This window comes from Labeo rohita, chromosome 4 (assembly GCF_022985175.1).
Source record: "Labeo rohita strain BAU-BD-2019 chromosome 4, IGBB_LRoh.1.0, whole genome shotgun sequence".
NCBI lineage: Eukaryota > Metazoa > Chordata > Actinopteri > Cypriniformes > Cyprinidae > Labeo > Labeo rohita.
In genome coordinates, this window is record NC_066872.1 from 20,119,259 (window position 1) to 20,191,347 (window position 72,089).

The 72,089-nt window shown below is 36.9% G+C and overlaps 2 protein-coding genes across 11 annotated transcripts; one reads left to right on the forward strand and one right to left on the reverse strand.

Moving 5' to 3' along the window:
• Nucleotides 1-4,911: 4,911 nt before the first annotated feature.
• Nucleotides 4,912-10,077, reverse strand: LOC127164259 (avidin-like). Of its 3 annotated transcripts, none has more exons than XM_051108102.1 (5): nucleotides 9,946-10,077; nucleotides 9,686-9,711; nucleotides 8,554-8,785; nucleotides 8,016-8,145; nucleotides 4,912-5,019 (listed from the first exon to the last, which is right to left on the reverse strand). In XM_051108102.1, exons 2-5 carry the CDS (start codon nucleotides 9,689-9,691, stop codon nucleotides 4,986-4,988), a joined length of 402 nt encoding a protein of 133 aa, XP_050964059.1. In that variant the 5' UTR covers nucleotides 9,692-9,711; nucleotides 9,946-10,077; the 3' UTR covers nucleotides 4,912-4,985. The 3 variants fall into 3 exon arrangements, with proteins under 3 accessions (XP_050964059.1, XP_050964060.1, XP_050964058.1); XM_051108103.1 differs by having other exon boundaries at nucleotides 8,554-8,809; XM_051108101.1 differs by having other exon boundaries at nucleotides 9,650-9,711.
• Nucleotides 10,078-14,803: 4,726 nt separating this feature from the next.
• LOC127164154 (NACHT, LRR and PYD domains-containing protein 3) lies at nucleotides 14,804-55,632 on the forward strand. Of its 8 annotated transcripts, none has more exons than XM_051107902.1 (14): nucleotides 14,805-14,943; nucleotides 15,639-15,753; nucleotides 18,009-18,119; nucleotides 19,165-19,323; nucleotides 19,888-19,998; nucleotides 23,674-25,554; nucleotides 28,722-28,895; nucleotides 40,151-40,324; nucleotides 41,872-42,039; nucleotides 43,703-43,876; nucleotides 51,825-51,998; nucleotides 52,138-52,184; nucleotides 53,340-53,591; nucleotides 55,026-55,632. In XM_051107902.1, the coding sequence occupies exons 2-14, from the start codon at nucleotides 15,707-15,709 to the stop codon at nucleotides 55,160-55,162; spliced, it is 3,609 nt and encodes a 1,202-aa protein (XP_050963859.1). In that variant the 5' UTR covers nucleotides 14,805-14,943; nucleotides 15,639-15,706; the 3' UTR covers nucleotides 55,163-55,632. The 8 variants fall into 8 exon arrangements, with proteins under 8 accessions (XP_050963862.1, XP_050963859.1, XP_050963860.1 ...); XM_051107903.1 differs by having other exon boundaries at nucleotides 53,340-53,576; XM_051107898.1 differs by having other exon boundaries at nucleotides 53,340-55,156.
• The last annotated feature ends 16,457 nt before the right edge of the window (nucleotides 55,633-72,089 follow it).

The window sequence follows — 72,089 nt, forward strand, 5'->3', positions numbered from 1 at the left end:
GAAGGATCAAGTTTCAAACAATACAATTTTAATAACTGCAAAAACAGGCAGACAGGTAGTATACACACAACTAGTAGAAACTGAGAACAGACCAAGACTATTGGAGAACTGAGGGATTAAGTAGTGGAGCAAACTAAGGAACTGATGAGTTCATCATAAACAGGTGAACAAGATGAACAAATCAGGAAACTAGGTCACAGGGGAACCAAACAACTGAAAACACAATGAAGACTAGGACAAAAACTAAACATAACCCTGACAGTTTTCGCATAATAAACATTCTCCTATACTGTTTCTTTATTTGTTTTAAACAGACAAATGTTTCTGGACAAATATTGCATATAAACTGCAGTGCCGTGCTTCTTATATGTGACCCTGGACCACAAAACCAGTCATAAGGATCAATTTTTTAAAACTGAGATTTATAAACCATCTGAAAGCTGAACAAATAAGCTTTCCATTGATGTATGGATTGTTAGGATATGACAGTATTTGGTCAAGATATCTGGAATCTGAGGGTGCAAACAAATCAAAATATTGAGAAAATTGCCTTTAAAGTTGTCCAAATTAAGCTGTCAGCAATGCATATTAATAATCAAAAATTACATTTTGATATATTTACAGTCGGAATTTTACAAAATATCTTAATGGAACATGAACTTTATTTAATTTCCTAATGATTTTTGCCATAAAATAAATAAATAAATAATTTTGACCCATACAATGTATTTTTGGCTATTGCTACAAATATACCACAGCGACTTAAGACTGGTTTTGTGGTCCAGGGTCACATATTTATCACACAGTAAAAAACACCCATCCCCATGCCCAAATCATCGTCTATGGATAAGAATCCGAAACAAAGACTGGTGGGATGTTGAGCTGCTTCACTTCACAAACACTGAGTGAAAGCAGAGTTTTATACTGACAGAACACTCATATTTAACAGGTTGAACAGCTCAATCCGCACGTGATACGTCATTACACTATTTCTACTTCAATGCACATGCGCAGTCCTTTCAGTTTCAGTTTTCAATCCGATCAAGTGTTTACATGCATTCTTAATCAAATTACAAAAGGAATAAACCACTCATTTTAATCCGATTGTATTTTCATTCAGATCGAGCTAGTTGGATCGATTAAGGTGTTTACGTGAAGGCTTTCTAGTCCGATTGAGCCTTCAATCTTATTACTAATGAATTATTTGGGTGCATGTAAATGTAGCCATTGTTGCATCTGGAGAATAAACTTTCTCACAAATGCGGCTGATAAAACTCTACCTACCATACTTCAAGACAGACAATCCGCACTTGCCAAGATGTCAACTGAACATGTTATGTGATTGTTAGATAAACTAGTTTGTATAGCCTGCGTCCACCACTACTCCACCACCCCACAAGGAAAGTCCTGGTGCTAGAGTGACTTCTATCCTTGGGTCGCTTATATTAGGAGGACATGGCAACACTGCAGCACACTCACCCGCTGTGCTCATCTTTTCACATGCTTGTATATAAAAATGTAAAAAAGCTACTTTAACAATATATAACAATATATTTGTATTTTGCTACTTTGCACCACTCTTGAGCTGTAAATAACATATTCACATTTTGTAACACCATTCACATCTTACATGCATTTCGGGTGTTTTCTATGGGCCCAAAGCCATGAATGGGGGCGTCTACGTGAGCCGAGTCACTGCCTCTTTGACCTCAAATTGCTTTCTGATGGTATACAAAAGTTTTGTGTGACTATTAAGACAGTCCTTCTGGCATTAACGTCTCTTAAGAGAGTAGGAGATCTTCAGGCCCTTTCTGTGGCCCCTTCTCATTTAGACTTTGCGCCTGGCATGGCCAAAGCTTTTCTTTACCCTCGACCTGGGTATGTTCCGAAGGTCCCCTCCTCAGCACCACGGCCTGTTATACTCCAGGCCTTTTGTCCTCCTCCCTTTCAGGATATGGACCAGCAGAAGCTTAATTGTATGTGTCCAGTTCGAGCACTGGACACATACGTCCACAGAGCTGCCGTGCGGAGAAGAGTGGACCAGTTATTTGTTTGCTATGGTCCCCCTAAGAGGGGTCTCCCTGCTTCCAAGCAGACCCTTAGCCGCTGGATTGTGGATGCCATCTCTCAAACTTACAACTCTTTGGGCCTTCCCTTTCCTTTGGGGGTCAAGGCCCACTCTACACGAGGCATAGCTGCCTCCAAGGCCTTTTTTGTCAGGTGTTCCAATGCAGGACATCTGTAACGCTGCGGGATGGTCCACGGCCCTTACTTTTATCAGATTCTATAATGTAGACCTGAGAGTCTCTCCTGGCTCTTCTGTCCTTTTGTCCTAGCACACACACTAGGCAGGGACTTGGAATTATGGGGGCGTGGGCATATCGTTCCTCATAGTGTTTGATGCAGCTCGAGTTCCTGAAGGGGAACGTCTCAGGTTACACCTGTAATCCTGGTTCCCCGAAGGGAACGAGACGCTGTGTCTCGGGTCAGACTTCCGGCATCCCTGCAAGCGTTCGCTTCTTCGTTAATGCTGAATGCTGGTTCCGGCGCACATGCTTTTATGCTTCCTGGTCCATGACTTCACCCGCCTGTGACATCTCGCCTCTCTATTGGACTGCACATACGCACATGTGAATCAGAGCGTACTTACGCTGAGGAAATTCCCCATAGCATTTGACGCAGCGTCTCATTCCCTTCGGGAACCAGGGTTACAGACATAACCTGAGACGATTAGTTACGATGGCTACTGAAGATGGAGAAGATAATTGAATAAAGGCTTGAATTTGGGTCTGTTCCTCAAAGTAATTATATGGATTCTGAGGATTTGGTTTTTGGATTACTTAATAAGTTATGGTTAAATGGTTACTTCAATTCATTTCAGATCAATTCCATTAATCCAATATTCATAGATCAAATAATAATTTGCAAACACTTGTAGGTCTGTTAAATCTTTATGCATGAATTATGCACTTTTTGATTCTGTCAGTATGTCAGTGTTGGTGTTTTAATTTCCATGCAAATGTAAATGAATGCATGTGTAGTAGAACCACACTATACATATATTACATACAAATACTCATATCATCATGTCTTGGGACATTAATTTTACATTCACATATATGGTGCATCCACAGAAACTACTCTGTGACTGTTTTTTCCTGTTGTTTTGCTTCTTATCTGCTTAATATTTTTTTTGTTAGTTTTTTTGCTAACCAAACATGTTTGTTTTACTGAACTGATAAGGATTAAGGTTGAAGATAAACTCTGCAAGACTGTGGACCTTGAGGGCTAGAGTTTAATAACCCTGATGAGGTGGACTGCAGTGATTAGTATACACATTGCAATAGACTGTCTAGAAGGTCTGTGGTGCCCTGCACACCATGGAGGATGTTGGGACCCCAGGCCCCACTATTAAGTGCTCTCCTAATGAAGCCACTAATTTAGCCATCCATGCCACAAAGCACACAACCAGTCACCCTCCTGTGGGAGGTTTGAAAGCATTGCCAAATTGGCACAGGAATGGTAAGTATTTGATTAAAAAAGTATTTCAGCAAAGATCATTTAAATCAGGTTGTAAGATGGGCATACTGTATGTCTGAAGGATTACTTACACTAGGCATGGTTGCCTCCTCTTCCCATTTCCCCATGTAAATAGATTGTCTAATAGATTTAGCACTTATGTAGCACAGTGATTAATTGTTTTAATTGTGCTTCAAGTATCAGAGCATTATTACAGAGGCAGATGACGCTAAAGGAGGAATTTGTAGCTTGCACAATATAATTACTGTTCATCAATACGGTGAGGATCTTATCTGTTATAAACCTAAATATACTAAAATTAATTTAAAAATGTACTAAGTAATAACAGAAGATATTTGTTGGCGAAATGATGTGTTGTGTCCACAACTGTTTCATGCTCCAATGTAGTGATCACACTACATGCGTACAGCACCTAAACCCAATCAAACTGACTGTCAAACGAACCAGACTTTGGGGGTCAAACATGCTTGGAATGGAACTGTATTTGGAATTTGTGCTCTTTATTTATTTTATCCAAGTCCAAACACACAGCAGTCAGTAGAGAACACACATAGCAGCAGGGCCGTCACTAGGATTTCTGGGCACTGTGCACTGAATTTGCTACTGGGCCCCCATTTGGGGAGGGGGGATTTAATGATTTAGAGGGGCATTTATTTTAACCTTTGTAATGCCATTACTTTACTAAAAGTATGCCATCTTTTATGTCAAATTCAAAAATGTATATGTATATGCTTTTTTAAATTCTAATTCAAACAATCAAATAAGAACAAGTAGAAGTTACCAAAGTTATCAAAAAAAATCATTTTCACTACAGAGGTGGCAACAGAAAAACATGAATTCATCACAGTTCATAACATTGTGAGATTATTTTTTTAATTATAACATTTTGAAAAACAGAAATATTGACTGATGGATTGAAATAGTTTATAGCTAACTGATACTTTAAAAACGAAACAAAAACTGCCAGTAGGTGGCGGCAAGTAACTGAGTTTATCACTGAATTGTCGTTATGAATAGATAATTGAATCATTGACTTAATGATTTAAATGTGCATGTTCATTCATAAACAAAACTAGTGTTAACTTGGAGATGCGAAGCAGCTCAGCTGGGGCTTTGAGACTATTTTCGTTGGCAAAATCAATATGGACTATATTGTTATAGTCAGACAATGTAAGTCACTTAATATTAGCTTCTTGTCTATTAAACTGTTGTATTAAATTATCTTGTGGTGTGTACCCAGCTTTAGGAGCAGGGTTGGCTTTTTTTTTTTTTTTTTAACAAAACCCTTTTATTATATCATGCATCTGTGCATTTACTGCTACATGTTTCTGCATCCCTAGAGCAAGCGAACAAACACATGTATCAACAACATAAAATGGTAATCAAACTTTATTTTGACAATTTGCTTCATGTCTTTTGAGTCATTTTCCCATTCTTCAAATCTTTCATGGGCATCTGTAGAATGTGTTCTCCCCAACACTAAAAACACAAAAGAAATATTAGTATACAGGCAAAGGAGCACAGCAGCATCACTGGTGTTAAATGTACACTGCTACAGTAGGTGTAAATATGAAAATGACCCACAGGTGTTAAAAACTAATACAGAAGCAACTTTGGATCTATACTTTGCAGTACTAAATGTTTAATTAACCAGACTGCCAATTAGTAATGGCACTAGCTGTTGAGTTTCCTAAAGGGAAGATGAATAGCAAGAACAGAATAAAAGAAAAAAAGACTGAAGCAAACTTAAAGGAGAAGTCCACTTCCAAAACAACAGTTCACAAATAATTTACTCACCCCCTTGTCATCCAAGATGTTCATGTCTTTCTGTCTTCAGTCGTAAAGAAGTTATGTTTTTTGAGGAAAGCATTTCAGGATTTTTCTTCATATAATTGACTTCAATTGAGCCTCCGATTTTGAACTTCCAAAATGTAGTTTAAATGCAGCTTGAAAGGGCTCTAAACGATCCCAGCCGAGGAAGAAGGGTATTATCTAGCGAAACGATGTGTCATTTTTCGGAAAATAAAAATGTGTATACATTAAAAGCACAAAAGGTCGTGTAGCACAGGTTCTGGCATGCACATTCACGACGCTACGTACTATTGAATTATGTCGAAAGGTCACGCCAAATGTAGGTGGAACCACAGACCCAGTGTTTAAAAAGCGAACGCACAAAAACAAAGAAAGTGCAAGTAAGTCAAACGCTGTTTACAAACAAAAAGGTATAACGTGTCGGACAGTTCTGAAGTTGTAGGAGAAAATGAAATGGAGTTTTTCGCCATACTCTACCTTTTTTTAGCTAGAGTACACAGACGATGAACTTAGACGTTATTCAAAGTAGTGATGGGAAGTTCGGATCATTTTACTGACTCAGACCTTTGAGTCTCGTTCAGCAAAATGAACGAATCTTTTTTCAAGTCATGTCATTCATTTTAGCAAAATTAGCATCACGTGACTGCCCCATAAGATGGACGAACGACTCGAAAAACCCGAAGACTCGAAACAGGTGAACTAATTCCAGTACAGAACTTAATAGGATGTTGCACATGCGTGACTAAACAAATCACTCCCCAAGATGACTCGTTCTTCGCGAGTCACATTAAAGATTTGTTCAAAATGAACGAATCGTTCAAGAACGACCCGTGGACACGCATCCGAGAGCCTGTGCTACGCAAGCTTTTGTGCTTAAAAAGTATACAAATTTTTATTTTTCGAAAAAAAATGACTGATCGTTTCGCTAGATAAGACCCTTCTTCCTCGGCTGGGATCATTTAGAGCCCTTTGAAGCTGCATTTAAACTTTTGCAAGTTCAAAATCGGGGGCACAATTGAAGTCCATTATATGAAGAAAAATGCTGAAATGTTTTCCTCAAAAAAACATAATTTCTTTAGGACTTAAGACAGAAAGACATGAACATCTTGGATGACGAGGATGAGTAAATTATTTGTAAATTGTTGTTCTGGAAGTGGACTTTTCCTTTAAAGCCACACGGACTTGGATGGCAATAAACCGCAAATAAAACAAAATTAAAACTTTCATATATTTCTACATTTAAACAGTAATAACATGAAACAGGAGAAACCTTGTATGTATGGAGACTTCATGCATGGAGCCTCGATGGGAGCTGAGTCAGCTCCCAGCAAGAGTAAGCAGTACTATTATAGAGGCTAGAGCGCCATCTACAAGACACCTTTACACCCTAAAATGGTTGGCCTTCCTTAACACCATTGGTTTGTGCAGCTACACAAACTTGAACAAATCAGACTTCAGTACAAGGTAAAACAGGAGTTTTCCCCATATGCTTATCTCAGAGAACCAAAGCTACATTAGTAACCGGAGCGTTTCTTTAACTACTATCATAGTACTGATAGTTTAACATCAGTGATTTTGCTGTGAGTAAACATCAACGCTTCTGAAGTACTGTCAACAGCAAGGGGCTTACACTAGGTATGGTTGACTTGTACCGAGCATGAGGATGATTGTCCCACTTCCCCACTGGCCTGCTCTTACATTGCACTAAACTTTCTGGGCCGGAGCTCATTTATGTCATTATTGGTGCTTTCACACTTGGTTCAATTGCCTGGTTCGAACCCAAGTTTGATTGCTTCCCCCTCACCTGGCCATGCTGGATTGTATTCATAGTGTTTTTTAGTTTTGGTTCCGAACCATGGTATGTTTGCATCATCAGAATAGCAGCTGTTTACCCGTTACTATGTAGAAGATGGCAAAATAAATGGATGCTTGCTCGCTTCATTTTTGTACTATAGATTTTTAAAATTTTGATTATTTCCAAACGCCAACAGAGAGCAGCATGAGTCTATTTCTCCTGACTGTAAAGGTTCAAAAGAATGTGGGAGTAACTTTCTGCAAACAGAAATGAGATATAATTTCTCAGCTTTAGTGCAGTCATGCTTATCAGGAAAGCAAGTTATTCATTTGCATTCACATCTGAAACATGCCGTATCGGAGTTCACATGAACCGTACCCCAGACCATCCTTTTTAGGTGGACTTGGATCAGGTTTTTTCTAAACCCGAGTTTAGAAAACAGTGTTTACATTATCCAAACAAACCAAACTCTTATGTCAAATGTACTCATGTGCTTATGGAGGAATTTACAGCTTTACTAGCATGCTACAATTACTGTTCATCAATAAGGTGAGAACCAGACCCGTTATAAACCAAAATATACTCAAATTAATTGAAAAGTTTACTATAGAAGATGTCTGTTGTCATAATGATGACAGAAACACACACAAAAGTAGTAGCTGTTCTATACTCCAGCACGGTTAGCAATCACCCTACATGCGTACCGCACCTGAAGCTAATGAAATCATTTTTGAGCCCACCTCTTAAACAGGCCAGGGCATGGAACATAGTGATCACAGTAATCAAACAAACCAGACTTTGGGGGACTAACATGCTCGGCACAGTTCAAATTGCCTAGTGTGAGTACACCCTAAATTAAACATCTAACCATGTTGCTTCCCAGTTGTCATGAAGGCCATCCACAGGTGAATGTAGAATCCAGGTGGTCTTCATTACATCTCCAATACCTCCATCTTTGTCATCCTGGAAGATCTGGCCAGTGAATGCACTGCATGAGCCTATGAAAAAATCAATGTTTCAAACATTTTAACTGTGCGTGAGAATTTCTGTCTGGTTTGCTGGTAAATTTATCTAAGCATCCTTTAAACAAGACACGTGTATTTGATAAGAAAAGCTTCATAGTGTTTACACTATTCAGAGTAGATATTTTGAATAATTATTTTTTGTCTTACTGCACTGACATAACTGTATTGGCTGAACTAGGGGTGTCCAATCCTGCTCCTGGAGGGCTGGTGTCCTGCTGAGTTTAGCTCCAAACTCAATTAAACACACCAGAACCAGCTAATCAAGGGTTTCCTAGGCATTCTAGAAACTTCCATGGAGATGTGGTGAGGCAAGTCGGAGCTAAATTCTGCAGGACAGTGGCCCTCCAGGACAGAGTTTGGACAACTCTGGGCTAAACCCACCTTCTATCTTCCAGGCCATGCAGAAGACAATAGTAGTGGTCTGTTTAGTCTTGTCTGTATTGATGTATCCCACAAGGTCAGCAGTTTCTTTAGTGTAGCTGGACTCTTTTGAAGAGCTTTTAACAGCAGTTAGGTATGTCCCAGTAATCTGACCATTCTCATTCTCCATCAGCTCCACTACAGAACCAAGTTCGTTTTTCCACTTTCCAGACACTATTGAACTTTTGACTTTCTAGATAAACAGAGTGAGAAAGGCCTATTTAATTTAAAAAAAAAAAAAAAAAAAAAAAAAAACTTGTTAACTATAAATACTAAAATAATGTTCACCACATTAGCAAGTCGATATGGTCAATAAAATAAGTCATATGTGAATTAATTTTTATCAACATTTAGTATTAACTGATAGTGTAAATGATTTATTGTTTATTTACCGCAGTTTTAGAAGAAATGTGTACAAAATTGTGACACCATTTACCACAGAAAACCTACCTCAGAATTACAATAACTTGTAAATTGTCTCAATCTATGAAGTGATAAACATTAAACATGTTGTAGTTAATGAGATAATTTAAATGATTAATTTTAATGAAGATTGACCATTAGTGATGACACTGTTAACAAGCAACTTGTTGGTTACTCATTTTAGTTCTACAAACCCACAACTTGTTATTAGCCTAACTCGCTCTCTGTCTAATCTTACTGTTTTAAACCTTAGCTAACTTGTTGACACTGGCCACTGTTTGGCCAGTGCAAGTCACTGATAACAACAAACCAATAATGTTGCACCTCGAGACGCAAGGCCAAAATCAAGCAGCATTTTCACTGTTGGACCAGAGCTACTGTGAAAACCCGCCTTTACACAAATACACAAATTATGTGTAGTACTCTGTTTACACATTTTGTGTCAATATTAAATGAAACCATGTTAAAATTAACACACCCTGTAAACTACAGAGAAAATATGTTACACTTGCCTTAATTAATCATTCTCTAGTGTTTTGCAAAGAGATCATTATGACTTGTTTTGACGTGACTAGTAACTTATAAGGTACTTGTGCATTAGTTAAACATTAATTTAATGTATATTAGTACATACATATTGTAAAGTGTTACCCAAACAAGTATTTCTCACCTCCATGTTTCAAGTTCCAAAGTTTACTTGAGAGAAAGGAAGTGTGAAGAAAAAGACAAATATAATTATTTTATAAATCAGATATTTAAGGTAGATAATGAACAGAATACAATATAAATTCTCATTTAAAAATAAAATTAACACCAAAAACAGACAGTTAAAAGCAGAGACTTGCAGTGAATGCATATTCTGTAAAAGTGATTGAATAGCAAAATTATTGTCATTTATGGTGTATGTAAAATAATTTCAAAATATATTACCTGAGTAAAGTGACAAGAGGCCAGAACACTCTGAGAGTGAAATGGAGAGCAAGTGTTTGTTTTGCAAGTGATGAAGAAAATAAAATACACATGGAATGGGAGGTAGATTATCGTGTAGTGTAGGCACGTTGTGACGAGTCTAACTAGTCTGCCAAGAAAGGTGGGTACTCAAACAAATGAAAAAAAAAAAAAAAAAAAAAAATAAGCTCCTTTCTCAGGATGTGTTACAGAGAAAAGTACTCAAGGTTGTTTGCTGGGTAAATGATAAGATAAAAACAAATGTATTGAATTGTATACAGTATATATATATATATATATATACACACACACACACACACATTAGTCAAATATATTGAATATATATATACAGTAGTCAACATTTGAGGTGGATCAAAAAAGTTAATCAAAGTTGTCCTAAGACAAGAACAGGTTTTGTTTTGGACAACTTTGACAACTTCCATCTGACGTTTTTCTTTAAAATGAGCGTTTCTTTCTGGCTACTTTGTATAGGTTTGTATGCAAGTACTGGCACTTCTGATTGGGCTGAGGCTGGAATTTGAGATAAAAGTATTTGATGGACATATAATATGTGTCAGGAGCATTCACTCAGTATCATTATCTCATTTTTGACCGAGATGGCTTTTTAGCTGGTTTTGCATCTGAACTCTTCATATATATATATATATATATATATATGTGTGTGTGTGTGTGTGCGCGTGTTGCGTTTATAATTTTGGTCAGTTTATATTGTCATCCAGCAAACATTCAGTATAATTTCATATCAACTCTTAAGAAATTATATTTTCTTGGCCACAGAAAATAACCTTCTTAAAGTACTATTGCATTAGAGCATGTAGCTCGAATCAGAATCGTAAAGGGACATTAATTTTGCAAGGCAGAATCAAAATCAAAGCTCATGTAATTTGTGCACTAGAGTTTTATTAACGAAGGACTAACACATAACTAATCTGAACAAACAAACATACAAACAATCACTCATATATGGGGGAAGGGCAAGTGAGAAGCCATTAGAGATACAAGAAAATAAAGCTATGAAAAGAGTCTGTTAACCACCTGAGTGAAACCATCAGTGCTGTCTACAGCTTATACTAAACCTTTGTTTTGTTTAGTTAAATGTATGATACTTGCATTGCCTTGGTCGTTGAACAAGTGTCCGAATGCAGTCTTGGGTAAAAGTCTTGATGGTTTAGAGCAGTGGTGATTTTGGAATTGCGATCACGTTCTTCCGGGTCCGAAGAGTGATGAACTCCAAAGATGTTCTGACTCAATGGTGACTGGGAGTTTTTTCCCATGTGGAAAGTGAGAAAAACCAAGAGCTGAGAGAGGGAGACGCAGCTGAAATCCAAAGGTCTTTGGTGAATGGAAAGACAAGGCCACAAGGCCTGGCCCAACGCTTAGGGGTCCAAGAGAGTTCTAGCTCATCCTCCTCATCCTCTTAGGTTCTAAAAGAACCACAGACTGACTGAGGTTAGTTACTCATGTGAGACGAGTAAAGAAAACTAAAAGTGCAGACAAGAAGAGTGTCTGTTCGAGGACATTTCCACGAGGATGAATTCCAGGGTTGAGTGCAAATGAACTCCAGTGTTATTAGTCTGACTCTTTGTGGTCGAGTGCCACAGCTCTATATGTTTGGTCTGCTGTGCACGCCTCGCACCAGCTCAGGTTCCCCGTGAGTCCCTCACACGGGCATCAATCGGAAGATTTAGCAGAAGAGAGTGATGCCTTTAAGGTCTCTGGAGGCTACAGCTCCAGGAGGTCAAAGAGCCAATGGTGGCTTTCACTTTTGGAGGATAAGTTTACGACTCTTTGTCTGTGAGCATGGTATTTTGCATATGTAATTCAATTGAGTGTTGATGCAAAAACTACAAAGGATTCTTAAAACACTAATGTGTTGCATAATATGCACCATCTTTTAGATCATCAAAATATGAATTCAAAGAGACCAAACATGGCATAGATGAGTTATACTACACTAGAGACCTATCATAACAAATGCGTACAACACAATACAATGAAAAACACAAAATACAAGGCAGTAATACTATACACAATGACCTGGGGCTATGTGTGATAGGAAGGTCAAAGATAGATTTGTCGGTGAATGAATAAAAGAAGTCATTTCCTATAGCAGTATGTTTTTGTTTTAGAGAGAATTAAGTAGGTCATAAAGTTTATCTGATCTGGCCGAGGTATCCTGGCTGCTATAGTAACCAGAGGGCTGGCGGGCCATCGGAAACATCCCGGCAGCCAGTGTTGTGGATTGAGTGAAGGGGTCTGTGATTATTTTTTCATTTAATGAATAATTGATTTAGTAAATATATATTTGCGAGGCTGTACCTATGTGGCCAGGGCCGATTTTTTTTTGTCCCAGTCCAGCCCTGCTTGTGCATAGTTCATATGACGTGGTTCATTGCCCTTGAAGTTAAGAGTGGCATTGGTCAGTGGTTGTGGAGTAGATATGGAACTGTATTTGGAATTTGTGCTCTTTATTTATTTTATCCAAGTCCAAACACACAGCAGTCAGTAGAGAACACACATAGCAGCAGAACACAGTCGCTAGGATTTCTGGGCACTATTTTGTTTATTTTTTTTTAATTATAACATTTTGAAAAACAGAAATATTGACCGATGGATTAAAATAATTTAGGAAAAAAAAATAGTTTAGCTGTTGAGTTTCCTAAAGGAAAGATGAAGAACAAGAACAGAAAAAAAGAAAACAAGATTGAAGCAGACTTAAAGCCACACAGACTTGACCGCAAATAAAATACATCTTTAGGTTTTATTTTATTTTTTAAGTACGAAAAAAACATTGGTGTGCATCTTGAGACAAATTAACGGCACTGACATATTTTAAGATATGTAAATGCAAGTTGCATTCAGTTAAGACAGCTCAAACATGCATTTTAGTCTGGGGCTATGCCAAGGCTGGGCAACTTTGGTCCTGGAGGGCCACTTTCCTGCGGAGTTTAGCTCCAACTTTAATCAAACAAACAAACAAGCTAATCAATGTCTTCAAGATCACTAGAAAGATACAGGCAGGTGTGTTTAGGGCTGGAATGGTTGAAATGTGTAATAAATTTAAAGTGGTTGCAGTGGAAACACTCTATGTGTATGACACTGTATTAATTTTGATTTGTTGCGTATATCCAATTTTTTTACTGGACGCGCCTTTAGAGAGAAATGCGACCTTCCGATTACATAATCAGGAGGTGTTTGATTTTGTTTTGGATTTGTTCTTTTAGTAGTAGACATTTTAAACTTTGTCTGTGAGGCAGTCATACGGTGAGTTTCAGTTCTTTTTTTGTGATGCACTCCAGAGACAGACATGGCAGAAAGTGTGTCTTGTTTGTTCTCATTCGTCTACAAAAGCAATGTTTGTTGCTATTATGACTTTGCAGAAATAAAATCAGTTTCATTATCAGGAAAAAATCCAAGTGATCATGTGGAAGCTTCTCTGTAATGCAGTAGGTGCATTCCACACTCTGCATAAACAGGTTTATTAAAATAAATCTTGACCAGTTTATATATATAAATTATGAGTAATTATTCATTAACCACTTTATATTTTGTATGTTTTTTTTGTTTTTGTTTTTTTTTCATATCATTACAATATTCAAGTAAGTTGAAACCCAACACTTACATTTAAAGTGTAATTCGGTAATTAAAGACACTGCCTCTGAACTGGGACGCAGCAAGCCAGTTTAAGTCACCTGCATGGTCTTGGCTAAGCCTGAAATACAGTCAAACCAAAATTTATTCAGACACCTTCAACATTTCTCACATTATCGCAGTTTATTCGCTATAGTTTAGTAAATAGTAATAAAATATGACAAGAACTCAGTTAAACTGTGTCAGAACAAATTCATCTAGATAACATCAGATAACTTTGATCGAAAGGTATGTAATTGATTACAATCAACCAAAAATTCAGACAACTGTTAGTATGACAATATTTACACAACTATCAATACTTTTTTGACCAATTACCAAGCTATGCTTAATTTTGTTCAATCTGTGGTGTAAAAAGGTCGCATTAGCAGTTAAAGAAAATCACTTTAGCAAACATGGTCAGGTCAGAGCTGCAGCCTCCGAATTGGGACACAGCTACTGACTCATGGTCCAGGATCCCATTGTCCTCTAGTCTCTAAATTTTAAATCTGGATCTTAAAACAAATAATATTAGTGCAAGCCCAAAATGTAATAAAAATACACGTGTGGCATTTAACTTTCTTAATACACATTTTGTCAATTAAATAACATACAGTAGTATATTTCACTGTCCCACATTAGTCAAAACATGGTGTCCCACTTGTGGGACAACAAAGGTTGCTTTAAATAGAAAATATTCTTTAAACATTTTAACAATGTTATTGCCAAATTTGATGTATATACATCACAGATATAATTTGATAACAATTGAAAACATTGTTTTATATATAGTAGAATAATCCTTAACATTAATACTGTCTGAATTGTATGTCATTAAACTTTGAGTTAACTTTACAAAAGGTTTGATAATCTTTGATGATTTTCATGCCCACATTATGACACAATTTCCAGAAAGTCATGTGATTTAAATAACTTGACACTCCTGCTTGAATTCAACACCAGTCATGTTTGTTTTAACGTGCTGAATGCACTGATGGTTAGGTGTCCCACACACGTTACACTAACCCACACAGCGAACTATTTTGCTGTCCATTAACATGTTGTCCGTTTAAAAAAGAGCTTAGGGTGCATCTTATGCATGTGTTGGTTAAAAGGAAAAATGAATTACGCAAAAGTACACGGACCCGGACGATACATGGATAGTGATAGCGCTAACGTTTTTGCAGTGTGGATAGAATTTTACGACGGTCCATAGGCGAATCGAAAGTGAAACTAACAAACGTGAACGTGTACAGCGTGAATCTTTCTTGGTTCCTACATCATCGCAGTGCAATTCATAGATGGCAGAAGAGATGAACGAGCAAACAAGTAAGTGCAGTTAGAAAATTTGAGGAAATTAAGGATCTAGTCTGTAGAGGATCTGAAAATCGCTTGGTGCCAAGGCGTTCAGCAGCATCATCAGTTCATGCGTGGACTACGCCTCGGTCAGGTTTTGTTGTAATTTTTAATATTAGAAAAGTTAATAATAAATAAGAAAAAATAAAAAAAGAGTTAATACTAAATAATATCTATAAAATTACAGTCAAAATGCTGTGCATATATTGAAGCCTCAGACTATCCAAATACTGCAAGTAGGCCTAAAAATATTGCTATATATACTATTTCTATGTACTACGTACCATTGATTTAAAAAGGATATTGGGATATAGTTTTCGTATTTACAGAAGGGCTTACTGTATTTATGATGCCAATAAAATGGATTAATAAAGGAAGGTTAGATTATACAATATGTAAGAGCACAGTGTGAAGTAGCTTGTTTGTGCTAAATGTGGGCAATCATAACAGTATAAAATACTGCTGGTTGACTGTATACAAATCCGAGACTACTTTTTAGTTTTAGACATTAAAAAAAAAAAAAGGTTAATGAGAAATAAAGTAATCAAAAGCAGACATTTCTCTCTCAAAAGTGCTTTACAGCCTAAAGTTATTAGAAGGTAGCAAAAAACTGTCTGTGTGTTAAGTGTCTGATGTGTTGAAATCATGAATTCTTTATGTATTGACAGTGAGGATGGAATACACATTCAAAATACCAGCTTCTACCCATGCTGATATGTGATAAAGATCGTGAACCATGGACAAAGCAGCAGGGATACAAGGTGACTTGTCTCCGAGTGGCAGGTATGCTAATCAGGGCCTAAATTTGGGTGGAGGAGTCTCTTATAGGGGTCTCTTTTTTTTTTTAACATATTTTTTAAATTACTATAATTTGACCTAAAGCCTGGTTGAGACTGTCAGTACAAATCTGATTATCAAATTGGGATCCAATCATATTTAGCAAAACTGAAGAGCAAAAAAATCACATGAAATTTACATTTGAATCGCATTCAAATTGCATTTCTGGAAATCCGTTTCAGTCTGACCGCTCAAATCAACTTCGCGCAGCTTTTTCACATTCTCACACCATGTGAAATGTAAACATGTCAGATGTTGTTTGTAGAAAATATGCTTATGTCTTTGCAGAAACAAGGTTGTGTTGTGAAAGTCAAGCATAAAATGGCTTCTCTATACAACTCTTTTCAGGTTTGAGATGGAAAAAGTCAGAATAAGGTTGAGCAATCCAGCGTCCCATGTTTCTCCCACTGCCCCATAAGTTGTTATATATTCCAGTGTGAAGTCAACATGTTGCATGTTGTAAGACAACATCTGTATTGTTAACTGTATTGCTGTTATTGTTGTTTTTAGTGTAGCATACCAATGCAACATCATTGCCATAATAACCAATGCAGATGGTCTGTATATTGAAGAGTGCAACAGGACACACAAATCTGATCTTAACAAATCCAGTGTGGGCAGTCACTCATTTAAATCATATTCCAATGAGATATGAACAAAAATCACATTTGGACTGACAGTCTGAACAAGGCTTAAATGTTTCTTCACTCAATGTATTTTATATTTACTGTATATCGTTAAGAAGATACTGTGATGGTGCTGTGGGCTGATTTTGTTTCAACATTTCAACAATATTAACCTCCTCGCTAAAAGCATAGTAAAAGTTTTTCTTAATTTTATTAAGACATAAGGATTGTGGTATGATACCAAATATTGAAATTATGGCCTCAGGCTCTATGCATGTCTTTAATGTATCAGAGAGAAATTTAAATATTAACTGCAGAAGTGGAATTTAAAAAAAATAAGTAAAGTATCGATATGTTAGAGAAGTTTAAATATACTAAAAGGAAAATGCACTGTACAATTTTTATTTTATATAAAATACAAATTTTACATAACAGGTTTTACCTTAAATTTGATATCAAATCGAAGCCTTATGTCTAAATAAGTTATGTTCCAAATTTGAAGTTGAGGTTCCTGTGAAAGTTTGTTTAGGGCATTATACACAAACAGCCACCAGGTGCCATCCAAACTCCATAGAATTTTTTTAAATGCATTTTTCTGTCACAAATGTCTAAATTTCTCTGTCAGTTTTACTTTAAATATGGAATCCTGAGACTCATACTTTTCCAATGCTATGTTTCTTGTTAAGATTATAAAAAGTATTGATTCTAAAAGACCATAATGCATTTTGTAATATGACACTAAACACCGCCACTAAAGGGGAGGAGACTGCCAAAAGAATTTAAAGTACCATTTACATCAGGGGTCACCAAACTTGTTCCCGGAGGGCCGGTGTCCTGCAGAGTTGACCTCCAGCTTTCCTCAACACACCTGTCTGGAAGTTTCAAGTATACCTAGTAAGACCTTGATTAGCTGGTTCAGGTGTGTTTGATTAGGGTTGGAGCTAAACTCTGCAGGGACAACGGCCCTCCAGGACCGGGTCTGATGACCCCTGATTTACATGGTAAACACAGGTAGGATAGGATGCCTCTCTATCCTAAATAATGCTGTGCGTGAGATATCAAGTAATGTACAGCTGTGTGTAATGTGTAATAAAACTGATCTACTAAAGCCTAGTTCTTCAACCCTGCTCTTGGAGACCAACTATGTAATAAAACACACCTGAACCAGCTAATCAAGGTCTTCAGGGTTGTTCACACAGGCAAGTGTGCAGAAAAAAGTTGGAAATAAACTTTGGGAGGACAGAACACACACAGAGCTGAAGATCTAGGTACTAAAAGTAAAAGATATTACAGTACCATTTCCATGGTAACACAATGTCCGACTTCATAATGGTTTTCACAGAATGATTCTTGGGCTTCTAAGCTTTCAAATTATATATATAATTTATGATGATTACAAAATTATTTGATGGAGAAAAAGGACAACAAAAAAAGAGCGTAATTGTAAAAAGTAATTGTCTAAATCAGTAGTGATACACTTCATTCTGTAATAAGCTGCTTTTCTGTACATTATGTAGTAATCAGTTCCATGTCGTGAGTAAACAGATATTGTATTTTATTATTAATATATTCAAGCACAAGGCAAAGATCAGCATCCCCAGCACCCAGCAGTATGTCCATGAAGAGTGACTGGTCCGTAGATCATCCATTGAACTTCAAAGATAAAGGAATTACACCTAAACACAGGTAAGATGTCTCTCTATCCTAAAAAATACTGTGCGTGAGATATCAAGTAATGTACAGCTGTGTGTAATGTGTAATAAAATTGATCTACTGAAGCCTAGTTCTTCAACCCTGCTCTTGGAGACCAGCTATGTAATAAAACACACCTGAACCAGCTATTCAAGGTCTTCAGGGTTGTTGGAAAAATCACAGGCAAGTGTGGTGAAAAAAAGTTGGAAATAAACTGGAGATCTTTGTTCTACAGTGGGTTGTGCAATGAATGCAACAGTCTAAAAACTAGTTAAACCTTTAACTGTCACCCGCTATTTTTTCAAAATAGGCATGGAAGTGCACTATCCAAACTTAAATTGTTGTAATTCATGAACACTTTGGAATACAGATCTAAGGTTGGTCTCTTTTTAAAGAAGATGGTCAGCAGATTATGGCAGAAGTGGAATTTAAAAAAAATAAAAATAAACTATTGATAAGTCATAGCTGTTTAAGATTATAAAAAATATTTATTCTAAAAGACCATAATGCATTTTGTAATATGACACTAGACACTGCTGCTAAAGGGGAGGAGACTGCCAGAAAAATTTAAAGTGCCATTTACATCAGGGGTCACCAAACTTGTTCCTGGAGGGCCAGTGTCCTGCAGAGTTGACCTCCAACTTTCCTCAACACACCTGCCTGGAAGTTTCAAGTATACCTAGTAAGACCTTGATTAGCTGGTTCAGGTGTGTTTGATTAGGGTTGGAGCTAAACTCCGCAGGGACGACGGCCCTCCAGGAATGGGTCTGATGACCCCTGATTTACATGGTAATGCAATGTCCAATTAAAAATGTTTTTTGATTCTTGGGCTTCTAAGCTTTCAAATGATATATAATTTATGATGATTACTAAATTATTTGATAGAGAAAAGGGACAACGAAAAAAAGGAGCGCCAAGCCTCCCACAAGTGGGACGGTGGGAAAAATTTACAAGATCAGTTGATTTAGTCAAGTAATTGTCTAAATCAATAGTGATACACTTCATTCTGTAATAAGCTGCTTTTCTGTACATTATGTAGTAACCGGCTCCATGTCGTGAGTAAACAGAATGGTATTTTATCATCAAGCACAAGAAAAAGATCAGCATCCCCAGCACCCAGCAGTATGTCCATGAAGAGTGACTGGTCCATAGATCATCCTTTGAACTTCAAGGATGAAGGAATTACACCTAAACACAGGTAGGATGCCTCTCTATCCTAAATAATACTGTGTGTGAGATATCAAGTAATGTGCAGCTGTGTGTAATGTGTAATAAAACTGATCTACTAAAGCCTGGTTCTTCAACCCTGCTCTTGGAAACCAACTATGTAATAAAACACACCTGAACCAGCTAATCAAGGTCTTCAGGGTTGTTGGAAAAATCACAGACAAGTGTGTTGAAAAAAGTTGGAAATAAACTTTGGAGGACAGAGCACACATGGAGTTAAAGATCTAGGTACTAAAAGTAAAAGATTTTACAGTACCATTTCCATGGTAACACAATGTCCGATTTGAAAATGGTTTTCACAGAATGATTCTTGGGCTTCTAAGCTTTCAAATGATATATATAATTTATGATGATTACAAAATTATTTGATAGAGAAAAAGGACAACAAAAAAAGAACGTAATTGTAAAAAGTAATTGTCTAAATCAATAGTGATACACTTCATTCTGTAATAAGCTGCTTCTCTGTACATTATGTAGTAACCAGTTCCGTGTCGTGAGTAAACAAATATGGTATTTTATCATTAATATATTCAAGCACAAGGCAAAGATCAGGATCCCCAGCGCCCAGCAGTATGTCCATGAAGAGTGACTGGTCCATAGATCATCCTTTGAACTTCAAAGATGAAGAAATTACATCTAAACACAGGTAAGATGTCTCTCTATCCTAAATAATACTGTGCGTGAGATATCAAGTAATGTACAGCTGTTGAAGATCTAGGTACTAAAAGTAAATACTGGAGATCTTTGTTCTACAGTGGGTTGTGCAATAAATGCAACAACACTTATTTTTGCACTGTGCTGTTCTAATTTAAAATTAGGGAAGCGATCAAGACAAGTACAATACAAATATTTCTAGTACACTAGGCTTGTTTGAGGTGAACCTATGAGATCAAAGCCAGACATGTTTTCAATTGTATTTTAGATTTTTAATAGAAATATGACAACAATCACATATTCCAAAGAAACATCACACTGTTGTAATGTGCTGAAGAAAACAGGAGCAAGCAGTTTGTGGCATGCATTTAATTTCAGGGTTTTAATGGAAAAACAAAAGGAACAAATAAAACAGGGACCAAAGAACCAAGACATGAGCAGAGCGGCACCATTACAAACAACAACTGACAAGTTGTACATCTTGTGGTGATCATCAGTGATCGATTCTATGCAAATCTCAGGTTTATTCCACCTGTACATTGGTATTTTTATAAAAGAAGTTTTCACTACGTTTAAAAATTCTCAGGTTACTGACGTAACCTTGGTTCCCTAAGATAAGGGAACGAGCATTGCGTTGGAAACGCATATGGGGAAAACTTCTGTTTTACTCTGTACTGAAGCCTGATTTGTTTATGTTTGTGTAGCTGCACAAGCCAATGGCACTATAGCTCGCCTGGAGGGGTGGAGCCGACCCCTATATAGGTCGGCTCGTAGCGCCATTCATCAGATCATTCAACTGAAGTGACAGTCATCGTTTCGGGTGCAGCTTATAGCACAGCAAGTGACGCAACGCACATTCCCTTATCTCAGGGAACTGAGGATACATTAGTAATCGGAGCGTTCCCTTTTGAACGGTCTCTCCCATAGCGTTGAAAACTCATTTGGGGAACACATCCTTCACTCTGCGTCTTGAAGCACTAAAAGGGCCTCTACAAGACATGAGCATAACATGTCCCAGCTAGTCGGCTGAGAACACTATGTATCCCTCTTCACCCAAAGGGGAAAGAGTGGACACTTAAATAAAAACCGCGCTTCCAGGGCAGGAACTTCCAAGTTATAAATTCTGACAAGTGTGGACAGCGACAACCAGCCAGTGGCTGCACGAATCTCACTAATAGAAATCCTACTGGACCATGCCCCGCAGGAGGCTATCTCTTGTGGAGTGGGCCCTCACACCAATAGGGCATTGCAAGCCTGCTGAGACATAAGCCAAGGCTATAGCATTAACTATCCAGCGGGAAAGTCTGGCAGCTCTTTTTGGCTGCCGCCAAAGCAAATAAAGGAACTACTCCGACTGCCAAAACAGGTTGGAGTGCTACAAATACATCTTTAATGCCCCAACAGAGCAAAGTAGATAAGGCCCTTGCTCACCTTCTGCAACGGGCAACCTTACAGTCGTTCAGTCCAAATTCCAGACATGAAACACTGACTGACAGTGCCTGTAAGTCGCTCACTTGCTTAACCGGTGCTTAAGCTAAGAGGTGGGCCGTTTTAAGTGATAGAGGCCAAAATGAGTGGGGGGTTATTATTAACAAACCATGAAATCTTGAAAAATACAACCTTTTCTTGGCCAACAAGAAAAACAGAGAAATTGTAGTCTGTCCAGCAGGGCTGCCGTTTAACCAGTAGTGGAAGACTGGCTGAACAGTGACTGTAAGCATACTATAGCAGCTTTTGGCCTGGCACATTCATTGCTGGCCATAGGGATCTGTGCAGAGGACTTGTGTGTTGCTTGTGGTCTTTGCCCTGAATCTGTGCAGATGGCTGTCAAGTTGTGATGTTCAATTGTCGTGGTCCTCGCTGACATTTAGAACTGCGTTGTGTTCATCTCAGGGTGCAGGTCCACCATTTGGTCTGGATACGGACTGAATCTGGCTGATTATAACCTTAGAACCAGAGTGAGACAGAAAGATTGAAATAAGTAACAAGTATCAGTCTTGTTACTCACAGCAGATCACAAGCACATTTTCATACAAAATTTCATGACATCTCATAGCAAATATTACTGTTAAATGTAGAATTTTAAAGTAGGTTTGTAAACATTTAACCTTAAATACTGATATGAATATTTTGACACTGCACATTTATTAAACGTTAAAAGCAGCAGTGTGAATCATTGTCAGTATTTGACAAACTAGTTGGCCAAATCAAGTTTAAAATTCAATTTAATTTTATTTTAAAAGATAAAGTAGAATAACTAAGGATGAAGTAGAATCAAAAACCAGACTAGAGCATTTGAATGAGCTGTAAATCCATGTTTTACAGGGACATTCCATAGGCGTAATGGTTTTTATACTATACAAACCGTATTTTCTATCACTCTACACCTAAAACTAGCTCTCACAAGAGACTGTACACACTTTAACTTTTTCAAAAAAAAAACTCTCACGTTTTTCCCCCCACAGTGGATGTATAAAAGGCTTATAGCTTATTTCTTATTTTTAAAGAGTATTATTATCTTATCATATTTTTTTTCATCTAATTATTATTATTATTATTTGATTAGTTTTAATTTAATTGTTTTAATTTTATTATTGTTATTTGTTTTAAAAATCACATTGTAAATCACAAATTGCAATTTTAACCAGAAAAAAAAAAATTGCAATAAGATTATTTTCTCCAAATCCAATAGGTTAGGTTAGTGCTTTCTCTGTCAGTCACATGTGAGCAGCTGGTCATTCAATATTATTTCTTTCCTTAATGCAACTATCTTCACACAGTATTTTTGAGAAAATGCTTCTGTGTGCTTAATTTAAGTTTACGTAATAATAATAATAATAATAATAATAATATTTTGTTATTGCACTGCTAAATTTGTTGCAGTCTTACCCTTTGACTTTTGACAGTGTGAGATATTTGAATATTGTGTGTAATAAAACAATAGTCTTTGACATCATAATTGTATAGTATTGTTGTTTCAAATATCAAATATTTTATTTAAAATATTCCTCAAATGTTTGTTCTTTTATTTGTAATATAAGTCATTGTGAAAAAAAAAAGTAGTTTCAATGTTGCTAGCTACTTTTTGGTAGTAACTTGTAGTGTAGCTAGCAACATTTTCAGAAGGGTAGGCTGACTGTAGCTTAACTACTTTACATTTTGAGTAGCTTAAGGCTTAAGCTAGAAGCTACTCATAAGTTAGTTACGCTGATGTGAAGCTCAGACTTGCAATGTGAAGTCTAATTTTAAAAGTAAAACTGGTTCTAGCCTATCTGATAATAGTTTTTGTAAAAAAAAAAAATTATTTGGTTTATTACAGTGACCATTAGGGGATGTGTTAAGTTCACTTAGTTTTGTCATGGCCACGGCATATTAACTTGTGGGTATGTGATATGTCATCGCCACAAGATATTAATTTGTGGAAATGTGATAAAATGTTGTTGCCACAAGATCATTTTGTTGAGGTAGCGACATCCTTATATCGTGGGCACACAATGTGCAGTTGTGGTCTCAAGATCCTATGTTAAGGGAATTAAATTTTTTTCTCATGTCCACGACTTCTAATGTTGAGGGAACTTCATATTTTTCTCATGGCTTTACTAGAAGATCTTGTTGCTCATACAGTACTCATTCATTCTTTGTGTTGTTGTTCTTGTTGTGTGGATAGAGATAATCAGACTGGAGACCTGCAGCAGGATTCTCACCACCCAGCAGAACTACAGAGAATCAAAGACCAACATAAAACCAGCATGAAGAACAAATATGAGCGCTTATTTGAGGGAATCAACCTACATCAAACCCTCCTGAACAGGATCTACACGCAGCTCTACATCATAGAGGGAGAGAGTAAAAGTGTGAATGAAGAACATGAGGTTTTACAAATGGAGCAAAGAGCCAGAAAACAACACTCACAGGTAAATCTAATCTACAGCAATGACATCTTTAAAGCCTCACCTGGACCAGGATGCGAGGACAAAGACCAAATCAGGACTGTTCTTACTAAAGGCATTGCTGGAATCGGTAAAACTGTCTCTGTGCAGAAATTCATTTTGGACTGGGCTGAGGGAAAGGCCAATCAGGATGTAGATTTCATGTTTTTGCTTCCATTTCGAGAGCTGAACTTGATTAAAGATCATCAGTACAGTCTTCACAAACTTTTGCTGGACTTTCATCCTGAACTTCCAGATCTGGACTTAAAGATTTATAAGGAGTGTAAAGTTGTTTTCATCTTTGATGGTCTAGATGAAAGCAGAATTACACTGACGTTTTCAGATGATCAGAAAGTTTCTAATGTGATTGAGACTTCATCAGTGGGTGTGTTAATATCAAACCTCATGAAAGGAGAGCTGCTTCCCTCTGCTCTTATCTGGATCACGTCCAGACCAGCAGCAGCCAATCAAATCCCCACCAAGTATATAAGTCGTGTGACAGAAATTCAGGGATTCAAAGAGCCTCAGAAGGAGGAATATTTCAGGAAGAGAATAAGTGACCAGAATCAAGCCAGCAGAATCATCTCACACATTAGAAGATCAAGAAGCCTCCACATCATGTGCCACATCCCCGTCTTCTGCTGGATCTCATCCACTGTGCTTCAAAAGCTCCTGAAAGAAAATCTGAGTCCAGAAGTCCCTCAAACTTTGACTGAAATGTACATCCACTTCCTGCTGATTCAGATCAACATGAGGAATCAGAAGTATGAAGAGAGAGATGGAAAGACACTCTTGCAGTCCAACAGTGAAGTGATTGTGAAACTTGCGGAACTGGCTTTCAAACAGCTGATGAAAGGCAATGTGATGTTCTATGAGAACGATCTCAGTGAGAGTGGGATAGATGTCACTGACGCCTCAGTGTATTGTGGGATTTGCACTGAGATCTTCAAGGAGGAATCTGTGATTCATCACAGGAAAGTGTACTGCTTCATACATTTGAGCTTTCAAGAGTTTCTAGCTGCTTTTCATGTGTTTTACTGTTACGTGATGAAGAACTTAGAGTTTTTAGATGACAAACATGAAAGTTACACATTTAAGAATGACACTTTGTATGAGCTATTAACGTCAGCAATTGATCAAACCATTCAGATCGAAAATGGACGCCTGGATCTTTTTCTGCGGTTTCTGTTGGGCATTTCACTAGAGTCCAATCAGAGACTCTTAGAAGATCTACTGACAAAAACAGAGAACAGCTCAGAGACCATTAGAGAAACTACACAGTACATCAAAGACAAGATCAAGAGATTTTACTTATCAGCTGACAGATCAATTCTTCCATTTAATGATTGTTATAATAATCTTTCAGCTGGCAGGTCCATCAATCTGTTTCTCTGTCTGCTGGAAGTAAATGATCAGACATTATATAGAGAGATCCAGGTGTTACTGGAATCAGACAAACATGCAGATAATAAACTCTCTGCTGCACATTGCTCAGCAATAACCTACATGATTCAGATGTTAGAAGTGGTGCTAGACAAGTTTGAGCCCATGAAATACAACACAACAGACGAGGGTAGATGGAGACTGATGCCAGCTGTGATGAACTGCAGAAAAGCTCTGTAAGTATTAATTTATGTCAGAGATTCTTTACTGTTATATTCAGTTCAATTAAAGTCATGGTTATTTGTATAGCACTTTTCACAATACACATTGTTGCAAAAGCAGCTTCACAGAAAATGAATGTTTATGCATTGCAATTAGGAGTAACTGTCCATATGGCAGAAATGATGAACATGATTAACAGCAGTGAGAAATAAATGGTAATTTGGTAGATTTAAACATTTACAAAATGAACATATGACAGACAATTGGGCGTACAGTCGTTACCATGCAAAACTTAGTTATCAATATGAACATGAGCAGTGGCTATGATCAAATCTCATGTCAGGTCTCAACTCAAGCACGTTTTTGAGTTAGTGTGAACTTGCGTGCAGCATAGTAAATCTGGTGGGAATTGCAATGAGAGCATTTTGTTCATTTACAAGATTTTCCTGACTGACAACTGCTGCTCATTAGTTAATCATTCATTGGTACTATTTTCACAAGTAAGGTGTATATTTTCAGATCTCTTACTATAAAAATCAAAGCTGATCCCGATTGTAACATCTCTACTCATTCTTTAAAAACCTGATTTCATGCTTTCAATACAATTACACATATTTTCATCCACACAATCATTGTTTCAAAACATAAGATTATTGTAATATATATTGAGAACATTTGATTTAATCACTGAAACATTTTCAGGTTATCACTTTTAGCAATCAGTTAATTCAATAGCAAACAATGCATGTTTCAAATCACCTTTGTTGCTAAAATAATAACAATAATTGAAGCAATAATTGTCATTTTAGACAGTACACTTAAATTACATGTGTTAGGGGTACTTCATGGAGAAGTTTGAAAACCACTGGGCTACTGTATCTATTCTGTTCTGTATACAGTAGTCAACATTTGAAGTGGATCAAAAAAGTTAATCAAAGTTGTCCAAAGACAAGAACGGGGAATTGTTTTAGTTTTAGGACAACTTTGAAGAAAGGTTTTGATCCACTTCAAATGCTGACTACTATATATGTTCTGTGTATACTACAACAGCAAAATACAGTTGTTTTTTTGTTTTTTTTTAATTGGTTTGGTACTATTTTCGTAAGGTGTACATTTTCAAATCTCTTAGTACAAAACTTTAAACTGATCACACTTGTGACAGCCAGTCATTCTTTTAAAAACTGATCTCATGATTTCATTGTAGTTGTACATATTTTTATTCCACATAATCATTGTTGGAAAATACACTTACATTACCTGTATTGCATATCTCACATAAAAACCATAATATTTGTAAATGTATTTATCCAGTGTTTTCAAGTTATGACATGGCCATAAGGTTTTGAGAATGGAGAATGGAGTTTACTGTTAATGCAGTAAATGTCCTCACTGTGCCATATGACTGAATCTGTACTCTGTAGCTGAACTTTTCAGATGTATAAATGTTTAATTACAAAATATATATACAAAAAATAAGGGGACAAGTGCACGCAGAAGTCTGATTTTTGGTTTTAGAGAGATAGTTTTGTTTGATATAGCTGCTATTGTTTGCACTGTTCTTGACCCCTCTTCACTGATGATAATGACCAAATATTTGAAATGACTCACAGTTTTTAGGTTTTGTCCTCTGACTTCTTGGGAGTGATCTGCTTGACACTAGTTGTCATCAACTTTGTTTTCTCAGTGCTTATCTCCATGCCAAACCTAGAAGATGCTTCATTCAGGTTTTTCTCTAAGGTGGACAGCTCAGCTTCGCTACCAGCTAGTCCATCAATGTTGTCTGCAAATCTAAGATTGGTGATGTTTCGTCCACCAATGCTGACTGTGCCACAGTGTTTCTCTAGGGCCTCGCTCATGATGCGCTCTAAGTATATGTTAAAATATATATATATAATGTATGAAGACTGAAAAGACACCCTGTATATTTTGTTTATTTAAAAAAAAGCACAAAGTTTGAAAGAAAAACCCTGTAGTTAAAATATTTAATATTCACAGATGCAAATTTAGTACTTAATTTACTTGAAGTTATGTGCATTTCTTATAATTAATTCAAACAGGATAAATGTAAAGCCTATGAGCCTGTGCTTATATTTATTCTAAGCTTGTGTAGTGTGTATTACACCACATTTTAGATTTGAAACATTAAACAGATGTACAGTATTATTTATATAGGTCTAATATGAATAATGTGTAATATTATCATAAAGAAAAGGTTTACTTTGCATCAGATCATTAAAAGTTGTAGCCTTTTTTTCAGTAGGCTGGGCTACATACATGGATTTATATGCAAAATGTCAATATTCTCATATTACTTAATATTTGTCACAAATACATTTTTAATTTATATTTTAAAGTTCCTTTAATAAAAAGCATGCATTTTTGTCACGCACATAACATACTTTGTTATTCATTATAGATATCTTTTTCCCACTTAGTACTCTATCAAAATAAAGGACTTATTTTGACAGAGAACTATGTGGGAAAAAAAGATATCTGTTCATTGACTAAGAAATTGTTGCATGTTTTATGAAAGCACTGTATAATTTAGCTCCTATTATTTAGGCCTAACTAAAACAAGAAAGCAAAACTCAAAACAATGTGCCAAAATTGTATGTGCTGAGAAATGGAAGTCAGAAGAATGCAGATTATATTTATTTTGTGTTAGCATGAAGCTGCAGTTGCACAACACATGAATTACACTTACAAGTAACAGTAAAATGATGCAAATATTCTTTTCTTACACTTGAAATACGATTTACACTTTTACAAAGCTTCTCTTGCGCAAGCAAATAAATTTACGCTTACAGTCTTATGTACACTTCCGCAACTCTTACCCTGCAAATGCAAATCTTTAATCCTTGTATGGTGTTACTCAGCCAGTGTTCGTGGGTCTGGTGGACCCGCTGCATTTTTGGGTTTTTAATTCAACGCAATTAAAAAAATGTATGGTAAAAAACTCAACAGATGTTTACTTCATCCCATCACACACAGAATCAGAAAGGCTATTATTAAAATGTGACCAACAGTTCAAACAGTAGTACTTGTCACTTTTAACACCAAGATTTTTTCATGTAATGCGTATGTATTATTGCATGAAATGTAAATTTCTTTAGATAAGTGTCTGACAAATGCATTAATGAATGCCCAGAAAACTTAACTTTATAAATCTATCTCCTTACAGACTTGCTGGATGTCATCTCTCTGATCAGTGCTGTGAGTATTTGTCTTCAGCACTCCAATCATTAAACTCCCATCTGAGAGAGCTGGACCTGAGTAACAATAACCTGCAGGATTCAGGATTGAATTTGCTCTCTACTGGATTAAAGAGTTCACATTGTCAACTGAACATATTAAGGTTTGACTTTCATATTGATTCCTCATTTTGATGTGCTTTTTATGTGAATTTTTTTATGTGCATAATTGTTTAGCCCACTGAGGTCTGTGAACATGCTGGCACGTTCAGTTGTACTGTTTTCCTTTTAATACATAATTTGAAATTGTTATTTGTATACACATGAACACCAAAACATTGTGCTTAAAAAACAAACAACAACAAATAAGGTGAGCTTCCACAGGGTGTTTGTGCACTTCTTTCTAAAACACATCACGATAATGAACCAAAACTCAGCAAACACTTGACACATATACCTGACTGATATGTCTATAGAAAACTTGCCTACTAAAGTGTCTACTGTAAATTAAGTAATTCATATTGACAACAAATATACTCTGGTAAAGTAATCTGAATGAAACCTATGCAAGGTACAGTTTTTTTCTGTCTGAGCCCATTATCTGTGGTCACACCCACGTGCTGTGCGTGGGCTATTCATATAGTAATCATCCACGTGAGCCACGCAAATATGTAAATGCCCACATCCCCTCAATCAACAAAGCAGCAAGCTTCATTAACTTAATCTAGGCTACTATGCTACACTGTGAGAAATAAGCCTTGTATTTAGCTGAGAAAAAGAATTTGATGCGACGTGTCTTGATTCAGTGGAGTCGTTTTTCTTATTTGCATTAGTGTTATTGTGACATAAACTTTTCCCAAACTATAATTTCATACTAAAATGTGTGAAATGGAATGAAACATTTTGAAATATGATGCACTGGATCTAATGTCATATAATAAAATAATACTGTATGAAAATATGAGTGCTTATACTGTAACATAATTTGTTATATTTTAAGAATGTTTAGACCAGTTTTAATGTGAAATACTCGTAAATATATGCTCTAAAGTAGATGTTTATAACATGCTTAACAATAATTTAGTTTCTCAGATATAAAACATAATTTCTGTACAGTATAATAGCACATACAAAGCATGTGTGCATCGATGATTAAAAAAAAAATCATGTTTTCTCTTCAGTTCATGGAAACAAGCAGAAAACACCTTGGAAATCAGTGCTGGGAAAGTTACTTCCAAAATGTAATACATTATATATTACTAGTTACTGTCTTTTAAAAGTATTTAGTTACATTACAATATTACTGTCTCTGAATTGTAATGCCTTACACTACTTTTGAGTTACTTTCACCAAAATATCCACAGAAGTATGACTAGGCATTATAAAATACCAAAATGTAGTTTATTGCTGCTCATTATACATCCAGTGGAGGGTAATGATATATATAGCATAAAATTATAAAATTATATTTAGATTTTTCTTCACATAATGGACTTCAATTGTGCCCCCCGATTTTGAACTTCCAAAATGTAGTTTAAATGCAGCTTCAAAAGGCTCTAAATGATCCCAGCTGAGGAAGAAGGGTCTTATCTAGTGAAACCATCAGTAATTTTTTTCGAAAAATAAAAATATGTATACTTTTTAAGCACAAAAGTTACGTTTGCTGTGGTTGACTGAGCAGTCTGGTGGCGGCAACTTCTTCTACTGGTTGTGCTGGTGGCAGTACAGTGGGAAAAGGAGCAGGAATACCTTTCAACAGCCTTGAACATAAGGCACTGTAGGATGCTGATTACCTGGAGCACCAAAAGGTCCTAAGATCTGGAATACGCAGATTTGGCCCTGGAGTAGGTGTTGAAGGTCCTTAGCTTGGAACACGCAAGCAAAAGTAGAAGGTGAAGGTTTGCTAGCCGGAGCTTAACCTTGTTGCAAATGTCTTTGTGTCTTCTGCCTCTCTGGGCTAGGAACTCAGAACTTGGTCAATCCACTTTGTCTCTCTAGGATGGGGACTGAGGATGCTGCATCAGTTGTTGTCTCGCTGGACAAAGATTCTGAACATAGATTATCTTTTTCCTTGCAGACTGGAGGCTCAAAATGTGGTCATATCTGTTGCTGCCTCAAAAGCTGGAGACTCGTTTTTGGTATCTGTTGTTGTCTCACCCTTGCGTGTCACAGATTCAGAACGGTGTAGCTGTTATTGCCTCTTCCCCTTATGGGATTCAGGCTCAGTACTGGTTGATCTGTATTGATTGTCTCACCTTTGCAGGCTGGAGTCTCAGAACCTTGTTATCTGCTATTGTCTCACCCTTGTTGGGCTCAGACTTAGAACTGTGTATCTGTTACTGTCTCTCTGAATGGAGACTCAGAAATGGAGGTGATCTGTTTCTGTCTCTTCCCTTACCAGACTGAGACTCAGAACTGGTGCTCTGTTTGTGTCTCCTAGACATGCCGGAGACTCAGAACAAGGAGTGTCATTTGAAAGGGTACCTTTATTCCTTTCTGATGAGGAGGAGATTGCAATTTGGTGCTTCTCCGTTTCCATGCTGTGATTGGCTGGTTCCATCAGAGTGGAGGGAACATGGGGTGGCCCACCCTTCTTTCCTCCTGTGGAATTTATTTACATAGTCCAAACACAAAGCTATTAAAGTGTCACTAAAGTTTTACCAGTGCATTTCTCACTTTCCAAACCATAACATGATGGGAAAAGATTGAACTGCCATGCATACATTTATTTGTTCATTAACAGCTGAGTTTGTGTAAGATGTTGCACTACGCGTTGCTGTCACTAGGAATACCTATTCCTCTGAATAAGTATAAGATGTGTGTGTTGTAGTGTGCATCAGTTTTAAGGTTTGAAAACATAGTTATGAATAGATTTGGATGGATCTCCATGATCTCTCTTTGTTTCACCCACTGCTACTGCATCTGGAGGTCACAGGCCAAACCTTAGTAATCAGTCTCAAGGTGGGTGGAGGGCAGGAACTGCATTTTGACCAATAGGAAGTCCTGTCCTTCCCGGGCTTGATACCAAAGGTCTTCTTCTTGCCCTCTAAGAGATGTCTGGCTGATGTCCTGGCATCTTTATCTGATGCTGTTGGACAGTTTGCTTATGTTAGTTTACCAAGATCCAATCAAAATGTAGCAAACCTCTGTCCACTATTGTGGTCAGTGAAGAGCCCCTTGCCATAAACTGAGCCCTGGAATGTGCTGTCCACTACATCAAGAAAACCTTTTGGTTGAATAGCAGACAGTACAGAATAACCATCAGTAGGCTGAACATTCATCCAGTGCTGCTACATCCACTAGTATTATAAGACAACTGGATTGCCTTTAACATGGTGTTCCTTGGCTCTATTTGCTGAAATAGACATTTACTCAGCTGAACTTTCAGGGTGCGATTGAATCTTTCAATCAAACTCCCTCAGGATGATAAGGAGACGTCCTAGTTTTGGTGACACCCACCTTGGAACACAACACCTTGATTAAAACTGCCTCAAACTGACGGCCTTGGTCTGTATGAAGTAGGGCTGAAACGATTCCTTGAGTAACTCGAATACAAAAAATTATCAAGGCAAATTATTTGCCTAAAGGCTTCGTTTAGTCCATTTACTGTAACTACATAAGGAACACTTTGTTTCCCCACGGACCATTATTACTGAGGCACAAAACAATAAATTCTGGACATATTAAGTCTATAAATTAATGGTGGTTAGTTATGATATCCCTAAGTTAGCTATGTTTAGTGAAAGACTAAGTGCCATTTATGTTGATTGTCTCATTCTCTCTTTGTGATACACAGAAAGTTATGTGATACTGATTTTATGCAACAGTTCATCAATAAACAAGAAGTTAATATTAAGAGACTTACATTTTAGACAGCATATTGCCTGTTTTTACTCTATTACACCAACAAATAACCATTCCAAACACAGCCACAGCACTGTTTTTCATCTTTGAGCAACATGATGGTGTTTCGTTCTTGAGTGAATCGCCCGTTAAATGATTCAGATTAATCGCAACGACTCACTTACTTAACAGTGACTTACTGACACCTACTAGCGGTTTTAATATTACATTTAAAGTATCTTCATTTTAAAAATACATGTAAATATCAACATTCAATGTTTTGTTTAATGGGGAGCCAGTGCAGTGCTGACAGAACCGGGCTAATATGGTCATACTTTCTGGTTCTAGTAAGAACTCTAGCTGCTGCATTTTGGACCAGCTGGAGTTTCTTTCTTTTTTTTTTAAAGATTTACTTTTTTGGCATTTTTCTTTTATTATGACAGGACAGATTAGAAGTGACAGGAAGCAAAGTGGGAGAGAGAGATGGGGGCAGGATTGGGAAAGGTCTTCAAGTTGGGATTCGAACACGGGACACCCAGAGCACAGTGGATGTCGACACACTACCCATAAGACTATCGGCGCCGACAGAGCTTCTTTTTTAAGCGTGCTGAACAACCACCCAATAAAGCATTACAATAATCAAACCTTGAGGTCATGAACGCATTAATTAACATTGCTGCATTTGACATTGAGAGCATAGGTCGTAATTTAGATATACTTTTGAGATGGAAAAATGCAGTTTTGCAAATGCTAGAAATATGGCTTTCGATGGAAAGATTGCTATCAAATAGCACACTTAGATTCCTAATTGACGACAAAGAATTGACAGAGCAGCCATCAAGTATTAGACAGTGTTTTAGGTTATTACATGCAGAGGTTTTAGGTCTGATAATTAGCACCTCTGTTTTTTGAGAATTTAGCAGTAAGAAATTACTTGTCATCCAGTTTATTATATCAACTACACATTCTGTTAGTTTATCAAATTGGTATGTTTCGCCAGGCTGCAAAGAAATATAGAGCTGAGTATCATCAGCATAACAGTGGAAGGTAACACCATGTTTTCTGATGATATCTCCCAGGGGTAAAAGTAATGGCCCTAGTACTGAGCCTTGAGGTACTCCATACTGCACTTGTGATCGATATGATACCTCTTCATAAGTACGATTTGAACCATGCCAATGCACTTCCACTAATGCCAACATAATTTTTGAGTCTTTTCAAAATAATGTTGTTGTCAATAGTGTCAAACGCAGTGCTAAGATCCAGTAGCACAAATAGAGAGATACAACCACAATCAAATGATTTGTAACTCTCTGTAATGAGAGCAGTCTAAGTACTATGATCCTGACTGATCTAAATCCTGACTGGAAATCCCTAGATACCATTTTTTCTGTAAGAAGGAACATAATTGTAAGGATACTACCTTTTCTAGTATCTTTGACAGAAAAGGGAGGTTCGAGATTAATCTGTAATTAATTAATTTGTTGGGGTCAAGTTGTGTGTGTGTGTTTTTTTTTTTTTTTTTAATGAGAGCGTAATAACAGCCTGCCTGAAGGTTCTGGGGACATATCCTAATGACAATGACAAATTAATAATATTCAGAAACGGATCTATGATTTCTGGTAGCACCTCTTTTAGCATCTTAGATGGAATAGGGTCTAACATACATGTTGTTGATTTAGAAGATTTATCAAGTCTATACAATTTTTCCTCTCCTATAATAGAGAATGAGTGGAATTGTTCCTCAGGAGATCTATAGCACACTGATGTGATGTGATCTGATGTGATAATGTAGCTGACGGCTGCATGGTTACAATTTCAGCTCTAATAGTATTAATCTTGGAGGTAAAGTGGTTCATAAAGGCATTACTGCTGTGTTGTTGGGAGAAGTCAACGCCTGTTTGTGCTTTATTTTTTGTTAATTTAGCTACTCTGTTGAATAAATATCTAGGGTTATGTTTGTTTTCTTCTAAAAGAGATAAAAAGTAATCAGATCTAACAGTTTTTAATGGTTTTCTATAGGATAGGGTACATTCATGCCAGGCAGTACGAAAAACCTCTAGTTTTGCTTTCCTCCAGTTGCGCTCCATTTTCCAGGCTGCTCTCTTTAGGGTGCGAGTGTGCTTGTTATATCACAGTGTCGGACTGTCGGAGCGACCATATCTAGAGTGCTAGAAAAAAGAGAGACCATGGTTTCTGTTACATCATCAAGTTTTTCTGGGCTATTTGATATGCTAAGGAATTCAGATAAGTCAGGAAGATTACTTATGAAGCAGTCTTTTGTGGTAGAAGTAATTGTTCTATCACCATACTTGTAACAAGGAGTTGAAGTTACAGTTTTAGCTATATGGAGTATACATGAGATAATATTCTGAGATATCATCGATTTGCTGCAGAATTTCAACGGCATTAACATCAATGCTATGTGACAGAGTATCTAGAGTATGGCTTCGACAATGAGTAGGTCCTGACACGTGTTGTCTAACCCCAATAGAGTTCAGAATGTCTATAAATGCTGATCCCAGTGCATCGTTTTCATTATCAATATGGATGTTAAAATCACCCACAATTAAGACTTTCTCTGCAGTGAGCACAAACTCAGAAAATCAGCAAATTCTTTAATAAAGTCCGTATGGTGCCTTGGTGGCCTGTATACAGTAGCCAGTACAAACGCCACAGGGGATTTATCATTAACACTTGTTTCTCTAGATAATGTAATGTGAAGCACCATTACTTCAAATGAGTTATACTTGAAGCCTGTTTTCTGAGAAATACTGAAAATATTGCTATAAATTGTAGAAACACCTCCCCTTTTACCTTTTAGACGCGGCTCATGTTTATAATATTAATCCTGTGGGGTAGATTCATGTAAAATAATATAATCATCTGGTTTTAGCCAGGTTTCTGTCAAACAGAGCACATCTAGGTTATGATCAGTGATCATATCATTTACAAAAAGTGCTTTTGTAGAAAGGGACCTGATATTCAAGCCAAGCTTTGTCATTTGTTTCTCTTTATTATATACATTTTTTATTTGTTGAACATAAATTAAACTATTACTTCTAAATTGGTTTGGATGTTTTTTGTATTTTCTAGCTTGGGAAACAGACACAGTCTCTATAGTATGATTTCTAGGTGACAGGGGCTCTATGTGCTGAGAATTAACTGATTTCTGTGACATGAGGCAGCTAGCAGATGGTCAGTTAAGCCAGTCTGACTGCTTCCTGACCTGGGCCCCAGTTAGTCAAGTACGAACTCTAAGACTATATGCCATATTTCTAGAGAGAAGAACGGCATCACCCCTGGAGGGATGAAGACCATCTCTTTTCAACAGGTCCGGTCTGCCCCAAAAACTTGTCCAATGAAATGTTATGTTATTCTGCGGGCCCCACTTAGACATCCAGCCATTGAGTGATGACAGTCTGCTATGTATCTCGTCACCACGGTAAGCAGGGAGGGAAACAAAGCATATTACAGTGTATGACATCGTACTTGCAAGTTCACACACCTCTATAATATTATTTTTAGTGATCTCCTACTGGCGAAGTTGAACATCCTTAGTGCCGATGGGGATAACAGTCTTACTGAATTTATGCTTAGCATTAGCCTGCACTTTTAAATTTGCCAAGATGTCAGGCACTCTGGCTCCCGGTAAGCACTGGACTATGGTGGCTGGTATCTATTTTCTTGTTTCGTACAATAGAATTGCCAATAACTAGAGAATTTCATCAGGTTTCTTAGTGGGTGCATCACTGAGTGGGGAGAACCCATTTCAAGGCTAAATCTCATGGCCCTGACGGAGTCCTGGATCAAACCAGAGGACACTGCTATTCCCGCTGCACTCTCCAATAAGTTCTCATTTTACCACACTGACTGAAAGAGGTGGAAGTACCGGTCTGCTTATCTCTAATAATTGGAAATGTAATGCTTTACCATCTCTGGGTATCCACCGTTCCTTTGACTCACATTGTCACTATTACCCACCCACCTAAAATCCATTTTGTAGTTGTTTATCGACCCCTGGGACCACTAGCTAACTTCTTGGATGAATTAGATGTGCTGATCTCAACCTTTTCTGAGGATGGTACTCCCCTAGTTAACCCTGATATTTGTGCTTATTTCAGCTACTTATAACATACTATCGGCCAACATATAATTTTTTTGTATTCAGCACAAATGGTGCTACCATAATATGTGAGCAGGATGGATGTACATGTTTGCATTTTTTAGAAAAAAAAAGATCCTGCGTGGTTAGTAAGTTTTGGGAAAATAAATGTAGCTGAAATAAGGCCATAAAACTCATACTGAATAGTCCTGAACAAGGCTTTTGAGTAATCACTCTTGTAGGCTAGAATATTTACTTCAAAATTATATGAAAATGATCGTTCTTACTCTTTCACAGAAAACAATATATTGATGTAAATTTTCTAAGACGTGTTTTGTGATAGAAAGCCGTATGCAAGGGAGGGATAACGGCCATGAATATTTAGTGATTCACACCTGAGAGACGAAAGACCGTCCCCTAATGGCCCATCACTGTGACTGTCACTATCAGGCAGGTAACAAAGAATGAGAGGAAAGTAAGATAATGGGGGGGGGTTTTGGTCATTTGTATTTTATTTACAACACAATATAATCAAAACATACATAATAAGGGGTAAAGATTATTATTGTACTCACTGACATAACCACAGAGATGTGAACAGACCTTTTGTCATTCCTGTTCAGCAAGTCAAACTAGTAAACCATACCTGATATTTAAGTGTTTGCTGCGTCTTTCCATGGATTCAAGATTAAAAAAAAAAACATAGTCACAGAGCTTATTTTACCATAGAAAATCAGTGAAAAATAACATCTGATGTTGGTACAGTGCTCTCAGAAGAAAACTGTTTGAAGGGACTCCAGTATAAATCAGCAAGATTAATCTGTGGTGCAGGTATCAAATCACTAAAAAACAAAAACAAAAAACAAAAACCATCTCTGAGCATGTTAATATCAGAAGAATCTGTATATAACGATCTTGTAGTCACAGATTCACGCCTACTTTGTACTATGTAAAAAGGACATGTTATATCTGAGAAACAAATTATCGTTTAGCACATTATAAAACTCTATCTGGGAACAGAGTATTAATAATAAACATGATCTAGACATACTTACACTCGTAGCTTTCATCGTGTTACATTGTACACTCATATTACTTTTACATCGTATTTTGTTTTATATTATATATAACATGAAAACTTGGTCGTGTCGTAAGAAATTTTAATACAATGAACTACATATCATTTTCAAAATGTAAATGTGCTAGTAAATGTGTTCAAGCTTATGTCAAAATAACACGTTAATTAAAGATACATCACTTACTCATCAGACTGATCTCTTCCTCTGGATCAGCCGCGCGTTGCGTTGTTCTTCATCTGAGGTGAATTCTGTGTTATTCCTTTCAGCGCGTCTTCTTTTTTCTGAAGATAAATTCTGCCATTCCTGTCAGCGCGTCTTTTTCCAGAAACGAACAGTAGTTGAGATAAACTTGATGAATCGTCAAGCTTTGTTTACGATGATGTGGGCGCTAACATGCGGCGCTGCACACGTGGCTATTTATCATATCAAAAGCAAAAGCAGCTCGTGGGCGTGATCGCATTAAAAATAATTAGCTCTGAGGGAAAAACTAGGCATCACGTTGGTTTCACACGGATTACTTTAGCACAGAATATTTGTTTTTGATAAGACTTAATTAGAGAGATATCAAGAGAGATATAAGAGACAATTAGAGAGATATAAGTAGAGATATCAAGCTTTCTATAGATATATCTCTCATGTCTGTGTCCCGAGTATTCACTGCGTTTAGGTTCATTTTATTGACGCATTTCTAAAAGCTGTTCGCGGAGACAGTGAAGACTGAGAAAGCACCCTGTTTATTTTCAGTTCAGTTTTTATTGTGAGTGTGCTCAAATAAAAGTATACACTTAATGGTTTCCAATGATGTATAAAACTTATTTGTGTGACCAAAATAGATAGAGTATTTTTAGTGTCTTTCGTACTGATCTTAAAAAACGTGAGCTGATCACGCTGGCGTGATCGTCGACCCTAGGGAGTTAAGGTTGGAAACTTAAACATCCATCTAGATAAACCTCAAGCTGCAGAATTCCACACTCTGCTTGCCTCTTTTGATCCCAAGAGTGTTAACTATGGCTACTTACAAATCAGGCAATCAACTGGACCTTATTTACACATGACACTGCTCCAGTGATCATGTGCTGGTTACTCCACTGCACACCTCATTTCTTCCTCACTCTTAACCTCAACATGGTTCCTGACACTACACATACCTCTTCACATGTAATCTTTCAAAATAACCTACACTTACTATCACCCTTCCAGCTATCTGCTATGGTTTCATCTTCGCTTCCTCCCCCCTAAACAGCTAACAGTGCTACTCATACTTTCTGGTCCAGTATTACATCTTGTTTAGACACTGTCTGCCCCTTGTCTTCTATTTACTTTATTTGTTTTCTTTTTATTTATTATACAATTAACAAAAAACTTGCTATGTGTACTGTGTTAGGCTAACTGAGACTTGTCATAGCACTTGCATATTATTTATCTTTTGTTGTTAATTGCTTCCATTGTCCTCATTTGTAAGTTTGGATAAAAGCATCTGCTAAATGACTGAATGTAAATGTATTCATGAATTAATCATCAATAAATGTCTTCATAAAAAAAATGAAAAGTAGCCTAGATGAACTTGATGAAGACTGCTGCTTTGTTTATCAAGATGATGTGGACGTTTACATGTTTGAGTGACTCATGTGGATGATTACTGTATGATTAGTCTGCGCTGAACTTGGGTATGACCACATTACAGATAATGAGCTCAGGCAGGAAGGACTGTTTACCTTTTGTTGGATTATAATGGAATACAGACTATTTTAACAGAGAATATTTTTTTTGATATGACTTAATTCACTAAAAGTGTTTCTATAGATATATTTCTCATGTGTGTGTCAAATATCTGCTGAGTTTTGCTTAATTTTTATGACATGTTTTGAAAAGGAGTTCACAGAGAACAAGATAGCAGAGAGAACACCTTTTTGTTTTTCTTTATTTTACAAAAGCACAAGATTTTGTTATTGTGAGTGTATACAAATAAAATTAGACACTTTACAGATTTTAATGATTTATTACTCTTATCTATACAACCAAAATTTTTCCATTATCAGGAAAAAAATGCAACTGAATATGCCAGATTTTTCACAGAATCAGGGTCTGTGTATTGTCACATTTCTACTTTTTAATTCTATGTACTGAATACAAAAAACATTATATATATATATTTTTTTTTTACATCCGTTTCCTCCTCATTGCAATATGTCTAACCCCTGTCATGGAGGACCCCTGTCTTGCAAAGTGTAGCTCCAGCCAACTCCAAAACACCTGCCTGGAAGTTTCTATTAATTCTGAAGACCTTGATTAGCTGGTTTAGGTTAATCAGGGTTGGAGCTAAACTCTGCATGCCAGTGGCCTTCCAGAAAAGGAATTTTACACCCCTGCACAACGTCATTCTCCATTACAGACTTGCTGGATGTGGTCTCTCTTATCGGCACTGTGAAAGTTTGTCTTCAGTACTCCAATCACCACATTCTCATCTGAGAAATCTGGACCTCAGTAACAATGACCTGCAGGATTCAGGAGTAAAGCTGGTATCTTTTGGACTGATGAGTTTTCATTGTCAACTGAACAAACTGAGGTATTAGGATAAGTCGCCCTTTCAAGCACCAAAATAAAGAGCAAGATGTTCTTTAAGGAGAAGTCCACTTCCAGAAAAACAATTTACAGATAATGTTCTCACCTCCTTGTCATCCAAGATGTTCATGTCTGTGTTTCTTCAGTCGTAAAGAAATTGTGTTTTTTGAGGAAAACATTTCAGGGCTTTTCTCCATATAATGGACTGATATGGTGCCCCGAGTTTGAATTTTCAAAATGCAGTTTAAATGCGGCTTCAAACGATCCCAAATGCGGTTGTAAACGATCCCAGCCAAGGGAGAAGGGTCTTATCTAGTGAAATCAATGGTTATTTTCATTAAAAAAAAAACAATTTAAATACTTTTTCATCTCAAACGCTCAGCTTGTCTTGCTCTCTCTGCACTCTGTGTATTATGGCTCAGTTAGGGTATGTTGAAAAACTCATATTTTCATATTTTCTCCCTCAACTTCAAAAGTCATTTCAAAATCATCCTACATCGCTGCAGAAGTTCTAGTCTTTGCAAAGTGAACATGCAAAGAAGATCAAACACCCTTAACAAAAAAGGTAAAACAGCGATATAGGATGATTTTGAAGTTGAGAGAGAAAATAAGATTTTTTTCGACATACCCTAACTGTCTTGAGCTAGAATACACAGAGTTCAGGGAGACCAAGACAAGACTAGTGTTTGACATTAAAAAGTATATCAATTGTATTATTTTTTTTAAATAACCGATCGTTTCGCTAGATAAGACCGTGGGATCATTGGCTGGGATCATTTACAACCACATTTGGGATTGTTGGAAGACGCATTTTGGAAGTTCAAACTCAAGGCACCATATGAGTCCATTATATGGAGAAAAAAAAATGTTTTCCTCAAAAAACATAATTGCTTTATGACTGAAGAAAGAAAGACATTAACATCTTGGATGACAAGGGGGTGAGTGCATTATCTGTAAATTGTTGTTTTGGAAGTGGACTTCTCCTTTAAGTGTTCTACAATGCAAAGCAATTGTTTTGCACTGATAACAGGCTAATTTAAATGTGAAAAATGATCTAGAAAAAGGGACAAGTGGTAGCAATACTTACTTTCAGAATCTGTATCAGTGTTGGGGGTTTCGCATCCACTGCATTGATTATAAATTTATGTAGCTGACATATAGTAGTGGTTCCCAACCCTGGTTTTGGAACCCCCACAACACTGCATATTTTTAATGTCTCTCTTATCTGACATGCCCATGTATGGTCTTAGAGCAGGGTTTCTTAAATCTTGCCCTGGAGGGCCAATGCCATGTAGAATTTAGCACCAACCCTAATTGAACACACCTGAGCAAGCTCATAAACGTTTTCAGGATCTCTAGGAAATCACAGATAAGTGAGTTTGATTAGGGTTTTAGCTAAACTCTGTAGAGCAGTGGCCTTTCAGGACCAAATTTGAGGAACCCTGTCTTGGAGTCTATAATAATGAACTGATGAGTTAAATCATTATGTGTTTTAAAAGGAAGACATCTAAAATGCTCAGTGCAGGTTACTGAATCTTTTGTTTTGTTCAGATTGGCAGGTTGCAGATTCACGGGTCAGTGTTGTGAAAGTTTGTCTACAGCTCTGCAGTCATCAAACTCCTGTCTGAGAGAGCTGGACCTCAGTAACAATGACCTTCAGGATTCTGGAGTGAAGATCCTTTCTGTTGGACTGTCAGACTGTCAACTGAACATACTAAGGTCTGACTTTCAAATGCACTCTTTTATTATGAAAAATGTGCATGAATAGGTGTTTTGTAGTAATGAGATTGTACCTCAGATAAGATTTTGAGATGATCAGTGTCTGATAATTGTGTATAATCCAATCATCTGATTAACAAACACAGCTACTCTGTCTAATTTCAATAGCTTGTAATGCAAGATACTGTGTAAAGAACCCAAATGAAGTTTATTACCAAAACTACAATACAGCGTTTAGACTAACCAAGGATTAGGCCATATTTCAATTAGGACATTTAAGTACATTTTATAAATGTGCCTTAGAAGAAAAAAAAAACATTACTGGTGTCCATCTTGAGACAAAAAAATATGTTAAGATCAGTCAGGGAGGAAAAGTCCAACTAGTAAATGTGTTCAAGTTTTTGTTACAATAACACAGAATGCACAGTAGCCAGAGTGATTTTGAGCCATTCCTCTTGCAGAACAGTGGCCAAGTCTGAACCACTGGGTGACATAGTCAACCTTCACACTCTTACTGGTGGAATCTGCAATCAGTGAAGACAGGCCACAAGGCTGTGCAAATATAGCCATGAAACCTCCAACACTATATTGGCCAGTGTTTCGATTTAATTGTCCAACCCCTGTATATATATGAGCATGAGTAGTCATGAGATATGGCTGTATATTGGCATAGGTGTATCGCTGTAATTTGGCCATAGGTAATCACAGCGTGCCGACACACAGCCATATATCACGAGTGTGATATTGCGTTTATACAACAGTTTGACAGTACGGGTGTGTAAATACATAACAATGGAGTTAACTTAAGGCAAGGGAGAGGTAACGGGAAAAGGGGACAGCTCATGGAGACAGGCTGGAGATGATGATGGGAAGAACAATGGAAAAGCCCAGAGCAAGAGGAACCAAGTGGAGATCCAGACCATAGCCAGTACAGTGGCCCACGGTGGAGTTGACAGCAGAAAGAACCATGGTGGAGGAGTGGCCCACAACAACAGAGGGCTGACTGACAGAAACAGAGCTGGCGGAAGAGGAGCCCAGGGCAGAGAGGGAGAGCCAGGGATCTGCAGAGGATCTGAAGAGCTGACGGCCAAGGCGGGGATCCGCAGAGGATCAGAAGAGCTGATGGCTTAGGCGGGGATATGCCGCAGAGACTAAATAATAGATGACCAAGATGTTTCTATGGTCAGGGACCCAAGTTTCTATGGCCAGTGTTATACATCTACAGATGGTGCTACATGTGTCTCCTGCCTGCCCTGTGAATCTCCTTGGTTTGTTTATTAAAGACTGTTATTTCTGCAACTACTACATATCCGCGTTCCTTGCCCCACAGTAGAGAACCATGACATATGTATAGGTCCAGATCACTGAACATGTCCAATCATTTGATATGATTCTGATGTATGCATAAAGGATAATGAGCAATAAGCCACTCAAAAAATCTTGACAGGTGATGAGCAGCCTGATATGACTACTCACTAGATAAATAAATATATGGACATATGATAAAAAATATAGAAGAATTCAGAATAATTTACATAAAAATAAATTTGAAAAATGAATTACATAAATATTTGTATTTCATAAAAAACACAAAACTGTTTTAAATGTTAAATGTCAGAAATCATTTTATATTAATTAAATACTGATTCATTATTCTGTTTAGATTGGTCACCTGTAATCTCACTGGTCAGTGCTGTGAAAGTCTGTCGTCAGCTCTACAATCATCAAGCTCCTGTTTGACAGAGCTGGACTTGAGTAACAATGACCTGCAGGATTCAGGAGTGAAGCTGCTATGTGGTGGACTGAAGAGTTCACACTGTCAACTGAACATTTTGAGGTATTTATGAAAATTATTTATGAAAAATTTACTTTACTAAACTTAGCTATCTGTTATAATTTGTATCTTTCCAGACTCTTACTCAATAAATCTTGCATAAAAAAATCATTTAAAAAGTCATTAACACATGTCAAATAATACAACTTATTACACTACTGTATTGATTACCCTCACGGTACTGTAAAATTTACTATATAAAATACTAGTGTCAGTATTATTTACCCTTAAGCACGTATCTGTATGCATACTCTGTCTTGGTTTCTGTGTATTCTTATCAATGAATAGTGGCTCCTGGTTCAAGAACAGTATATTTGGGGCATCATTAAAGAGCAGGCCATATGGGTTTTCGTATGACCGGCTGGGATTTTGTGTCCACTTTGTAAATAACATTTTTAGTGTTTTTAGTAATAAACTCTTATCTACCACAAAAGAAAGTGTGCCTAGCAAGTGGCTTTCAGTGAAAATGGGTATTGCCATGGACATGAAATATTGATTTCAGTTGAACTGAGTTTTTGTTGTGATATGATTTTTAAACACATTTATGATATTTTGATATACATTACCAGTGCCATGAGGCGTGGTTGTTTTATATAAATGTATCTTTAAAGGGAACTGACTGTCTTCGGAAAAGTTTTGATAGCATTTTCTTTTTATCTGATAAAGTAACGTTCACAAGCTCAGCGCTGCTTTGTGTACAGCCATAAATAAAAATCGCCTCCTAATGGCAGAGAATGCATTTGTGTTTTCAATAAGCCTGTCTCCAGCAATATGTTTTTGTTGTTCCTCATTCTTATTTCTGTTTTCTGCAGCAATTTTGAGCACTTTTCACATTCTTTATCCTGACTGAAGCACTTTTCTTTCAATCTATAATAATAATCAGCCTATGTTATAGTTTAAAGTTGAAAGCTAAATACAAATAAAAGGTGCACATTAATTTATTTGTGGCTTTTTTCTAAAATTGTTTTATAGGAGGAGGTTTTATAGACTTGGCAAATTCATTTTTTTAGAAGTTTGTACAGACATCTCTTGTGGATTTTCTTGGCAGTTTTTCTATGGCTTTTTTTAATATTGTTCATATCGATATCAGAATATATATAGAATATATCAGAATATATCGTATTGTCGTATTATCCAGTGTCCAGAATTTTGAGATTGCAGCGGATATTAAGGGCAATAATGCAATATGAGCTTACTCAAGCTAAACCATTCAGGGCTTTATAAGTAAGCAAGATTTTAAAAGGTTTATGAGCAGTGCAGTGTTGACAGAACCAGGCTAATATGGTCACACTTCCTAGTTTTAGTAAGGACTCTAAAGAGCTGCTGCATTTTGGACCAGATGAACATTGTTTTTTAACCCTTTGACACTTATGATCACACTGATGTGAGCACTCTAGGCTGGTCCTTGAGGTGTACAATCACACAAGTGTGATTAAAACATGAATTCACGATCAGCTGCTGAATTCAAATCTTGTTTGGTGCTTTGCTCTCTGCCAACAAAACAGACAAACTACTTCTGCTCTCCCAAATAAGTAAGGATCTGCTGCTCTGTGTTTCAAGGAAACCTAGCTGAATGATGCCATTCTGAACAGCGTGATACATCTGCCGGGCTTTAAACTGTTTAGAGCAGATTGTGACACAGAATTAGCAGGAAAATCACGTGGCGGTGGGACATGCTTCTACATCAGTGAAAGGTGGTGTACAGATGTAACAGCATTTAAGAAGATGTGCTGTCACAAAACAAAGCAGACACATGGACTTTTTGGGTTTTGTTTCATGTTCATTTTTTCATGTTCTTTATTTTGGAGTTTAGACTTGGTCCGTATTTAGTCATGTGATTCCCTTGCCCCCTTGTATTCCTGCTATTGCTTCCTTTGCTCATGTGTCATGTTTTTATTAGGTGTGTTTGACTTCATGTATGAGAGTACCCGAGAGCAGTCGTGGGTGGAGTTGAAAACGGAGGCATCAAGTTGGACACTTTCTGCTCTCATTAGGGAAGCTCTCGCGGTGTTTGCATGCTCTGTCACAGATGAAATGAATTAGACGCAATATTTATCAAATACACAGACTTTTCAAAAACATTTTCATAAGCAACAGAAACACGTTTCATATACTGCTTAAATCTCCTTTTTTTTGTCAAAATTAGGTTTTCATTAAGTTATTATTCTATAACATCTTGCCCATAATTTCTGAAAATATCTCAGCGAAATTCACTTGTTTAGTTCAGAAAATAGAGAAAATGAGAAAGTGTCTTTCTCATGTTAAGAACGCGCTGCGGAGGTGCTTTCCCTTAACACCACAAAAACAGTTAACCTATCAAACCCATAAACCACATAATATATTTAGTAAAGGCGTATCAATTCACATTCTCCATCAGTCCTGTGTGAACTACGGCTCGCAAAGTTTTTTATTTATTTTTTTTATATATTGTGAGATGGCGGAGCGCAAGTTACTAAAGAAGAGGAGTCCGATGACAGTCTGTTTTATGCGCTTGCTTTTACTACAAGGTATATATCTAAACATAAAATGGGTGATCAAAAGTTCTGAGACTTTGCACACAATAAACAATGGAAAACAGACGTTGATCTGTTTGTGTAATGATGCAGTATAGCAATCCTAACTTGACAGACAGCTCTCGCTCTCACTTTAAACCCGTTTTTCTCAAAATTCCATTCCTGAAAATCATTGCTATCAGCCAACTTAAGACAGCCATAATTTTGGTTACATTGGATACATGTTTTATAATAAATCTGACTCAATATAACATTGCGACTACAGTAAAAACACTTTTACTGTTCTAAAAACACAGATTTGTCAGCATTATCGGACTTGAGGATGTTAGAATAAACCCGAAACACACGTGATCGTTGTCATGCAGTGAATCTGGCCAAGTTGGCTAGGTCAGCTGGCTGCTCTCGAATTACTATCACAGTACTTTGATGCCACACGTGACAATCACGAGGCATCTGCGCTGCCTCAGGTCGGACAAAATTTTTAACTGGCATGCACTGCTTCAAGTCAGAATTTGATCGAGCTGCGCAACGCTGCATTAAGTCAAACACAGCTAACAGTTCATTGTCTTGTCATGTGGTTCTCTGTTCTTTTTGCCTATTGGTTGCTTTAGTCATGTGTCTTGTTCCCCATTGGTTGGTTAGTGTCATGTGACTTGTATTGTTTGATATACATAGCCCTCATGTTGCCATTGTCTCTTGTATTGAATTGTATACCTGCTGTTGGTGAGTTGTGTTTCTGACCATGGTCAAGTCTGTTCATGCCAAGTCTGTTCATGCAATGCCAAGTCAAGTTTGTTTCAAGTCGAGTCAAGGCTTTGTTTGTTGTATTTTGGATTACACTCTGCTTAAGTAAACTGCACTTCATCACTGGCTTCATCATCACAACTTGCCATGCAGTGGCCTGCTCATTATAGAATACACGACTGTTACCATGAATCAAGCTGTTGCCTTGTTACGTTTGTGCCAGGGGAATCGTTTCATTGAAACATATGTAGAGGACTTTTGTGGACTATGCTACAAAGTGGATTTTAATGAGATGGCACTTAAGGACATTTTTCAAGTGGGTTTAAATGAATCCATTCCTTCTGGATTGCCAATAGGTAAGATCCATCTTTTCTGGCTGAGTACATTGACTATGCTTTATTGTTAAGTGGTTCTTCTTTTACTGTGGCTTTTACAGATGAGGAACCTTGCAATCCAACAGTGTCTGCTAAGCCAATGCCTGCTCAGGTCATGTCTGTCAAGCCTGAACCTGCTTTTGTCATGCCTGTCAAGCCAGGGTCTGCTGCTCCAGGGCCTGCTCACATCATGTCTGCTACTCCAGAGCCTGCTCACATCATCTCTGTTAGTCCAAAGTTTGCTCATGCCATGCATGTCAATCCTGACGGCAATTTCGCACTGCACGCATAAGCAGAGCATATTTTGTTTGGCCCCGTGTTCTAGCACAAATAAATGAATAGAACAAAGATGCAAAAATAAACAATGTTTAAGTTTTTTTTTCAAGTTTGTAGGCGTCCAGGTACAGAAAACGAAAAATCAAATGTAGTATAACATTACATAGTCTTCACTGTATAAATTAAATATAAATTAATTATTGTTAAAAGTATAAAGTAATTCAGTAAAAAACAGTAAGTGATTTCTCTCATTTAACCCATCCAAGTGCGCGCACACAGTAGTAGTGAGTAGTGAACAAACATGCGCACACACACCTGGAGCAGTGGGCAGCCATATTGCTGTGGCAGCCGTGGTATTGAGGGAGGAGAAAGTGCTGGTAATTCACTCCCCCCACCTACAATTCCTGCCGTACTCTAGACTCGAACCCGCAACCTTTGGGTTTTACGTCTATCCATTAGGCCATGACTGCTCCTATATGCTTTAAATAGATTTATGCATAGATATGTGCTTATTGTTCTCAAATAATAACTGAAGAACCTCTGGACTTTAAAGGAGCTATTGTTTCATAATCACAGTGTTTTACTGTTGACATACTTTTCTGATCTATTGATAGAAGTCAATTCTAGAATAGGTGTGATGAACTGGTGAAAATAAAGAGTATTTATGTTTATTTGGGAATATAAGTCTCCATGTATCTATAGCACCATATATTTTGGTAAATTAATGTAATTCTTTAGCTTATTTTGGCAAGGGAATTGGACTACTTGAACTATCAAAGGATGTGTTGTGTAAAAAAATTTAAATCCTTTCTCATTATTACCTATGTGTGTCTAAATTGGGTAGGCTGTTCAAAACTAATTACATAAATTGCAGATTGTCCACATTAGCTGCATGTACACTTGCTAGAACTACTGGTGCATTGTAAATCTTTACTGCTACAATAACATATTGTCCTTTTAGTGTCTGATATAAACTTACTAGAAATAATGCTTTCCTCAGCACCCTCACGCCCCACTGGAACATCCACTGTAGCGGGCATTGTGGCCGGCTCATGCACCTGGTCGGACTCAATAGGCTCAGGCTTCGTAGCGATCTCAGCAATGTCACTCCCACTGGTGATGGCTCTGTCGCTTTTGGCTCTGGCTCTCTGTCCACGGTGGGCTCGGGCACTGGCTCCGCAAGTTGGGGTGTGGTTTGGCTGGGCTCTGGGTGGGCCTGTGGGCTGGTTCTGGATTGGGGCCAGACACTCTCCAGACACTAGAGGATCCCTTCCCTCCAACTCAGTCCTGTGGTGTCTGGGAGGTCCACAGGACGGTTGTAATTGGCCCCAATCCAGAACAGAGAGTTGATGGTGGCGTCGTCCAGCCCTGACCTCATTGCCAGTCCGCAGAACACCCAAGCATACTCCACGAATGGGAGATCTCTGCGGGCTAGGGCGGAGAAGTGAGCGGCAACTTCCATATATTTAGGTCGGTTCTTCTGTCACACTGTGTGTAGAAGGAGACGTAGGAAAGAAATATAACAAAAAAAGTCTTTAATAACATCAACAAATGGTAACTCCAGACAGGAACAGCAGGGAAACACACACCAACATTATTATGGATGTAGTTTTTACATTTATATTTATTCATTTAGCAGTCATGCCTCAATTCAAAACTAAAATGTGATACAGTTCGCACTTCAGTGCATGTAGGAAGGTAGCAATACAAATAGCAAAAGCTTCTTTTTAGTCGACGGCTATTATTCTAATTACAAATAAGTGCAATCAAAACTACAATTCAGAATGAAAGAACAACAATAGAAATAGGTAGAAAACAAAAAAATCTTTCCTAACAGCAAGTAACAATTTAAATAACAGATCACCCATATTCTTTTATATGGGCGTTTTAACACATTCCCCAAATTTTTCAAATGCTCCTCTGTCTTTTCCAGTTATCAAAATATCATTAAGATAGCACACGCAACCCTCTAACCCTTGCAATACCATGTCCATGGTATGCTGAAAAATTGATGACGCACTAGCAACCCCATATGGTAACTGATTGTACACATACAATCCGCACTGCGTATTCACGGTGAGGAAAGACTTACTTTCATCATCCATTTTGATTTGTGTATATGCTTGCATCAAATCCAATATTGTGAAATGATTTCCCCAGCTAGAGTAGAAAACAAATCCTGTGTTTTTGGTATGGGGTACTGATCAATATCAAGCCACGGATTGATCGCCACTTTGTAATCACCGCATATACAAATCGAGCCGCCCTGTTTCGGAATACAGACAAGAGGCACGGCCCATTCGCTGTGTAACACCGGAGAAATGACTCCTTTTTGCTCAAATTCAATCAATTTTTTTGACAGCCTCCCGTAGTACATACAGTACCGGCCTCGCTTTGCTAAACTTAGGTTTTGCCTCAGGCAACACTCGCAATTTCGCAGTTAGCTATCCCTTTTGCACACCCTAATTCTAAACTGAAGACAGTCTTGCGCTCCTCACAAATTTTCTCAACCGGATTGGCTATGTGATTCACTCGAGACCAATCCAAATTTAGCACTCGGACCCAATCACGGCCCATAAGAGCAGGCCCTTTTCCACAAGACTCTAGCAAAGTTAGCTTTATGTCTCGGTCTCTGCTCTGAACTCTGACATTCACTTTTCAATGTTGTGAATCAGGGGTCATTTTCATTTAGAGAAATGTATCAAGTCTGCACAGATGAGCTCTTCCGATCTGCAAAAGGACTTTCACAAAAAGCCACCATATAAATGAATATGTAATACATATCTAATTAAACAACAAAATTCTTAAGTTGTGTTGCTAATTCATTTTTTATTCCCCAATCTCCCACATACCAAAACAGTATTATTATCAGTATTATGATAATACTAATACAAAAACTAATACAAAAACTATTATTATTATTATTATTAAAACATAGTTTAACTGTTATTTAAACATGTTTTAGTTAATACAAAGGAACAAATCATAAAAAGTGATCCATTTCTTAATTCATGGACATAATTTTCGCATGCCATGGGCTCTGTATACGGGAAAAGAAGTGTAAAAAAATAACAGATAACGAATAAGTAGTCTATGTGTGACCTGCTGAAATGTATCAGTGAATTATAAAATGTAAATTTCAAGCCTTTAATTTGTGACATTAATGTGACAATAGTGCCAAAATATGTTACAACTAGGCATAGCCTAACAATAAGCCTCATAACAATACAACAATTTTTGATGTATAATTCAAGATTCACATTTCAAATGCTTTATTTGCCTATTGTTGTAATATTACCACTCATTTATTTCATTATTTTTATCTTTACTTAAAAGTAAAAATTACACAATTACAGCTTTATTGAGCAACAGTGTCAACTGTCCCTTTGCGCCACCTGGTGGTGATTTCGCAAACGAGTTTCACATGTGACTGGGTTTTGTTTAATGCCGTGACAGAGAATATTTCTTTATGTTCCTGATGGTTAATTTGGGCCTCCTGTGGATTTCAGCTTTTTGGTCAGTTTTGGCACAGTTCTGATCACACAAGCAATTGTTTGGAGTCCGGTCATTTTTTACCAAGAACACCACAATTTTGCAATTTTGTAAAAAGTAAAAGCATTTAAAAGCAACCTTCCTGACTAAACATTCAAGCACATTAGTGTGAGAAACCATACAAATTTTTATAATTTTTTTTATCTCATATTGTGAAAATTATTCATAATTTTTTTTTTTTTCACTCAAAAAACGAGGTACCTTGTCTCAGAAAAATGAGGCCTACGATTAATCGGATGCAAATAGAAACACAAAACCAGTCCTAAATGAAAGAAAACAAGCTGACAAAAAGAATGAATCCAATCTTTAGTGATAATATAGTATATTTACAGATTTATAAGCAATTGTTTGGAGTATATATTTCCACAGTGCCTTTTAATGAGACCAAATGAAACTGCAGAAGATAAAATACAGACTACACAGGTCACTGTGTGATAGTGACATTGATTCCCAAACTAATGTCATGTGGGCTGTTGCTGTGTTTGTTTGTAGATTGTCTGGCTGTATGGTGACAGAGGATGGCTGTCGTTATATATCTACAGCTCTGAGTTTAAACACCTCACATTTGATAGAGCTGGATTTGAGCTACAATCACCCAGGAGAATCAGGAGTCAAGCTACTCTACGATACACTAAACCATCCAAACTGCTCACTGGACAAACTCAAGTATGTCACACTGCTGTGTGTATAATAATTTCTATGGCCAATATTTGTTTCTATCTATATTTTTGGTCTTTGTTTATTGTTCAAGTTGTTATTATCATCATTATTAATAATAATAATAATTTTACCCCATTATTATTAGTATGGATCATGGAGGAGAATTCAGGATTACCGCAGGACTACATAAATGTAAGTTCACACATACACATATGTCCACACATGCACACACAATCCTATATATCTATCTTTGCGAGGGACATTCATTGACACAATGCAATCTCTAGCCTCACCCAATCCCTTTCCCTTAACCTAACCATTACCCAATTACAACCTGATGCTTAAAACCAAGTCTTAGCCCTCAAACAGGCCTTTTAAGGGGTTTCAGAAAGTGAGGACCAGCCAAAACGTTCTCACTTTACTCTCTTTGTCCTCACTCTGATAGTCTAAGGGTGTTTTGGTCCTTTTCAGGGGTCTGAGCATGGTTTGCATGATTTTTGGCCCATGTGTTGTTGTATTTGGTGAATCGCCCCTGACCCTGAACTACATAAACCACATTTCAACTATCACAAAAAGCCAACTCCATGATTAAGGAAATAGGGTGCGCGGTCAATTGTCCAATAGTCTTTGGCGATGTCCTAACAAGATCAGTCAGGTTCAGTCAACTTAGAGCTTGATAGAAGTCTCTTTCAGGTTCAGATAATAGGTTATAAAAAATAAGTCTTATTTTAATAGAGGTTTAAATGAATCACCATTTGAAATGGTTTCGGTTTAATAAAACAATATCCCATAAGCAATAAATAACCCATTTATTCAACACTGACACGCAAGTTTTATTAATTAGTAGCTTCCATACTGAATCGCTACATTAAATTTCTCAGCAGCTAGAGGGTAAAATTGATGTTTTGAATTAACAAAACTCACAGCTTCACTTTTGCAGAACGAGACGCAATTCACACAGGCAAGCTTCATCTCTCTCTCTCTAATTAATTCAAATCAGTGCAATAATTCATTCATTCAAATACATGTGATCTTACAGCACTACCTGACTTCATCTCTGTGTCTGTTTTGAAGCGAGCAGAATGTTATCTCCACTGCACGTTGGGTGGTTCTTTGCCTCCATCGTGAATTAAATCATTTAATGCACAATTAGTCGTGGATTACATATACAAGCTGAACTGCTCCTACAGCATTTGTCAGACTCAAATAAACTAGTTGTGAAAACACCCTAAAACTCAAACCGGTCCTCACAAAGATAGCTGCACAAGTGTATGCACACACACAAACACACATCTTGATTGTATGTTTATGATTGCTGTTGTTATAAATGTCTCTTCTTGTGATCAGATGCACTTGATCTTACACTGGATCCAAACACAGCAAATACTCGTCTCATTCTCTCCGAGGAGAACAGAAAGGTGACACGAGTGGTAGAGGAACAGTCATATGCTGATCATCCAGACAGATTTGATGTGCGTCTTCAGGTTCTGTGTAGAGAGAGTCTGTCTGGGCGCTGTTACTGGGAGGCTGAATGGAGTGGATATGCTGGAATATCAATGACATACAAGGGAATCAGCAGAAAAGGTTGGACTCGTGACTGTGAGTTTGGATATGATACAAATTCCTGGAGTCTAATCTGCTCTGATGACACATTCATTGCTTTTCATAGTTACAAGTTAAATGTCATACGAGTCCCTTCAGAGTCTTCTAATAGAATAGGAGTGTATGTGGACATGTCGGATGGCACTCTGTCCTTTTACAGTGTCTCTGACACACACATACTCACACACTTGCACACATTCAACAAAACATTCACAGAGTCTCTTTATGCTGGATTTGGGTTTGGGTTTCATCATTTGAACTCCTCAGTGTCTCTATATCAGACTGAAAAGTCTGTCAACTACAGAGACAGAAACCTCTCACAGACACCTGAATAAAAATACTCTCAGCTTTAATAAATGCATATACACTAAAGTATGTGTACAGTCCTGTTGACCTTCACACAAAAAGAGATTTCTATCAAAGTACTTTTTAACCCTTCAACGCGTATAATCACATCGGCGTGAACACAGGAAATGCAGTTTTCCTAATCGTTTACATATTTATCACAATTGTTTAAGACCAATAATAAAAGGGAACGTATACAAAGAGGATGAACAAATATTCCAAAAAGAATTAATATAATAATAAAATATAAATAAAAATAAAAATGGGGTGAGGGAGGGAATAAAGACAGAGGTGTAAGTCTATAAGGAGGAAGGGGTATAATGAGAGAGAAGATGAAGAGTATAATAGGTAGAAGAGATGAGTAGAGAGGAGGGCACTGGTGTAGTGGAAAATGCAAGAGGAGAAACTGTGAGATAACATAGACAGAGAGGAAGTGGACAGCAGGGGTGGAATGAGAGGTATGTCAGTACACTTATGAAGTGTTATACTATGATTGTTGATAGTACAAATGTTTAGTTCTCCTGGGACAACTTCTGTTATTTACTGTAAATGTCCAAACATTTTTCAAAATTTAGGCTTAAGATTATTCAGGTTATGAAGATTATTTTGAATGGAACAGCAGTATTGTTGACATGGTGCTCCAGAACAACACCAGCCACAAAGGAAGAGATGTTGAAACAGGAGCTTGTCAAGCATGGATTCAGCCTTTTTACATTTTTTCCCCTATGGTGCAAGCACAACAAATATGTAGTGCAGTGAACATTTTGTAATTGTCCTAAACATTTTCATACATTTTCATTAATTTCATACAAATTACAAATCATGAAAAAAAAAATTTCAATTTTAAATTGTTTCAGTGTTTTCACAATAGTTAATACACCCTTACAATACTTTAAAATATCTGAAAAAAGTTTTACACAAATCACAAACATTTAAGTACCATTTGTCCAAACACAACAAACAAAACTCTGTAATTTGTCATTCTATCAAATGAATATAGTATCATTTATAATTGGCTCTAAACTAATAACTACTCGGTTGATCATACGCTCAACACAGGAAATTAATTTTTTTTCTTGTTTACAGATTTATTAGAAAGGGGCGTAATGAGAGAAGAAGAAGAGTGTAACAGGTACGAAGAGATTAGCAGAGGAGGATGTGAGAAAACAGGAGAGGAGAAGGAAAGGGAGAGGATCATAGTAGAGAGGAGGGCATCGGTGTAGTGGAAAGAGCAAGAGGAGAAACTGTAAGAAGACATGGACAGAGAGGAAATGGACAACAGGGTGAAAGGAGAGGAGAGGAGATGGATTCAACCTTCTTACATTTTTTCTCCTATGATGCAAATATGTAGTGCAGATAAAATGCAATGAAATTCTCTTCCAGATGTAAATGAAAGGCAAGATTAATAATTCAAGGGTTATTCATGTGTGTGTATATATAACCCTGAATTACTGATACATCTTATATTGATATAGATGTAATAATTATTATTAATATGTGTGAAGAGTTCAGATGCAAAAGCCTCTAAGTACCATCTGAAATGATCTTCTAAAATGAGCATTTTTCTCAGGCTCTCATGTGTAAGTTCAGTAATTTCACTTTAATGGCAATGAATAGGTTCTTTTCATTGCCATTAAAGTGAAATAACGGGACATAAATTTAAAGAAAAATGCCTTTTTATAAAGAAAAATTCAGATAGAACTTATAGGCTTTTGCATATGAGGCAATTATCAGAGGCAAGACAAAAGGCAGAGTGATAAGGCAGGCAAGAGATCGGGGCAGGCAGCAAGCAGAGTAAGCAATAGTCCATAACAGAGCAGAGGGTCAAAAGGCAGGCAGAGTACAATCTAACAACAAAAGAAACAGTCCAGGTCAAACACGGTAATCCAACAGAATAAGTAACAACTCTCAGAAATGTAAACCAGGGCAAAACGAGACTTCACAAGGAGTGGGTGTGAGATGAGGGCTTAAGTAGTCTGGGTAATGAGCCACACCTGGACTCGTGATCAGTGCCAGGTACGAGGTGATGGGAAATGGAGTTTGGAGAAGAAGAGTCAATACTCAGGTGATGGTGACCTCTGGTGACGATCAGGGGGAACCACAGAGGCCGGATTCATTACACTGTGCTAATTGTTTTGAGAACAAGTACATTGCATTGGAGAAAAGAGTCAAATCGATTGAGAAAAACCATAAAAGCAAGATTAATAATTCAGAATATAATGTACTGTAAAAGATTGGGCCCGTATTTGTAAGAATTGACTGAAGTGGAAAAAAATTCTTGGCACAAAGCTACGCTTAAAAGTTAGTTATCAAGCATGTCAGCCATAATTGAAGCAAAGTGTAGGACTAAAACTTAACTGTTAGTCTTAGAGGTGATTCACAACACTTTGCTGTGCCACAAACAGGATTTTGGATGACGAAATACACATGGACCAATCACTGAATAGATTTCCTTATTTAAGAATATTCTCAGATAAATTCACAACGAATGGTTTCCTCATAGGAGTTTACATTCAACACACATTTGACAATAAAGAATTTTCAAGAGAATACATTATGGCAAGGAAGAGTCATCACAACCTTCAATTTAGGGTTGGGCCGACAGATGATAGTATCAGCGATATTCGAGATATTGCCTTGTTGCTGATGCCTTTGATGACTGCAAGAAGATTGTCATTATTATCCATCAAAAATATAGGCGCCTATCTTTACTGATGCAGTGCAGGGAGTCGCTTCAGAAACTTGCCGTGGCACTGCTGGTGAGTAACCGCAATCAGCTTCAGTGGCCATGTCAGAGCCGTAATGCGCCGTAGACGTGTGTATGGAACAAAAATAATGCCAAAAGTATTTGAAATAAAACTTGTTGAATTACACAACTGGGAAAAAAATGCATTGCAATTAACAGTGCTTACATTTTAATGCATTGTATTTTCAGGGGTTGCATTTTTGTGCGCTGCATTTTAACATGGTTGTATATTTAAGTAGTGAATATTTCAATCGGAAACATTTCACCAACTTTTTCATTGTTAGAAATTCAATAATTAATATTCACCTCACAAAGTCCATTTCCAAAATATTCAGTTTGTTTAATAATTCCAACAATAACGTTCGTCAGACAATTTTTGGTTAATTTTATTTCACTTTACAAATTCGTTTCCGAAAATTCAGTGGTTCAAATTCGACAGCTCTTAGCAGCGCACATCCGGGAACTGCAGGAAAAGCAGTAGAGTACCGGTAGAAGATCACCATCTGCTGTTAGACGTCCTCACCAGCAGGTGGTGCTAGTGGCTGTAAACGGCTTCATCAGCAGGCCTGTGCAAAGCGATATGTGGCCAAGATGGACCAAGCGGTGAGTATTAAATACCAATTAAGACATAAAACCGAACTTTACTTCTTCAATTGCCTATAGTAATATGTCATTTCTTTTTACCTCGTGTAAACATGATCTTCTTTCACTGTAATGTTAAAGGTGATATAACGCAATAAATGTAACACATCACATCCAGTTTTCCTGTAGTTGGCAGTTATGTTACGTTTTAGAGAAACCAACGTAATTCACAGAGAACGACTTGTATATATATATATATTTTTTTCCCAGAAAACAAAACAATAGACTACTTGTTGCTTGTCTACTAAAAACTTCTCGATTTAAGAATCTTATGCTACAGTATTTGGACTGGAAACACAACAAAACATTTTTGTAGTGCACATTTTTGTTGCAAATAAAAGGCAATAGCAAAGACAAGTCGTTCTCTGCGAATTACGTTGGTTTCTCTAAAACGTAACATAACTGCCAACTACAGGAAAACTGGATGTGATGTGTTACATTTATTGCGTTATATCACCTTTAACGTTACAGTGAAAGAAGATCATGTTTACACGAGGTAAAAAGAAATGACATATTACTATAGGCAATTGAAGAAGTAAAGTTCGGTTTTATGTCTTAATTGGTATTTAATACTCACCGCTTGGTCCATCTTGGCCACATATCGCTTTGCACAGGCCTGCTGATGAAGCCGTTTACAGCCACTAGCACCACCTGCTGGTGAGGACGTCTAACAGCAGATGGTGATCTTCTACCGGTACTCTACTGCTTTTCCTGCAGTTCCCGGATGTGCGCTGCTAAGAGCTGTCGAATTTGAACCACTGAATTTTCGGAAACGAATTTGTAAAGTGAAATCAAATTAACCAAAAATTGTCTGACGAACGTTATTGTTGGAATTATTAAACAAACTGAATATTTTGGAAATGGACTTTGTGAGGTGAATATTAATTATTGAATTTTTAACAATGAAAAAGTTGGTGAAATATTTCCGATTGAAATATTCACTACTTAAATATACAACCATGTTAAAATGCAGCGCACAAAAATGCAACCCCTGAAAATACAATGCATTAAAATGTAAGCACTGTTAATTGCAATGCATTTTTTCCCCAGTTGTGTAATTCAACAAGCTTTTTATTTCAAATACTTTTGGCATTATTTTTGTTCCATACGTGTGCAGTGTAAAAAAGGGGTAAGAGCATAGGCGCCAATCCAGTGGGTGCTCAGGGGCTCAAGGGTCTCTGGGCTTGCTCTCCCAGAGTAATCATGGCTCTGTGCTCCCTCAGGTATTACAGGTATTACAACTCACGCTAGACTGAAGTTGGTTATGTTCGTTGGTAATGTAAATGTTCTTTGCTCATTTGGAATTACTGAGGAAATGGAACCATTTGATTAACTGCTCATCGTCAAACATTGCAAAAACATTCCTCCTCTCCTGAAAGATTTGTGCACGTCTCTGTCTCCTCATGTGTGCCATCACAAGTCCCTACTGGCAACTCCTAAACACTTGAGAGACCTCTCAAGCTGTCTTAAATAACTGTGAGAGTAAGAGCGATTCTTAGCTTTAAGGAATTTGATAACTTGCTTTTATACTTAAGTTTGAAAGTAGGAGTACATTTCATGAATTCTCAGCACTTAAGACTAAAATAGCACTTTGAGAAGCTTGATAAATATGGGCCCAGGTCACTACCTGTATATGTTAAAAGAAACAAGAAATAACAAAGCGACAAAAGCTGCAAATTGTTTTAAAGCCTTTAATCTATAGTTTAAATAATTTGTAACTATTTGTACTTGTTATAGACATGATTTTCTTATTGCTTTACCTTTTTTTTTTAATTGTCTTTGTGTATTATATTTTTATGTAATTTATGTATTTGCCCTTGTATGTTCATTGTTCTAAAGATTGCAATAATAAAAAAAAAACTATGAAATAAATAAATAAAGGACTATTATTTTGTTGAATGAAACAGAGCAACAGCTGATGATGTCACTGAGACAGCCCACATATGGAAAACAAATTCTGAAGTCGTTTATCCGTTTTTCTCTCATTTCTTCTTATTTCATTTCAAATCGAAAAACAAACAATTAAAACATACTGTGCAAGAGAGTTTGATGGCGCTTGTGTGAATGAGTTTAATAGTACATGTATGAATGAGTTTGTATGGGAGAGAGTTTAATAGTTTTAGTGTGTGAGAGATGTTAAAATTCTCCACGTATAATAATTTCTAAACTAAATAACGGCGATTGGCCAATCAGAGCTCGGTATTAACGAGCTGCGTGTTTGCTCAGGCATGCTGTCATTTTTCGCGCAAAATATTTCAAGCGCTTCTGACGTTCTTTAAAGAGAAGACAACATAATTAGTTAGTTAGTTAGAAGCTTTACTAATCCCTGTAAGAGGAAACTCATTTGCCACCATATACACTATTATACAATACAAACAATAAATTATAACACAATATATAACAACAATGAACACAATGCCAATATTCATACATGTATTATAATTACACCACTTTGTTAAAATACCGGACAGCAGTTGGAATAAAAAACCTTCTAAATCTTTCTGATGAACACAGAGGCATTACTAATCTCCCACTAAATAAACTCTTGAGTCCACTAAAAATACCATTTAGAGGATGTCCTTTATAGTATAGAATAATTTTCAATTTTGCCCTTGTTCTCTTTTCCACAATAACCTTAAGGGAATCAGGAATAAAACCAATAACTGAGCCGGCCTTTCTGATCATTTTATTTATCCTATTTTTATCATCCACAGTGATACTACTTCCCCAACAGAGCACTGCATAAAACAAGACACTGGCCAAAATTCCCTGGTAAAATATATGAAGAAGCTTTCTGCTAATACCAATGGAGCTTAGTTTCCTCGAAAAGGATAATCTTGACTGTGCCTTTTTAAAAACAACCTCACTGTTCCTTTTCCAGTTTAATTTACTGTCCAAATGGACACCGAGATACTTATAAGACTGGACTATTTTTATATCCTTACCAGAGGTTGCGTTAACCGAAAATTCATCATTTTGTCATTGACAGATTTTTTTTTTTTTTTTTATCAGTGATGGAAAAATCTGAACCCCATCCATCATTTTGACAAATTGCACTGAGGGTGATCTATTATAAAATTGTAGCTGTAATTCCCACCCCTGTCCAGTTGGTGGTAAGTGTGCTCCAATGTAGCAGCAGAGCACTGGATCCAGAACTAAAACGGAACTGTCATGAATGTTTTCCTATATGTTTGATTACACACAGGCGAGTACACAGCGATCTATCACGCCACATTACAGAGCGCCAAAACAGTATTTATTGCTTAAATTTCCTAATGAAATGGACAGAATTTGAAATCTGAGACTGTTTTATATCAAAAGTAACACAAAGCCTAGCCTATTGCTATTTATTGGAAGGAAGATGTACTATGCACCGTTTAGTCATCAACTGAAAACAGCATAGACCAAAAGATCGATTGTAATTTAAGAATTGATTTTGGTTCATTAAAATGATAATCTGTTAAAATGGAGAAATCGTTTTTTGAAGTCATTAAACTGGACTGAATTCTACATGAATGTGCTAAAATAAGCTCCAACACTGTTTTTCTTCAGTCCATGGAAAGAAGCAGCAAACACACTGAAAAAAAACAGGCATGTTTTACTTGTTTTAACAGTTGAACAGGATCTACAGGAAACAGGAAAAACATAGTTTTTGTTTGCATATTTCTCTATTTAACACATTAATGATGCAAAGGGAATACAATATAAGGTTAAAACATTATTTATTAAATTATTTGATAACTTTGTAATTTATTTTACTTCCTCTGCTGAAAGTAGAACGAAAAATTTTAATTGCTTTAGTTATGATTACATTATTAATTAATATCGCTGGTAAACTGGTAAAATGTTTCAAAGCATCAAATGAATTGTCTCCTGTTTCATAAGATCTGTACACAAAGCAATTGAAAAGAGCTTGTGTACATTGCATAACAAAAAATGTAGAGATATGAAAACCAAAAAATGCCTAATAGACGCTTAATCATAAACAGTTTGTTCAATAACAGGGGTTATGAGAAGAGCCCTTTTAATGGGACAGTTAATAACTTCATAATGAAAGCACAAAACTGAAAGTTGCTGTTTTTAAAGACGTTCATACTTAATAGGGAAGTCACATATGTCCAAATCCAGCTGTCAGTCAATGATTTCAAAAAGACCACATAGTAAAATGTATGTCAGTGCAGTCAGGACCATAAATATTGTTGCAAATAGTGATTGCATGCACTTTCAGGAATTACTGAAACAGAGCCAATTCAACCAAAGCCAAGTGGCCAAATGCCCAAGTTCATGACAAATGCCCAAGTTCATTTACAAAACCATAGTACCTGTGTTGCAGATCCATCGTTAGAACCACGTTGGTTTGATCTGTTGTTGATCTTCTTCTTCTTCTTTGATGCAATGGCAGACTAGTGCCATTGGCACATATCACCCCCTACTGTAAAGTGTTTTTTTTTCTTTTTCTCTTCGGCTCGTATTCAATGCACTTTCGCAGTGACGTTACGTAGAAGTGGTGTAATAACTTTACAAACGCAACATTCATTATTTGTACAATAAAACATATATAGGCATACACAGTTTAAATGTGCTCTTTCCTGATAACAAAGTCTATAACTGTTTTATTTCATTTGAACTCATTTTTTTATTTGTTATTGATACATCAGTACAATTAAAATAAAAAGAAATTATGGGTTTTGAAAATGCTGGGATTGTGTTGTGAACACCTGTTGCTTATTTTGCTCAAGATCATTTCCTGTGTAAGTCCCTTTGACATACAGTCATGGTTTAATGAGAGTTGACATGAAAAAATGACACGAAAGCCACAATTTACAAAAAAAGAGCTTGCAGTTCTTTTGGAGGAGGTGGGAAACAATAAAATCTTGCTGTTCTCCAAATTAAAAAACACGAATTATGACAAAAAAAAAAAAAAAAAAATTGCACTGAAATCACACAAAAAATTAATGCATCTGGAAATGGGTAAGAGAGAAGCCCAGAGAAAGTCAGAAACAAGTGGAGGGACTTCGCAAGTGTGACCAAACAGATGGCTGCAACACATAGAAGGGAAGACAAAACGACTGGAGGGGGTATCAATTCAGTTCCTCTGAACTGGGGATGCCAAGTTTTGGCCATCCTGGGGCCTGAACCATTGGAAGGGATCTATGGAGGTATTGATGCATGTGTATCAACCAGGCCTCAAACATCAGGCCTCCTCCAGTCTATCTCTCCAACATCAGGCCTCCAGTCTGGCCCTTCAACATCAGGCCTCCAGTCTGGCCCTCCAACATCAGGCCTCCAGTCTGGCCCTCCAACATCAGGCCTCCAGTCTGGCCCTCCAGCATTAGGCCTCCAGTCTGGCTCTTCAATATCAGAAGTGGGTCCTGGTCTTGGGCTATTGCTCCCTTCCCCTGATTCACCTCAGTCTGAGGCCTCCTCATGTGCTGAGCAATGTCCTCCTATATCCCAGAACACCAGCCATTAATCTCCCAACAAAGGAGAAACAGGGGACGTTGTGGCTGCAGTGAAAGGCTGCTTCAGTCTGAGAAAAAGAAAATAACCAAACTCCAGGCAATCAGGAAGGAATTGACAGCCCTGAGGGATAATCTAGACAGACATCATCAGGGGGTAATGGCCTATAGCAGGGCTAAATTAGAACTGTTACAACAACAGGCCAGCAAGCCCTCTTTAACCATGTTTTTACCACCTGACAGTAAGTGCAAATGACATTATTCATTTATTGCTCAGTATGTAAAGTCAAATCATGAATGGCTGACAGCTTTGTAACTTTTTGAAACTGTGTATTTTCTTTTCACAGATTCACAGATGTAACCCACTTCATCTGCTTTTTCTTTTTTATTTATTTTTTTTGGCTACATTGTTGGCCACCATGCCTCCCAAAATCCAACCCCTTGTCCTTTTCGTGGGAGGTGGAAACAGACTGGGTCTGGCAAATGGGGCTCTGGTGAAGCTGGGTTTTCAGTGATAAAGCAGTCCAAAGCCTTCATCAGCTGATTTGAAATAAAATATGTTATTTTTTGTCCAAACATACATTTTTGGTAATATGTAAGTGTTTTTTGTATATGTACTGTAAGTTTTTTTTTTTTACATTTGGCAGTCAAACAGTAGCTTAATATGTGGAAAAGTAACTTGACTCAAAGTAGTATACTAATGCCAGTTCAAAAAGCTAAAGCTAAAGAAGCTAAAGCACTTTTACCATGCCCTGTCATCACTTATTAAATACCTGAATAATGTGACTAAGCCTAATTATGAAGCATGTGTATGGAATGGAATTCAAACTTTTATTTTACAGTGGTAATAATCAGCCACCATCAGATACACTAAAACCATAACAGAAATTTCTATGTAAAGATTCCTCAATTCACGAATTCATGGCACAAAACACTCTAAGTACGCAGATCATTTTAAAGAATGGCATAACTATGGAAAAACAGTATGACAACAGCCTATTTTAAAACAAAAAGGTCATTAATGCATTAATAGGATAATGTTGTACCAAATTAATATAACAAATCTTGGATGGATCACTTGTTTAGGTATTTAATTTAGACTGATTATTAGCCAAGGTGTTTCTATAATCTCTCGGATGCATCAACAGCAGGTGTTAATCTCTCTGATGCATCAACAGCAGGTGTACTAAGAACTCTCCTAATAAAAACAGCATGCATATGTGCTTCAAGTCATCAACAATGGCAGCTTTACAAAGAATTCTACTGCAGAACATAGAAGACGGTGCAGAAGTCTGACAGTTTACATAAATGCCTACATAAGGACACATTTAACCCCCTTGACGCATCTGATGATGCCATCTTGAGAAAATTCTGGCTTCCAAGGAACAAGATCCTTGATTTACTTCAGATTGTGAAACCACACCTTCAGAGGGCCACAAGAAGAAACTATGCCTTAAGTCCAGCGGTGCAGTTGTTAGCTACACTGCGTTTTTATGCTGTTGGAAGATTTATGGAGGTGGTGGGTGATGGCCTAGGTCCAGTGGCGGCTACTGGTCTGTCAAATAGGGGAAGCTCATTTTCGGCCTACATCATAAAATTGTCTATTCATTTATTCACAAGAATGTGCTTTATTGTCATAAGTAAGTCACAATGCAAACAATCGTAAAAAAAAAGCTTTAGTTTTATTATGCAAAATATGATGTATTTTTTCTTTTAGTCAGATGCTACTATATAGTATAAATATTTTGCAATTTAAATAAGGTTATTATGGAGATTTATTTATTTATTTATTTATAAAGTATTTTAATAGAAATATAAGGTTTCATTATGTTATGTTAAAATTTTTCAAGATTACTATATATATATATATATATATATATATATTATATTAATTTATAGTCATCCTCCATGTTAATATTTAATGTAGTAATCTATATATATATATTGATTACTACATTAAATATTAACATGAATGAATGAATGAATGAACGATCTAAAAAAAATATTAAACTCTGTAAAAGTGAAACAAGGAATGTGGTGTATAATTGTGTGAAATGTATGATGAAAATCAAGCAATTTCGCCAAGCAAATATAAAGAAATAGGTTGCAGCAGTTTTTATTTCGACTGAACTTGAGAAATCCGCGATGGGACTGAGCGCGAATAGCTTCAGCGATTCCTTATAGTACAAAATCGCTGTCAGTCAAAAGGAGATGCAATCTTTCGACAGACCCTCCAATCATCACGCAGAAGCTCGGAGTCCAGGCCAGCCCACTCCTCATTTGCTCCTCATTCACCCCCAGAGACGCTGAGCGTCCGTGGGCGGGACATAATCGCAGCGTTTATCCAATGACCGTCTAGTTTCAAAGCACTGAAAAAAAACGTTCAAAGCAGCCGCATTGAAGTCAATGGACGCTGGGCTTCAACGGGGAAATGCACTGTGACGCTACGGGAATGTATGAGAAGAAAATCAAGTCAGCCGACCTGCTATATCTAACTGATTCTGAACGAACTCGTCTTTGAGATGAACGTTTTCTAACGCATTTTTAGTCAATAAAATGTTAATACAATAGTACATAATTTGACCATTAATTTTGTGACATTATAGGGGAAGCTGAGCTTCCCTTGCAGTCTTAAAGAAATCGCCACTGCCTAGGTCTCAGCAAGTCTTCGGTTAAGCAAAACTGTGACAGCAGTATCACCTTTGCTGTTACAGCTTATGACGAACATCCTGATTTTCCCCAAAACACCAGAAGAAATCCAGCAGGCCAATCGACAGTTTTACAGCATTGCCAGCATCCCCAGAGTGATGGGCATCATTGATGGCACCCTAATTCCAGTGTTGTAAATGAGCCATTATACATTTGCAGGAAGGGATATGCAGCTATTAATGTTCAAATAGTATGTAATCACCAGGGGATGTTTACTGACATTGTTGCAAAATGGCCTGGGAGCATGCATGACTCTCTTGTATGGGCCAATTCTGCAATTTGCCAGGTGGCTGAAGAGGGTGGCTTTGGTGATAGCTGGCTGCTGGGAGACAGTGGATATCCTTTTCGCCCATACCTCATAACACCTGTGCCGCATCCAGCCACCATTGCAGAGGAAAGGTTTAATCAGGCCCATGGAAGGACACGCTCTACAGTGAAGAGGGATATAGGACTGTGGAAACAACGGTTTTGCTGTATCAGCAAATCCAGTGGTGGCCTGAAACTGAACCCCTCCAAAATCTGATATGTAATTGTAGTTACTGCAATTCCCCACAACATTGCAGTCAAGGAAAATGTCCCACTTTTTCATGAGGAAGAAGGGTTTTTTTCTGGTTCTGCTGATGATGAGGAAGATGGCACTTCTGATGAGGATGATGATGATAATGATGATCCTTTGAACACACATAAATGCAGAATGCATCCTGCAGGAGCAGAAGTCAGACAACTATTAATTCAGAATATGTTTGGTTAATTTTTTTTTTATAGTTTGGATACTGTATTTTTTGTTTAAATTAATCTTGAATGAACTTGTGTTAATAAATATTTTGTTTATTTGCCTATATGGTTTCCTCCTGCAGACTTACTTGAAATACTTTTGCAAACAAGAAGTAGGCTATATATATAATTTTAAAAATATATATAATTTTTTTCTATGAATATTCCATATTCTACTTCTGAGAGCACAACACAAAATTGAATACATATTGAGTAATGTGCACTGTATATGTTGAATACGTGAACAGTACAGATAACATTCATTATAAGTGAAAACCTCTAACATACTATTACAAATATTGTTATGAGAAATTTGTCTTTGGGTATGTTTTAACAAAGACACTCACTTGAAAATTCATCTTTTCTTCGCACAAACGAAACCAAGGCTGTGTTATAAACCGGCATAAATAATGGTTTTGTAGGGCACTTCAAAGGGAGAATAATTGCGATGGTCCCTCTGTTATATCGTTTCAAAGTGAATTGTTAATCAAAATAACCAAAAATTATCAACGTAATATCTGAGCACCAAAAAATAAATTTTTCAAAATCACTCATGTGGTTGGGAAAAATTTTAGAAACTAATAGTGAGTAGGGTCGTTAACTGTGAATAGAACACACCCAGCCGCGGCGAAATCGATGACGTCGACACAGAAAACTAACAAGGAACTATGCTTCTAACCACAGGTCGAGAGCTGTGGTTCCAACCACGTAAGTTTGCGATGCTGTTTGCGAATGTTTGTTTGAACTATGGTTTCGAGAAACACTGAATCATTGAACTATGTTGTAACGACAGAACTTACGACCATAGTTGACTAACGATGCTTTTGGGAAACGCACCCCAGGTTGTTGATTGTGGCCTGTGGAATGTTGGTCCACTCCTCTTCAATGGCTGTGCGAAGTTGCTGGATATTGGCAGGAACTGGAACACGCTGTCATATACGCCGATCCAGAGCATCCCAAACATGCTCAGTGGGTGACATGTCTGGTGAGTATGCTGGCCATGCAAGAACTGGGATGTTTTCAGCTTCCAGGAATTGTGTACAGATCCTTGCAACATGGGGCCATGCATTATCATGCTGCAACATGAGGTGATGGTCGTGGATGAATGGCGCAACAATGGGCCTCAGGATCTCGTCACGGTATCTCTGTGCATTCAAAATGCCATCAATAAAATGCACCTGTGTTCGTTGTCCATAACATACGCCTGCCCATACCATAACCCCACCACCACCATGGACCACTTAATCCACAACGTTGACATCAGAAAACTGCTCATCCTCACGACGCCATACATCTGCCCTGTACATTGAATAGCTCTCCCAAAGTGCCAGATGCCATCGAATGTGAGCATTATTTGCCCATTCAAGTCGGTTATGACGACGAACTGCAGTCAGGTCGAGACCCCCATGAGGACGACGAGCATGCAGATGAGCTTCCCTGAGACGGTTTCTGACAGTTTGTGCAGAAATTCTTTGGTTATGCAAACCTATTGTTGCAGCAGCTGTCTGGGTGGCTGGTCTCAGACGTTCTTGGAGGTGAAGATGCTGGATGTGGAGGTCCTGGGCTGGTGTGGTTACACGTGGTCTGCGGTTGTGAGGCCAGTTGGATGTACTGCCAAATTCTCTGAAACGCCTTTGGAGATGGCTTATGGTAGAGAAATTAACAATTAATTCACGGGCAACAGCTCTGGTGGACATTCCTGCAGTCAGCATGACAATTGCACGCTCCCTCAAAACTTGCGACATCTGTGGCATTGTGCTGTGTGATAAAACTGCACATTTTAGAGTGGCCTTTTATTGTGGCCAGCCTAAGGCGCACCTGTGTAATATTCATGCTGTCTAATCAGCATCTTGATATGCCACACTTGTGAGGTGGATGGATTATCTCGGCAAAAGAGAAGTGCTTGCTAACACATATTTAGGCAGATTTGTGAACAATATTTGAGAGAAATAGGCCTTTTGTGTACATAGAAAAAGTCTTAGATCTTTGAGTTCAGCTCAAAGGGGGCAAAAACAAAAGTGTTGCGTTTATAATTTTGGTATATATATATATATATATATTGGCATTTCATACACTTTGGGATCAGTAAGATTTGAATGTTTAAAAAAAAAAGTTCCTTATCAAGGCTGCATTTATTTGATCAAAAATAAAAATAAAACAGTAATATAATGAAATATCATTGCAATATAAAATAATGGTTTTAAATTACTTTAAAAATAAACTTTATTCCTGTGATGCAAAGTTGATTTTTTTATCAGCCATTACTTCAGTCTTCATTGTCTTTACAGTAACATGATCCTTCTGAAATCATTCTGATTTATTTTAAATTGTAACAATATTTCACAACAATTTATTTAACTACCGTGTCCGATACACATGACAGTGTACTACTTGATAAGAATATTGATGCAGCAGTTTCTGTATGAGTTCTGCAGAAGGTGCACAGCAGTGGGCTGCTTTTTAGTTTGAATGCAAAAAAAAAAAAAAAAAAAAAAAAACAGATTAAAAGAGGAAAACAGTGAATACAGTATATTACAGGCTACAACAAAGTTTAATCTGGCCACAAAGGAGCACAACTGAGGTTGCCTGATATAAAGAGACGTAATCCCTGAAACAGACCTTCACAGTGCAGTGGAGATGATGGTGTGTTTATATCAGTGTCATATAAGAGCATCGGCAGGAAGGGAGACAGTGATAAGTGTGTGTTTGGATATAATGATCAGTCCTGGAGTTTGTTCTGCTCTTCTAACAGATACGCATTCAGACACAAAAACATAGAGACTGATCTTACTGTTGTGTCCATCATCAGTAGAATAGGAGTGTACGTGGATGAGAGTGCAGGAACTCTGTCCTTCTACAGCGTCTCTGACACAGTGAGCCTCATCTACATAGTCCAGACCACATTCTCTCAGCCGCTCTATCCTGGGTTTTTTGTTTATCCTGGATCATCATTAAAACTGTGCTGATGAATCAGAATAGACTGATGAGAGATTCTACCCATAATGCTTTGAGCTGCATGATAAATCAGTAACAGTAAGATGTTATCGAGTCTCTTCATGACATTAATACTGCAGCTCAACTTCTGTCACTCAAAAAACAGTCAGAATAAATGTGTCATTAATCCTCATATAGACAGTAAGATCAGTGTGTGTGTGTGTATATTTGTTTTTATTGTCATGTCTCATCAGTCATTTGTTACTATCAAAATGTCAATCATGATTTAAGAACATGTAATTAATTTCTCTCTGTTGTTTTTGTACAGAAATAATAAAACACAATGACAAATCAACTTGATCAAATTTTAATTTCTGTTTGTATCATGAATATAATCGATTCCTCACAAGACTGAAATGAGCTTCTGATATAAAATGTCACTAAACACAGCATTTAATAAAATATATTATTGTAACTACAGTAAAGCTGTATTAAATAATTATAAGATCTCTTATTAAGTAAAAGAACCTGTCAGAATACATATATAAACACATCTTCTGAGTTTCATTTTAATCACAATATATTTATAGACAAAAATCATATTTTTGATTTACTGTTTTTTTATTTACTTATTTGTATATTGAATTGATATGAACAAGTATTATAGATATAATGCAAACATTACTTCAGCTGACATATTTATATTAACACTTTTTTAATTAATTTAAATTGTCAATTATAAAAAAATATATATAATAATAATAATAGCAACCAAAATATGAATTTAAATTGAACCCTTTAACTGTCCCCTCTTTGGGACGCCTAAGTTTACTTCACCATATTACAAATAAATCCTAATCGACGCGCAAGAGATGTGCTGTGGAGTCATTTATGCTTATTTGTCTAAAGATTTTTTTCTTCATTACAAATCTTGTTTGATGTTATTTTGTATCATTGCATGTTAAAAATAATTCACTATGTTATGCAGATGCAAAATGTGAAACTGTAATCTTATTCGCAGTCTAGCATTTTATACATATTTACCTAAATATTTACTAAATATTAACCTGTTTTGTATCTTTATTATTTACAGTTTTTTTTCAATTGCTAACAAGCATTTACCAATACTTAAAGTACTTTTTCTAAACTCTTAACACAGCAACACACCTACATCACACAATTAGCCAAATAGTTCATTTTGTGGCCAAAACCACATTTTGTTAAACGAATACAAACTCTACATTACAAAATGCTGAATAGCCTTTTCTACATATACTATTTCAAAACACAGCAAACCTGATTCAAAATAGAGTCATTCAGTCAAAACATTGCCACTAGTTTCTATCCAACAGAAACATAGTCAATCATAGTACAGTGACTGTCAAAATACTAACAGTTGATGGCTTTACAAAAACTGCATTGCTTGTCATGTTTCAGTTCTACCTGCATATAATAGACAATATAAAAATTAATATTTTTTTCTGTAATTTAGCTTTTAGTTTACCTTCAACTGAAACCCGTTTAACATTTTTAAGTGTTGAATGTGTTTGTTCTTGGCAACATACTACTGAATCAATGAGTCACTTTATAGAATGTACAAGAAAAAATCCAACATACATGGCCTTTGGTTACTATGCAAACTTGTTTCCGTCACAGTATAAGAAAAATAAAATAAAAACAGTAATCTTTTGATCTCACAATTCAGACTTCTACTGGAATTGTGAGTTTACATCTTGCAATTTAGACTTTATCAGAATTAGAGATACTGTATATTCACAATTGCAAAAAAAAAAAAAAAAAAAAAAAAAAATCAGAATTGTGAGATACAAAAGTCAAATTACCCATTATATTCTATGGCAGAAATAAGCTTTCATAGGTTTCACATGTGTAAAGGAACAAACAAACATAAAAATGCATAGTCCAACACATTCTTACTCCTTTCTACTTCTTCTCCTGTTTTTCTGAACTTCTCCTCTCCCTCTGCCAGGCATTTTTTTTTCTCTCTCTTAGATTTTTTGTGTTGTTCTGCATCCACAAAACCAAATCAAAGAGGTCTTTTTTACTCTATGTTGTTGATGTAATGGAAAGAGCTTCAACACCTGACTATTCCTCAGACTGAGAATGGAATCAGCTTTCTAAATATTTCAGTGATCCTGTTACTTAAAGGTGCTAATCAGTTGTTACAGTATAATATATAGAGAGATTTTTCAATACTTTTGAGCTGTTGTTGTTGCAGAAGTAGAAGCTTAATACTATGTTTAAGGTTTGGAACATTAGGTCTTCATTTCTGACATGCTGTGTTTAAGCATTTGTAAATAAGACAAAAAAGATCCATGATTTTGGTTTTGGGTAAGCTTGTATGAAAAGAAAATGTAAGCATTTTAGAAACATGATAACTGATTGCATATTGTGTGAAAACAAAAATTGTGTTAATAGTATGGTCATAACAGACGGATGTTGTGCTAATTGTGTTTAGAGTTTTGAAAATGTGACTAGAGATTGGACAAAAGGATGTTAGCAACTGAAAAAAACTGTAATACATAAGCGATTATTAAAACGAGTTTATGAGAGTCAATAAAACAAGTTTCAACAACAACATCAACGAATTGGAGCGGCATCGGCATCAGCCCACACTAAACTAACTTCATTCAATTATGGACAGTGGTTCCACACAACCTAATTGTTTTTTTATGAACATGAATGGAATTTTTTGAATCTATGCAAACTCTTCGTGTGATGACAACACAATTGAATAAGGAAGAATCTATGTGAAATAGTAATGTCCAAGCAACTCAATTTACTCACTTCCCTGTAACTTAAACGGTTAAGTTTAGTGAACATGTTTTGGTTTATTAAAAACTTGCCAAATGTGCTTCACTTTATCAA

Coding starts and splice junctions, on each gene's coding strand:
- LOC127164259 (XM_051108101.1), bottom strand. CDS start 9,691: ATGGAGGTGAGAAATACTTGTTTGGGTAACACTTTACAATAT. Junction 8,786..9,649: donor TGGGTAACACTTTACAATAT/GTATGTACTAAT, acceptor CTGTTTATCTAG/AAAGTCAAAAGTTCAATAGT. Junction 8,146..8,553: donor CATGGCCTGGAAGATAGAAG/GTGGGTTTAGCC, acceptor ATTTTTTCATAG/GCTCATGCAGTGCATTCACT.
- LOC127164154 (XM_051107898.1), top strand. CDS start 15,707: ATGGACAAAGCAGCAGGGATACAAGGTGACTTGTCTCCGAGTGGCAG. Junction 15,754..18,008: donor GACTTGTCTCCGAGTGGCAG/GTATGCTAATCA, acceptor AATATATTCAAG/CACAAGGCAAAGATCAGCAT. Junction 28,896..40,150: donor TGTCAACTGAACATATTAAG/GTTTGACTTTCA, acceptor TCTCCATTACAG/ACTTGCTGGATGTGGTCTCT.